The sequence below is a fragment of the Strongylocentrotus purpuratus genome, unplaced genomic scaffold (genome assembly GCF_000002235.5).
Source record: "Strongylocentrotus purpuratus isolate Spur 01 unplaced genomic scaffold, Spur_5.0 spur5_scaffold_8, whole genome shotgun sequence".
In the NCBI taxonomy this organism is placed as follows: Eukaryota; Metazoa; Echinodermata; class Echinoidea; order Camarodonta; family Strongylocentrotidae; genus Strongylocentrotus; species Strongylocentrotus purpuratus.
The window spans coordinates 19,653,289-19,714,236 of NW_022145614.1; the positions used below are offsets into that span (position 1 = coordinate 19,653,289).

The 60,948-nt window shown below is 37.5% G+C and overlaps 2 protein-coding genes across 2 annotated transcripts; one reads left to right on the forward strand and one right to left on the reverse strand.

Moving 5' to 3' along the window:
• Positions 1 to 17,780: 17,780 nt before the first annotated feature.
• Positions 17,781 to 36,990, reverse strand: LOC105442841 (deleted in malignant brain tumors 1 protein-like). Its single transcript, XM_030976094.1, has 11 exons — positions 36,930 to 36,990; positions 34,971 to 35,300; positions 32,784 to 33,104; positions 30,664 to 31,002; positions 28,541 to 28,781; positions 25,030 to 25,091; positions 23,014 to 23,343; positions 21,091 to 21,411; positions 19,167 to 19,511; positions 18,697 to 18,765; positions 17,781 to 18,094 (listed from the first exon to the last, which is right to left on the reverse strand). Exons 1-11 carry the CDS (start codon positions 36,988 to 36,990, stop codon positions 17,781 to 17,783), a joined length of 2,733 nt encoding a protein of 910 aa, XP_030831954.1.
• Positions 36,991 to 40,875: 3,885 nt separating this feature from the next.
• On the forward strand, positions 40,876 to 59,136 carry LOC100890625 (multiple epidermal growth factor-like domains protein 10). Its single transcript, XM_030976095.1, has 16 exons — positions 40,876 to 41,013; positions 41,355 to 41,457; positions 42,364 to 42,480; positions 42,899 to 42,928; positions 43,404 to 43,499; positions 44,448 to 44,552; positions 44,912 to 44,941; positions 45,505 to 45,603; positions 46,200 to 46,334; positions 50,319 to 50,447; positions 53,018 to 53,134; positions 54,080 to 54,112; positions 54,486 to 54,602; positions 56,634 to 56,837; positions 57,922 to 58,088; positions 58,793 to 59,136. Exons 1-16 carry the CDS (start codon positions 40,948 to 40,950, stop codon positions 58,910 to 58,912), a joined length of 1,668 nt encoding a protein of 555 aa, XP_030831955.1. The 5' UTR covers positions 40,876 to 40,947; the 3' UTR covers positions 58,913 to 59,136.
• The last annotated feature ends 1,812 nt before the right edge of the window (positions 59,137 to 60,948 follow it).

Consider the following 60,948-nt stretch of genomic DNA (forward strand, 5'->3'; position numbering starts at 1 on the left):
GTTAAATGTTCGTCTTTTGTTTGTATATGTTTACTTGTGTATTTTTTCTTGTCTATACTTAATTTCCATTTTTATATCACAATGTTGTCCATACAGACCGATTCTCTTTTTCTAACTAAATTTGAAACTTCCATTTTAGATACTGCGCATTATTGTATATTATACTACTATTTTGTTACGCAATCCTTTTGTGGTCAAACTCTTAATGGATACGTTACATAATAACTTAGCGTTTAATTCTCTTCGTGATGATCGATATGATGAGACTATCGCCAATTCTCTAACTGAGTACATTACTAACCATCAATTCAAAGACTTTATGTGTAATAATAATATTAATAAAGATACATTTTCTTTATTCCATTTAAATATTAGAAGTATTAATAAACATTTTGATGATTTTCAATTCCTCTTAGATAATTCGTCCCAATGTTTTCCCTCTATAATTGGGCTTACCGAGACTTGGTTAACCACAGATCCTAACCCACCATTTGCCCTACATGAACATGATTTTATTTTTAGTAGTAGGAAGGAAAAACTTGGAGGAGGTGTTGGTTTATATGTTTCAAAAAATTATTCTTACAATGTTTGTAATGATATTACTATAATGAACAATATCTTGGAATCCTTGTTTATTGAAATCTTATTGCCAGGTCGGAAGAATGTAATAATTGGTGTAGTTTATCGACCCCCAAGTAGTAATACTTTAGATTTTTTATCGTCCCTAACTGATATTTTGAATAATTCGGTAATGATTAATAAAGATTGCTTTATAATGGGTGACTTCAATATCAATTTATTAAAATATGATACTGATAATTTATGTCATGATTTTTTGGAAATATTTTTATCAAATTCATTCTTCCCACTTATTTCTAAGCCCACTCGTGTAACTAATAATTCTGCTACATTGATTGATAATATCTTTAGTAATGTCATTCCACATCCTGATTCATACATTATACTTTCTGATATATCTGATCATTATCCCATTTTTACTCAGTTTACTCTTTCAAATTCAGTCCACGGTGGACGGCCTCGTCCATTAAGACGTCGAGCTTCCCCAGAGAATATAGCAAGACTAGGAGCCAGTTTAGAGCACGCAGATTGGTCAAGTGTTTATAACACTGATGATGTTAATAGTTCGTATAATAATTTTTTAGATATTCTGAATGAAGAGTTAGATACATGTATTCCCTTACAAAGAGATAAAGTAAATAATTATAAAATTACCCCTAGACTTCCCTGGATTTCGAAATCTCTTCTAAGATGTATTAATAAAAAGAATAAGTTGTACTATAAGTATAAAGCAAATCTTACAGATAGAACTAAAAGTAAATATACTTCGTATAAGAATGCTTTGATTAGAATTTTGCGTTTTGAAAAGAAGAATTATTTCGTGAATCGCTTAGAGTTTTATAAACATGATATGCAGAATACTTGGAAAATTCTTAAACAGGCTATGAATTTGGTCCATAATAAAAATGATATTATTAGAATTAAAAGGGATAATGAAGTGATCGATGATTCTGATATGATTGTAAATATTTTTAATAAACACTTTTCTTCGATTGGTGAGACGTTAGCACAAAATATACCACAATCAAAAAAATCTTTCACAGATTTTTTAAACGCCCCAAATACAAATTCTATTTTCTTTGTTCCAGCTCATAGATTTGAAATAATAGATATTGTTTCTCATTTGAAAAACAAGAAAAGTTCTGGTGTTGATAATATTAATAACTTTATTTTAAAAGGGATAATACCTTTCATTGTAGATCCATTGGTTCATATCTTTAATTTGTCTTTCTTGAATGGAGAAGTACCTAATGTTATGAAAATTGCAAAAGTTATTCCACTATTTAAGAAGGGTGATAAGCAAGATGTAAATAATTATCGCCCGATATCTTTATTATCATCTCTTTCGAAGGTTTTAGAAAAACTTATACATAAAAGAACAGTTGCTTTTTTGAAAGTTCATAATATTTTTTGTGATTCCCAATTTGGATTTAGAGAGAAACATAGCACGAGTCATGCATTATTATCACTTGTTGAAAAGGTAGCTCATGCTCTCGACTCCTCTTATCATATGGTTGGAATACTCCTGGACTTCTCCAAGGCCTTCGACACGATCAACCACGATATTTTGCTTCATAAACTTTCTCATTATGGTATACGTGGGAAGGCCTTGGAGTGGTTCAGGAGTTACCTTTCCGATAGGAAACAGTTTGTATTTCTGGATGGTCACACTTCTGAATTACGAAATATTAATTGTGGGGTTCCTCAAGGTAGTTTGCTGGGCCCGCTTTTGTTTATTATTTATATTAATGATTTTTATAGATCATCAGATATGGCGTCTTTTATATCATTTGCTGATGATACAAATTTGTTCTTTTCACATACAAATCCAAATACTCTTGTTGAAATTGTAAATTTTGAATTAGAAAAAATTATTCAATGGATCCGAGCTAATAGGCTGTCTTTAAATTTACAAAAGACTAAATATATTCTTTTTAGTAATTCAATAGATTCTTTGCCAACTGATTTAGTTTTTGATGACACTCATTTGGAAAAGGTTACACATTCTAAATTTCTAGGTGTAATAATTGATAATAAGCTTTCATGGAAAGTTCATGTCGATAACATTTCTAAAAAAATTTCGAGAAATATTGGTATATTAAATAGACTTAAAACACAACTCCCATCTTCAGCATTATTAACATTATATTCATCCTTAACATTACCTTATCTGAATTATGGCTTACTCGCATGGGGTAACGCTCATCAGAACATTTTAGACAAACTTTTATTGTTACAGAAGAGAGCAGTTAGAATTATTTCCCAGGCAGATTTTCGTGCACACACTAATCCGTTGTTTTATGATAATAATATTTTGAAAGTAAAAGATTTGTATTTGCTTCAATTAGGTCAATTTATGTATAAAAATACTAATGATTTGCTGCCAAAATTTTTTAAGACTATGTTTTTAAAAAATCGCTCTTTTCATCAACATTCAACTAGACAATCGGAAGAGTACCATTTGCCATTACTTCGAACTTCCTTCGCTAAAAACACTTTTATCTATGATGGCCCAAATTTGTGGAATTCCTTTACTGATTCATTGAAAAATGCCCCTTCATTATATACATTTAAGAAAAGATTAAAAATATTTTTGTTCTTAAAATATAAAGTAAATTAGTTTGATTTACCCCCCCCCCCCTGACACCCACACACACACACTAATACTTACACATTATACACGATGCATCATTGTCTTGGTCATTTTGAGGAGAATACGCGCATACTTTCCCCTTATTTTCTCTTTAATAATTATATGCGCAGTTATCGATTTATACGGTCTTACTTTTTACTGATAATCTGATTTGTATTGACAATAGTATACGGAATGTAGAATAACTGATTTGTTGTTTTGGAAATGTTACGTCCACGTCTGTGCTGTATATTCGTTTTTTTTTTTTTTTTTTTTTTTTTTTTTTTTTTTTTTTTTTTTTTTTTTTTTTTGTTATTGAATGTCTTTCTCTGTCTTACATTGTCTCTACTTGTTACTGTTCTGTCTTCGCGGGCTTGTCATTGTCTCTACTTTATTTTTTTTTATTTTTTTATTTTTAAAACAAAGAGCAAACTTTTATATTAATATATTTGTGTTTTTTGTTCTGTATAAGTTAATTTGTGTAATGCTACTTTGTTATTTTGAGGGACCCATAATCTACAAGTATCCACTTTTTAATGGGTCCCTCCATTTCCATAGAAAATATCAATTTTTTTTGTATTATGTTATTCAAATTTTGATTATATGCAGTTTAAGTATTTGTAAATGATATTATTCACATGTTATCTTGTTCAATTTTTTGTTTTGTTTTAATGAAATATTGTTCTGATTTCTGTGGAAATGAAAAATAAACTTGAATTGAATTGAAAAAAAAAGATAATAAAGAACATTTCATTTTCATATAATAAGAACCATCATATTGATATGAGTTTGTCAAAGGCTCAAATAATGTATACTCGCGGCAAAATATATCCTTTTTGAAAGCCTTCTAATTTATGTCCAGGTATTAAAAAGAGATATATTTTAAAAATTAAAAAATAAAATTTAACCCCTTTCCACTTGAAATCCTTGAATAATATAATTGTCTTTGATTGTGTATCAGGCATAAACAAAAAACAAAACAAATTTACAAAAAAGAGAACCTCTGTGGAATGAACTCATATTTCATATTGAAATCATTGACTTTTGTGGGGGGGGGGGGTATATCACAAACCTCTTAGTGATATCTTATTTTGCATTGTAATAATGTATTGTAAGGCTGTGTTTCTTTCAAACCAAACGAAAACGACCTTCCATTTGAAACAGTGTTTGACAGAAACAAAACAAACAGATCTCAAATTGTCATCACAGTAATCCTAAATACTCTCTAAAGACCATTACCAATGAATAAATGACGTAATACCGAGTTATACCAATACTAATGAACAGCAGAGAAAAAACGATCAGGGAAGCTCAGAATAACCAGTGGCGTATCCATACATTTTTCAAGACGGGGAAGCGGGAAAACAGACTGACTGCGTATAACACGATCGAAGAGACTTTCGAGAAATCAAATCTCAAGGGCAATTTCAATACTCAGATATTGTATATCCCATGCACAGAAATCATGTTACGTCTGTTTGAAGATTTTCGTGGAAGATGGACAAGGCTATTGAAATTACTTTTAACTGATTTTTTTCCGAATGACTTTGCGACCGTGTTGTATATATCCGTTTCGCAAATTATACTATTCATTTTCCTAAATTTCAAATGGTGAATGGGGGAGGGAGGAGGCAAACGCCGGCTCCATTTTATACTGAGGGATACGCCATCAATATGATGATTATTTGCATAAATTAGAGGTCGACATCAAATTGTATATTATACAAGTTTCTGGGAGAAACAAAAAGAGAAAATATGTCCCACACCCTAAAGTACAACTTTGTAAAACTTGTGAGTTCGCGGGGTGACCTTGGATGGTGCGAAAGAGCCTCACAGAGGCGCAGAAGCGCGATCACCCAATACCGTACTTTGTTCAAACTGAATAAGTTGAATTTACAACTAGACATAATACTTGTTTGGAACAAGTATAGGTGGGCTGGTCAACTTAAATTTGAAAACAAAATAGAGCAAAATCAAGCGAGATACTGCTTGAAAATTCTTAAAAAACACTATCATGTAGATTCATTACGTGAACGAAATTCACCTTCTATAGTCATAACACGCAAATTATGAATTTTCTGACATGAGGCCTTTAACCAAAATTTTCACTCTGATGACGTCATCAAAATGAAAAAAGGGTTAAATTGAACTTGTAGAGAATTATCTTAGCTACAACATATTGAAATTTTGAAGAAAATCAATCAATATATACAGAGATACAATCAAATTTCCATAAATATGCTGACGTCATAATATGCAAATTCGTATTTTGAGTTCCAAGGCCATTATGATGATGTCACGATACACTTAATGGCCAAATGAGACATGAAATCATATTTCTGACTCATACTCTTTTCAAATATTAAAACAGAATTGGGGTCCAGGTGCATCCCAAAGAGCTATAATGGATTGTGTATAGGCATTTTTTTGCCCATGTATGTTATGTATTACAAGAGCTCGCGCGCACTGACATTTATCTTGAATTTACGCTCATCTTGTTAATAATGGTCATAAAGAGATAAACATGGTATCAAATTCCTTGAAAAAATATGAGAAATATCATGAAAGAAAAAAAAATGGCGATTCTATGTTTTGTAATGGTGTTACGCGCGAAAACGCGCGCGCATGCTCGTACGCGCGATTTTTTATAAAATGCTTAATATGACCTGAAACGTATGCAAAATAAATTTTAGACGATTTTGAGCATTAAAAAATTTTGCGCGCGCACTGACGCGCGGACGTACGCGCACGCGCGCGTTTTAGGACATGAAATTAACCGGACAAATATTGACCTTGATCATGATAAATATGAATGAGAAATGACTTTCCTTTATGAAGATATGATCATGAGTTAATTTTCACAAAATGGCGCCTAGATGACGTCATCAGTCAAGGTCAAGGTTGAAAAGGTTATTTTGATTTTGTTATATGCCTATACATATGTGTGCCAAATTTCAAAGCATTTGATTGAACCATTTCAAAGTTAACTTGCTAACAAAAAAGTGGGTCGAAATAAGAAAAATAAACTAGATTTGTAATACTTGTTTGGAACAAGTATAGGTGGGCTGGTCCAACTAAAATTTTAGACAAAATGAAGGGCACATTTGAGATAGCTAATTGTCTCAGCTACATCATACTCAAAGTTCAGCGTAAACGAAGCTAAAACGACGGAGATATTGCTCGCGAAAGACGGGAATGTAGAATCCAGTTTTGAGAAAAAGTCATGTCCCATAGAGAATACACGCAAAAAGTGAAAAATTGACATGCCTCCTTTAATCGCAAAAATACGCCATGATTCCTTTGTCAAAAATGAAAAATGTTTTGAACTACATTTGTAATGAATTGTCTCAGCTAGAACATATCGAAATTTGGAAGAAAATCGATCAATATTTACAGAGATGCAATCAATTTTTGAAAATATGCTGACATCATAATATGCAAATTGAAATTATGAGTTCGGAGGCCATTATGATGACGTCATGAGAAAAGTAAGGGTCAAATGAGACTTGAAATCATTTCTCCAATTCATATTCTATCACAATGAGAAGAAAAGAATTGGGGTCACCTTGCATCCTAAAGAGCTACAATGGATTTTGTATAGGCATCTTTTTGCCCATTTATGATATGTATTACAAGAGCTCGCGCGCACGGAAATTTATGTTAAACGGGTGATCATTCCGTTATTAATAGTCATAAAGAGATAAACATGGTATCAATTTGTTTGTAAAAATATGTGCAATATTATGAAAGAAAAAAAATGGCGATTCTATGTTGTGTAATAGTTTTACGCGCGAAAACGCGCGCGCATGCGCGCATGCGCGATTTTTTATAAAATGCTTAGAATGGCCTAAAACGTATGCAAAATGATTTTGAGACGATTTTGAGCATTTTAACATTTTGCGCGCTCACTGACGCGCGGACGTACGCGCACGTGCGCGTTATTTGACCTGAAATTGACCGGACGGATATTGACCTCGATCATGATAAATATGAATGAGAAATAGCTTTTGGTTATGAAGATATGATCATGAGTTGCTTTTTACAAAATGGCGCCTAGATGACGTCATCAGTGAAGGTCAATGTTGAAAACGTTATTGTGCTTTGTACATATGCCTATACATGTGTGTGCCAAATTTCAAGGCATTTGATTGAGCCATTTTCAAGTTATCTTGCTAACAAAAAAGTGGTTAGAAATAAGAAAAATATTTAATAAATAAATAAATAAAGGCAATTCTAACGAAATTATAAGGTGGTCTGTACGTTATACAGCCCACCTGATAAATAATAATAATAAATAATAATAAAGGCAATTTTAACAAAATTATAAGGTGGTCTGTATTAGATACAGCCCACCTGAAAAGACACAAGAGCGTAACAAAACATAGAATTTTTTTATCATAGACATAACTCGACATCAATATATTTCACAATCTTGGGTAAACAAAATTAAATAAATGAATCAGTAGCTCAAATAGATCACAGTATAGCCTATATAACACTACTTTTGAATAGAGGCATGAATATTAAGACCACATGGTGTGTGCTCTACTATACAATGGTGGCCCATTAGTCCATTCAGTCTTCGAATTTATTTGTGACTTGGTCTTTTATTTTTCACATTATTAGTATTTTTATGATCAACTGTAGTAAAATAGCACCAGTGGTTGGACAGTTAATGAACACTGTGCTCATCTGTGCTCATCTGTTAATGAACACTGTGCTCATCTTTCCAGCGAATGTCTTTGAGTACTGTCCCGGTCTCCAGCCCGGAGATGACCGTGACACCGTTACACATGATCTTAGGTACCACCAAGATCTCTCGTTTCCGGTCTGCTCTACCAGTGATGAGGATAAGTAGAAGGCACATGGAGCCTTCCAGAGATCTCTGGAGGGACTCGAAGGCTAGCCATCGCCAGGGTTCCGGGCTTACTTCCGACTCTGACATAGCGCTAAACGTGCTGACTGCTGCGTAGAATTTGACCAGGATGCAGAGCCCGCCAATAACCGCACAGATGACGAGGAGACGCGCGAAGCTGCGGAGAAGACCGCGGTCGACGTTGAGCGGGGTGCGCGAGAGATCACGCGTGATCTTGCACGCGATGGTGGCGTAGCCGATCATCACCATGCTGCCCCAGGCGATGAAGATCACCTGACATAGCACCAAGAGAAAGATGCTGCGCTGGCTGAACATGACGGCCCAGTCAGCGGTCACCACCAATGCGGTGTAACCAATCAGGCAACATCCCATTCCGATGCCATGCTTGTAGCTCGACGCCAGTGACTTCCCGCGATGACACGCGTTGGTTGTCGCTAGAAGTACCGCCAGGAGCACCGTGAACGCCCCGATCAGACAAGGATGAGCTAGCGACCACAATATTTTCGCTGCAATGGACGGGAAAATCTTCCGCGAGTTATAAGCATCGGTGTACAAAACCAACGACCTGAGAAGACTGAATATGAAGATTGCGATGTATAAACTTAGTTTGAGTTGGTACCCATTGGACATTTTTGCGACCTTGAAGGAGTAGAGCTTCAAGAATCGGTAAGTCGAAAGTATGGTGAAGAGCAGGAAGATGGAAGCAAACCCGTAAACGTGAACGTTCCAGGTGGACTTCCACGCAATGCGGGCTTCTTCCCAGTCGGGCACGGGTTCGCCCCGGGGTAGCGGATCAAACGGAGATGGTTCCGCGGTAGATACACGATCCATTTCAAAAGCGGGTCAAACTTTATCCGATTTTAATAAGAACTTTCCAAAGATTTCACCATCTGATAATGACAAGCTTTTGAAGATGATTATTTCGTCGGTGTCAAGGCAAGAAAAAGGCAAGATAATGCAAATGCGATCGTTCGACGTCCTTTCAAAATATGAAATTCATATTTTTGAACGCAGATTGTGTTTATTGGATGCGATGTAATTGAAAAGTCGAGTGTCCTTTGTCGACTAGTGGCAATCACCATTAAGCGATGTCCTCTGCATACCAACTGTATCATTATCCATTTTCAAATGCAAATACATTAATTCCAAATGGTAACTTATGAAAGTATTCATGATGAGAATATCACCAAAACTATTTACAGGTAAGGACGAGTAAGGTGTGACTGTAATCGTAAGACTAGCATCCAAAAAAAATGTACATCTTTAAAATCTTATTCTGGATACAATGCAGCGTTAGTTCTTGAAGTAAATCCTCTCTCTGCACTATTCACGAGTTGAATTACCAACATTCAAAGCATGGCATGTTCCAAGGTGTAATGTCAACACTGTCAAACTTGGGCTTGAGAGCATGAATAGGCAGGTAGGAGAGCCATTAAACACGGCCAACAAAGCCCGTCTGGTCGTAACCAGTAAAAGCATGCATAAAAGTCTCGACAAATGAGTTGACATTTGCTGACGATCGTAATTTGAAAGTCAAAGCAATTTGGCGAAAGTGGTCGGGCAAACACCGCGGTCAGCCAACCGCATCCCTCGGTTAATTCGATGATGATTAATTTCACGAGTATTTACGATTTATCGCTCTCAGTTTAATATCATTGTGTACATGCTAATTGCAGCACCGCTGTCCGTATTTGACTTTTAAAGTGTCGATAACCGATGATAGTCGTTCGCGTTTCATTCAGGTGTTTTTGTTATCAAAGTTCCATCTTCTAAAATGCCCAGTCGTTCGACAATCATTATTAATACTCCATGGTATTTCATCAGGTTTGTTTCTCTCACCGTCAGTTTTTCGTCCAGTTCCTAAAGCTGAACCACTGTACATGGATTAGGTTTGTAGGGCTTTCGCACTCCGACTGTACTCCTCAAAACATGCGTCAATGCGACTATCCTTTCGAGTATTTCGGTTTCACACACAACCTTATTTTGAAATTATAAGGGCGTTCACACTAGTTGTTGCGTTGATCGGGCATGACAGTAAATTCAAGGTACATGCATCATCACTGAATTTTAAGACGAATAGAGCTGATTTCTGTCCACAATAAAAAAGAACTTTCTTCAGTTTCTTCCTCTAAGCTATGATCATACAGAAAATCACCTATTATGCGCGAGATGGGAACACACTCGGCCGAAGAAAACATCACTCCATTGTGCACGTGACCGGTATCGATGACGCGCTCGGAGGTTTAAACTATTTTAAGGTTTCACAAACGTCTGCTCCGGCACGTGAAGTTACACGCCGTTGTGGCACAGTAGGATGCGCGCTATTTTGGTTTTGTTGCGTGCTGTATGTTGTCTGGGTTGTGCAAACCGACCGAGTTCCAGATCTACCTAAATGTATAGGAATAGATAATGAAGAAGATACCTCGAAAATGAGTTTATGGTTTGGGGTTGTACAGACCGCCCTAATTTCATTTCTACTATAGATGTATATGAATATAGAAAGAAGAAGATTCCAATAATTTATTCTATGGTTTGGGATGTCAAGACCGACCGAGGGTCATATCTACCACAAATGTGCTATATGAATATAGAAGATTCTAATTGGAAGGGGTATGGGAAAGCTGTCGCCAATAGTTAAGGAATCAACCTCACGGTGTTGACAGTTGTGGGATTCGTGCATTATTTCATGGTTTGGGTTGTGGAGATCAACCGAGTTTCACATCTAATAAAGATGTATTGGAATATAGAAATATATATATATATATATGTTTATGTTAAATATTGAATAGGCCTAAGTGTTTTTTGTAATGTGTAAAAGTCATATATTACACATATACTTTAAGACAAATGCGTATTCTATATTGTGTAGAAGTAAAATAAAGTATTGAATAATAGTAAATAGTTAAGAACATATAAGGTATTAAATAGGTTGAAATATATACGTGTGTACAAAGTCATATCACACACATTAGACTTTAAAACAAAAAGGGATTTCAGATTGTGTAGGAGTAATATGAAGTATATAAGAATGATATCGAGTTCTTGTACTAAATAAAAGAAAAATCTTACAGAATCGAAGAAAACATCATACACATGATACTATACAATATTAAATGTTAGAGGTATAGAAATACAGTTTTAATATCAAATAACTTTTTCAGGCAAAAAAATGTGATATCGGCTGAAATCAGGAAACTCGTAGTCTAGCCTCGTGTAAGCAAGGTTTGAGATTTGAGATTTGAGAAAGAGAAAGAAAGATGGGAAAAGAAGAAAGAAGGGATGGAGAGAAAGAGATGGCGAAAAGTGTGTAGAGGAAGATAAAGAGGACAAAGGGAAAAAGTGGATGAGAAAATGAGAAAGAGAGAGGGATCTTTAAGATCTTAATATCTACCAAACCAGTTTTTGGAAACGCCCCCTTCTCAAAAAATGGAATGGAAGCTCTCGTTACCAATCATGTGAAAGAATATGTTTTTACTAATACGTGATGATACAAATTTTGCCGGGAAACCGCCTACTAATTGATATATCCGACCTGGATAGATATCGCGTAGTCCCATATACATCTTTCTGTGTACAGTGCTTGTAACTTTACCAAGATTGGGCCAAATTTCGTATCATTTTGATGATTCCAGCACCTTGTAGTAAACACCAACACTTTTTTTGGTCTCGAAATTTGAACATTTGACATTTTGTTCCGTTGGTGGGGGGGGGGGGGGGGGGGGGTTAGGTCACCTTTTTTAGGTCAGTCATTGGCATATTTTTATTTTTATTTGTTTAATCAAAGGGGGGGGGTGTCCTCAAAAATACACACATTAAAATACCAAAGGGGAGGTTTAACCCCCCAACCCCCCCCCCCCCCCTGCGTACGCGCCTGCCAATACCAATGCACCTACCACTCACCTCACCCTTTTAACCCACAATCCTACTCACTACACCCTCACCCATCCTAAATTAACCCACTTTTTTTTTCTTCGATAGTTTTTTTTTATTGATTCCAAACAATACAAATTAATTTTAGAAATAAAGTACAGTTGTTTTTCCTTGACATGAATTCAAAACATTTACATTACATAAATTAAAATGAAATCATTTGTAAAATAAAACAAAAAAACCCCATCCAACCAAACACACTACTACCCCCCCCCCCTCCCCACCATGCGACACACACACACACACACACACACACACCACCGACCACACTTCCACCACACACTGTTTCTAGCCCCCTCAGAATACCCCAAAATGGAGCGACACACCTCTCTACTCCTCCCATACCCGTGCACCTACCACTTACCCCACCCTTTTAAGGCTTTCATCGAAAGGGTGCGGTGCGGTGCGGCGCGGTGTGGTGTGCTCAACGCACCCATTCGATAAAAGAGGGGGGGGGGGGGCTTTTCTCGAAAGGGTGCGTTGAGAGCGGAGTACCGTTTTAACACACCCTTTCGATGAAAGCGGGGGGGGGGGGGGGCTTTTCTCGAAAGGGTGCGTCGACTAGTCTTTCGCATCACAGAAGGTAATAGTTGCCAATTTAAGTATATCGAAAATGTATTAAATAAAATGGAATGGTCTTGATTACAGAGTGGTCTCTTTCGTTATTACTATGTTGATAGGGGAAACAGAGAGAAGGAAAAAAGGGAAAGGGAAAAGGAATATAAAAGGAAAGAAAGAAGAATAAGAAGAGAAGAGGGAAACGGGGGGGGGCGAAGGACTCTTGCCCCCACCCCCCCGCCAACAAATAAATAAGAGAGAGAGAGAGAGAGAGAGAGAGAAGGGAAAGGGAAAGAGAAGAGAATATAAAAGGAAAGAAAGAAGAGGAAGAAGAATAAAAAGAAAAGAGGAAACGGGGGCGAAGGGCTCTTGCCTCCCCCCCCCCCGCCAACAAATAAATAAGAGAGAGAGAGAGAGAGAGAGAGAGAGAGAGAAGGGAAAGGGAAAGAGAAGATAAAAGGAAAGAAAGAAGAGGAAGAAGAAGAAGAAAAGAGGGAAACGGGGGCGAAGGGCTCTTGCCTCCCCCCCGCCAAAAAATAAATAAGAGAGAGAGAGAGAGAAGGGAAAGGGAAAGGGAAAGAGAATAAAAAAGGAAAGGAAGAAGAAAAGAGGGGCTCTTGCCTCCTCCTCCCCCCCCCCCGCCAAAAGATACGTTAGAGAGAGAAGGGAAAGGGAAAGGGATAGAGAAGATAAAAGGAAAGAAAGAAGAGGAAGAAGATGGAAACGGGGGCGAAGGGCTCTTGCCTCCTCCCCCCCCCCCCCCCCCAAAAAATAAATAAGAGAGAGAGAGAGAGAGAGAGAGAGAGAGAAGGGAAAGGGAAAGGGAAAGGGGAAGAGAATATAAAAGAAAAAAAAAAGAAGAAAAAGAAGAATAAGAAGGAAAGAGGGAAACGGGGGCGAAGGGCTCTTGCCTCCTCCCCCCCCGCCAACAAATAAATAGGAGAGAGAGAGAGAGATAGAGAGAAGGGAAAGGGAAAGGGAAAGAAAATATAAAAGGAAAGAAAGAAGAAGAAGAAGGAAAGAGGGAAACGGGGGATGGGCGAAAGGCTCTTACCTCCCTCCAAAAAAATAAATAAGAGAGGGAGAGGGAAAGAAAATATAAAAGGAAAGAAAAAAGAGGAAGAAGAAGAAGGAAAGAGGGAAACGGGGGATGGGCGAAAGGCTCTTACCTCCAGCCAAAAAATAAATAAGAGAGAGAGAGAGAGAGAAGGAAAGGGAAAGAGAAGATAAAAGGAAAGAAAGAAGACGAAGAAGAAGAAAAGAGGGTAACGGGGGCAAAGGGCTCTTGCCTCCTTTCTTTTCTTTCTTTTCCTTTCTTTCCTATTCTCCCTCTTTTTCGTTTTTTTCTTTTTTTCTTTTCTTTTTCTTTTTTTTCTTTTCTTTCCCTTTTCCTCTCTTTTTTCCCCTCCCCCTTTTCTCTTTTTCCTGACGGCAGCGCAATTTTACCGACAATATCCTGACAGGTGGGGGGGGGGGTGTCGCACCCCCACACCCCCTTTGGAGACGCCCCTGCCTACACCACTGTTGGCGACCACAAGGCTATCAATACAAATTAAGACATATTAATGAAGATTCTTTTTTAATGTTGCAGAGAGATAAGTATTTTCTCTATGAACTTGTTTAATGGACGATAAATAATATTAAAAACATGAATACTATAGCGGTATAATGATGAGAGAGATGATTTAAGTCATACTTTTTTTCAATGTGATTGGAGTGGACTTGAGGGTGGGGGGGGGGGTCCCCCTAAGATCTCGGCCGTTTCACAGCCGATCGCCGCGAAAATGCATATTTATGGTAATTTATGCAAACAAGGTCAGAGAATTCACATTTTTACCCATAAATCATAATATTTAATTCATATTCAAGCGTTCTTTTTCACTACATATATTCGTTAGAATAATAATACGACAACAAAGTTGGAAGAGCCAGTTTATCCCTATGTTATCTCTTGTTTTGATGATTTGTATTTATGTATTATATTATATTTGTTGTTTTATTTCATTTCTAACCACAATTCAACTATTTTGACCCAAAATCAAACACATTAACTTGAAACAAGACCAAATAACCAATGTTTTCTCTTTTTTTAAAAGAATAAATGGTATTTCTATATGTTTGGTACATAAATCACAAAAATGAGCGATTTTAGGGCTGACATGCAAAAACAAAAGGTCACGTGACTCCGCAACTATACATGTACGTCCGATTTTCAACAAAAAAATGTTTCAAAAGATGCGTAAGATTCGAAAGAAAAAACTCATGAAAGAAAAACTTTATATCTGCCGCGGTTCCGGAGTAGTCGCGAAATTACTAGAGAGCACTAATCTCTTTGGGGGCCCTCGAAAATTTGAAAAATCGTACCCCCCCCCCCCTCTTGAACGCCGGGGGGGGGGCTATCTCCCCAAAACGGTAAAAATTAACGTGTTTTTTTTCACAGGGCGGAGCCCTCAGAAGCTCAGGGGTATTAAACATCAAAATTAACGTCGGATGAGCATAATTTTATACCTTATTTGTGACAGTGGCAGGACACAATTTGGTGTTGGGTCCAGGGGGCGGAGCCCCAAGAAGCTCAGGAGTTTTGTACATTAAATTATTATTATTTTATACCTTATTTGTGACACAGGGGTCACGAATTGGCGTGGGGTCCAGGGGGTGGAGCACCCGGAAGCTCAGGGGTTTTGGGCAATAAATAACGGTCAGATGAGCATATTTTTATATCTATTTGTGACACTGGCAGGACACAAATTGGTGTTGGATCCAAGGGGCGGAGCCCCAAGAAGGTGAGGGGTCTTATACATCAAATTATCGTCAGATGAGCATATTTATATATTTATTTGTGACACTGGCAGAACACAAATTCTTCTTCCTCTTCCTCTTCTTTCTTTCCTTTTATCTTCTCTTTCCCTTTCCCTTCTCTCTCTCTCTCTTATTTATTTGTTGGCGGGGGGGGGGGAAGGAGGCAAGAGCCCTTCGCCCCCGTTTCCCTCCTTTTCCTTTTATTCTTCTTCCTATTCTTTCTTTCCTTTTATATTCTCTTTCCCTTTCCCTTTCCCTTCTCTCTCTCTCTCTCTCCCTTTCGCCCTTCCCCCGTTTCCCTCTTTCCTTCTTCTTCTTTCTTTCCTTTTATATTTTCTTTCCCTTTCCCTTTCCCTTCTCTCTCTATCTCTCTCCCTCTCTCCTATTTATTTGTTGGCGGGGAGGGGGGGGGAGGAGGCAAAAGCCCTTTGCCCCCGTTTCCCTCTTTTCTTCTTCTTCCTCTTCTTTCTTTCCTTTTACCTTCCTTTTCCCTTTCCCTTTTTTCCTTCTCTCTGTCTCCCCCATCAACATAGTAATAACGAAAGAGACCACTCTGTAATCAAGACCATTCCATTTTATTTAATACATTTTCGATATACTTAAATTGGCAACTATTACCTTCTGTCCGAGATCCTCATTTTAAACGACTGATGCGAAAGACTAGTCGACGCACCCTTTCGAGAAAAGCCCCCCCCCCCCCGCTTTCATCGAAAGGGTGTGTTAAAACGGTACTCCGCTCTCAACGCACCCTTTCGAGAAAAGCCCCCCCCCCTCTTTTATCGAATGGGTGCGTTGAGCACACCACACCGCGCCGCACCGCACCGCACCCTTTCGATGAAAGCCCCCTTTTAACCCCACTCTCCTACTTCCACTCCACTCCCACTAACTACACCCTCACCCATCCTAGACTAACCCACACCCGTTAGGCTTACTCCACCCTACCCACACTTGCTTAACCCACCTTATACTCACCCTCTCACTGTCTTCCTCCATACACCCACATGGGTTGAAAAGCCAGGAAACACATAAATCGAAAGCAAAACAAGGAACTTGGCGTTGTGTTCAATTTATTGCAAAGGTGCCATGGGAAAATCACAAATTCTATAAATAAAAATCTTTACATAAATATATGATATAAAATTACGTTGTGCATATTATGTGCAAACAATAAAACAATTCCCTGCCTATATGCTAATCAAGTTACAAATGAAACAAAGTTTAGGCTTACATAAACTATCACGTTTTCTATTAATACTGTAGAAACAATTTGACAATTTTTAATGTTAACAAATTCAAACAATCTACTTTTAACAATAGCTCATCATTCCTTAGAATGTAGCTTCCACGTATCATATTTTTCACAAGATACAAACATGTCCGTATTGCATTAAACACATGTACTTAAAGAGAAGAATATTGTGCTTTATATAATTATACATGCCTGTGCGTGATCATAATTGTCATATCAATGTCTGTCTAAACATTTATTTTCTTTAACCTCCCCACCCGCCGACATAGTGCGCGTTTTTTTAAAATCCTAGCATTAAACAAAATTGTTGCGACTACAAAGAACTGATGAAGTTGACTGTTGTAAAAACTATACACTATGTTTAAAGTCAATTATGTTTTTTTGCAAATACATCATCTTTATCATACATCATATTTGTGTTTTATGTCTTTTTGTTTTTTGTTTCTTTTTTATTAATGTCTTGTTTTGTTTTTGTTTATCTTTGCTTTACATTATGATATGAATGCCTTGGGAACAACGCTTGTACAGGGTCTAGGGGTTTTATTTATGTAGTTCCCATTTCATTTTATAAATTTGTTTCATGAATTATTTTGTATCTTTTGTATTTATGTAATTTTTAATCGAGAATGAATTAAATGCCAATTGAATTGAGTACTAAACCAAGTGATCTATTTCGGCTTTAAAATACATCTCTATGATTCCAAAAACGTTTTTATGTAACGGCATCCAGGATTCTACTGCATGATAAAAAAAAAATCCAGAATTAATTATAGCCATGGTCTCTCGACATACGATGCCCATACCAGAGCTCAAGATTAGCTTTAAGCATTTTCCTCTCAGGAAACCTTGTTTGAAATCCAAGCCATTTGAGAGTTTCTTATTGAATCCAGATTCTACGTGGAAATTAGCTTTTTGTAACAGGTCCGACTATAATTTTTGGAAAACATAATCGGTAAGACTTTCGGGAAACCAGCTCAAGGGCAATTTCAATAACTTTTTATACATACATATCTCATGGGAATGGTGTTAGGATTACGTAATACATGATTGTAATGCTCGCAGAAGGACAAGGTATCGGAGAGTGCCTTCGGCTGATTCCTCGAAAGTCTTGGCGATCGCGATGAGTCCTCCTAACTCTCCTTCAATAATAATTATAGTCAGTCACATTCATCATATATGGGGTCATGTAGGGTCAAGGGTGAGGGGTCATTTCTATCTGGAGATCCAAGCCTCCCAGACTTAGGCTTGCGACCAATCGGCTGCTTTATGGGAGCTTTATACTTGCGACTGGGACCTTCCTGATCATTTCCCTTCGTAAACGACATCTCTGTGTAAACCCGTTCTCCCCCAATGGTGGGATTCAGGTACCCGGACGCCGCTTCAGTTCTCTCCAGTTTTCTGAGTCGATAGCAGCCGTAGAGGCCTACAAGCAGGAAGAGTGTATACGACCCGGCCAAGATGGCTCCAAGTACTATTGAAACAAGTAAGAGCATTGGACACCTCTCAACTGATGACACTGAGTTGACAGTCGTACCTTGAGAGACATGTTCCAGATGCCCCAATGGGGTTGTTTGGTCAAATGTGGTCGTCGATATCAGAGCATCAGTAAGAGAGAGTGTTCGACTGTTCTCAGCGGATGACACTGAGTTGACAGTCGTATCTCGAGAGACATGTTCTGGATGCCCCAATGGGGTTGTTTGGTCAAATTGGGTCGTCGATATCAGAGCACCTGCACAAAAATGAAGACATGAAATATAGCTTCAATATAATAATACTACACTATTTAAGAGCTTATGATCTTGTTGCTAACAATCCTTCAAGCGGTAAGCGGACACTTTTTTTTTGTCTCGAAATTTGAAAATTTGACATTTTGCTCCCTTGGGGGGGGGGGGGGGGGTAAGGTTACCATTTTTAGGTCAGCCCTTGGCATAATTTTTTTTAATCTGTAAAAAAAAAAAAAAAAAAAAAAAAAATCAAAAGGGGGGGGGGTTTTTCGCAAAAAACATACACAAAACATACATATAAAAAAGCTCAATACAGGCGTACGCGCCTGTACTGAGCTAACAGTCGTACCTTGAGAGACATGTTCTGGATGCCCCAATGAGGTTGTTGGGTCAAATTGGGTCGTCGATATCAGAGCACCTGCACAAAAAAGTAAGACATGAAATATAGCTTTAATATTCTACATTATATAAGTGCTTATGATCTTGTCGCTAAAGATTCGTCACTATTATTTTCTCAATCTCCAATGTAGGGATGTGAGCGCGAGTTGCAAGAGAGTCCTCCCCCTCTACTGAGGTGGGGGGGGGGGGGGGCTACATTATTATATATTTTATAATCAATTTCATCGTGCCTGATTAAATCGTTCATAATTCAGTATGTAAATGGATAACATATTTTTTAAAAATGAGAGAGAATTCCCGATACGACACTATCGCAAAGAACTTCATTTTTATTACTCTAGGTGTTGTGCAAAAATTGTATGTGTTCTTATTGAGAATAAAATAAGGACTGAACTGAACAGAACTGAACAGAGCGATCACCTGCATCATTGCACTTGACACTGAGATCCTGACTATGTGGACAGCTGTTCAGTTCAAAAGAAGCTACAGTGAAGCTACAGGCAAGCAAGCTGTTCTCTGATCCAAGACAGGAAATACTTCTCACAAGGACACTTATCCCAATTCCTTCACCGAATGCTACATTATTCAGCACTTCCAAAGCACCCGTGAACCCCAGCATTCTACAGACCACGTCGGCCTCTCTCAAGCCCCATCCAACATCGCAAATTGTCACCCAGAATAAGTTGTAGAACATCTCAACCCTTCCTTCATTCCTGCTCCTTCCACCGACAAGACGAACTCCAAAATGCTGACTCGTGGTGTCTTCTGAAAAGCAGATCGTTTGAATAGATTAGCAAACCGTGATGGGAGACACACATGGGCAAGTGCAAAGCATGTCCCTCATGTTACTGATTATTCAACCTCATTATCCCAATTTAACATGATCAACTTGCATATAAATTGGCCTCAATATGCCGGTTAGAGCTCACCGATAACTAAATCAGCTTCATGTATAATGATAAATCGCTCCCGAAACGCTCCTCCTTTGTTTATGAGTACACAGTAGAAGTTTCGAGTCCCACTGCTGCAGTAACATCCTTTGGCAAGACGTAATTAATCTAAATTTGCCACTCTCCACCCTGGTAATTTACGCTACATGAGTACCCAGTAGAAAGAAATTATTGCAAAGTCTGTGAGCTGGAACGCCTTTCCAAGGCCGCTTGCCTAAGGCCGGGATAAATAATTAAAATACAGCGCTTCGAAACACAAGTATATTACAGAATCATTTTTATTTTCATTAAAATTCATGGAAAGTCGTTGCGTAGGTGTATGCTATATGGCACGCCCTCAGCAAATTTCTTAGGTTCCAAAATTTCTTAGGTCCGTCTTCAACGATAGCATTATTGAGCTAAGTATTCTACTTCTTTGATGTAACTTCAGATCAGAAGCGTAGCAATGTCGCTTTAATGACGGAATTCTGCCACGCTTTAATCTTTCAAATGTTGCCATGCAATTTAATAGTTCAGTTTGATTTATTTTACAATGCATGTAGTTCATCGTATTGATTGAGGTCTCATCAGCTAGTCTTGTAAAAAGAAGGTTGAGTTTTGGAAAGAGTGAAAATAATTTATGAGCGTTATCATTGATATTATGCAAGTGTGAAAGAACATCAGAGATAAAAATGTTCCCTGAAAAGTATGGCTCTTCAAATACCTTCATATTCTCAATATGGCATTATAACAACGTGAAAATCGGGACGGATGTTAATGCCACATGTTCGTGTAGTCCCATATATATATATATATATATATATATATGAATATTCATATATATATATATATATATATATATATATATACATCTTTTGTGTACAGTTTTTTGTAAAGGCTTTACCAAGACTGGGCCAAATTTCTTATAATTTTGATGATTGCAGAACCTTGCAGTACACACCAATACTTATGTGCTAGATGATCAACTTTTTATGTTCGGTTCCACACCGTTTCTTTCACAATGCAATTGCAGCACCAGAACTCAACTTTGTCTTTAAAGGAGAATGATTGGTATACATACCGTTTTCAATCGGGAGCGCCAGGAGTGTCAAATCTGGCAGACATGAGCGCTATACAAGAACCCACTATAATTATTATAATACCACACATCGACCGCATCCTCGTTGCAGTGATAATTATTAACTTCAAACCCATTGGCCCGAATTAACAAAGGAAATTTGTAGAAAAACCAGGTTTGTTCAGACTACAAACCTCCTTTGTGAATTCAACCCATTATGACTGCACTCTCCTAGCTCAGTCTCCAGCCCACTGCTGCGGACATGATCCAGGAAGAAATTGCTTCCACCTTCGCTATATTTTGCATAACCAGTATGAAAATAAGTATAATATCTCACCATTAGCGCAGACAGCTCCAGCGTCTTCGCTATGTCCACAATCATGAATCCCATATCCACTGTGGAAGCATTCAGCAAGGTTGCGTTCTGTCCCAAGGCATTGAACATCATCAAGAATGATGCTTCCAGAACCTTGACCGTATTCAGCGCTCCTGACTGCTCTCACTGCGTTCTGATATCCAAGCATTCTGCATACAACTCTGGCGTCGTTCAAGTTCCAGTGATCATCGCAAACCGTTCCCCAAGAACCTTGGAGGAACACTTCAACGCGACCTTCTAAGGCGGTCCGTCCACCAACTAAACGAACTTGAAGATCTTGATCTATATAAAAGATTAAATAAATAATGGGGCGGGAGTTGTAGGTATTTAGGTCATTATACTAACTGTAAAAAAAAAAACATGTATAGAGGTGTCGTGTTCGAGTGGATATGTCACTGGACTGTCGATCACAAGGTCCGCGGTTCGAGTCCCACCGCGGCACCAATGTCATTTGGCAAGATATTGATCTACATTTGCCACACTCGACACAGGTGATGTAAATGGGTACCTGGCAGTAATTCATTCCTTGAAATGCTAGAGCGCCGTAATGGTAGCCATGCTAAAGCCAGGGTAGTAATCAGGAGCGCCATGAGTGTCAAGTCTGACAAACATGTGTGCTATACAAGAACCCATGTTATTATTAAGCATTTCAATGTGATTTTGAGCTATGGCAGAATATGTTTGCCTGCTTAATTGCGTGTATTGACTTCATTTCTTATCATCCCCTGAGCTTTCTTACTAGTCTATACATTACAGGTGTGAAGAAGGTCGCCATCCTTGAGATCTTAACCGGCCACCCAACAAAAAATTGATTTTATATCCTTATCTTAATAGAACATGATGTTGATAGAAACCTCCTCGTCACAATATAACATGAGCAACTTAAGTATAAATAGGCTTCAATATGCCAATTAGAGCTCGCCGATAACTGAATTAACTAGATGCATGATAAAACGCTCCAAATTGCCCCCCCCCCCCCCCTTGTTATTGAGTAAACAGTAAAAGTTGGAGTCCCACTGTTACGCTAACATCCTTTGACAACACGTTAATCTGCATTTGATACTCGATCCACACCCAGGTGATCTAAGCTAAATGAGTTCCCTGTAGGAAGACATTCTTGCAATGAGGCCTAAAATAAAAACTTGTTGCATTGCCCTTTGGGTGCCAAAACATGGGTCGGTCAGTCGGAAAAGTTTTTATTTTTTTTTGTCGCCCTCTTTGGGCCGATACTTTTCAGATTTGAATGTTTTTTGTTTCTCCTTTTTTTCCAACTCTCTTTTGGCTGATATTTCTCGGTTTTTAATGCTTTAATACATGTGTTTCAACGTCATCTTTTCATTGATATCTTTTTTCACCTCATAATCACCCACGGTTAAAAAAAAAAATAATTAAAATGCCGACCGTAGATTTTCGGATTTTTGGGTCGGTCGCAAAGGGCAATGCAACAAGTTTTTATTTTAGGCCTGATGGTGCGGCGGAACGACTTTCCAAGGGCCGGTTGAATAGTGCCAGGGTAATTATTGTACAGCGCTAAGAAACATGAGTATTAACCTCTATTAATAATGATTGCTATTATCATTAAAAGGCATGGAAAGTCGTTTTACGCGTTTCATGTATCACACGCCCTGAACGATTTTGTCTTATCGTTTTGACCATTTGGATCAGTATCCGGAGTGCTTCATTGACAGAACGGCAACGCTTTAATTTTAATTAAAACGCACCACGCAATTATATATTTATAGTTTAATTTATCACACCGTGCATATAGTTCATCGTTTTTATTTGGGTCTGATGAGCTAGCCCTATTTTTTTTAAAGATAATGATTGGTATATGCCTTTGCCATATTTTGCATAACCAGTATGAAACTAATCATAATATCTCACCATTAGCGCAGACAGCACCAGCGTCTTCGTTATGTCCACAATTATGAATCCCATATCCACCGTGGGAGCATTCAGCAAGGTCGCGTTCTGTCCCAAGGCATTGAACATCATCAAGTAAGATGTTTCCAGAACCTACACCGTATTCAGCGTTCCCGACTGCTCTCATGGCGGTCTGAAAGCCAAGCATTCTACAGACGACTTCTGCATCTTGAATATCCCACCCGTCATCGCAGATAGTACCCCAGACACCATAATAACCAACCTCTACTCGACCACTGTAGCTGTCAGGCCCTCCGATTAGACGAACATCCAGTCCAAAGACATAGGGAACTTGATAGCCAAAAGAAAGAATGTTGAATTCATATTGAAAAAGAAAGATTATCCGTGCCTAGAATAATTGGACTACATTTTGTTTCCCTTTCATGAATAATGATAATAATACTACTATAAACGTCTATTAAATTTAGTTTATTTAATATAAAATTAAGTTTTCACGGAATCGAGGAATCGATGTTGAAATCAGATTAAATGTTAATATAGAAGATCTATGTTATAAATGAAACCGAATCTAGAACTTCACAAATTCCCGTTGAATCCTTTGTCTTTTTTAAAAAAATCAACGACCTTAACTATAGATACACATTACTACTACTAATAATAATGATAATAATAACTATTACAATAATTATAATATTTATCAGAATAATGATAGTTTTAATAAAAATAACACAAATTATGATAATAATAATGTTCATAATAATATTATCAATAAAACAATAATGACATAAATTTCATTACCAATATATCGGTACTTATTACTGATTAAAATTTTCAGTTCACTTCCCATTTATTTTCATATTTCATTTTCAGTGCTATCAACATATCGAAAAAAACAGTGGCAAAATTATCTTTCGATACACAGTGAAAATCATTGTTATCTTTCATTTATTAGTCAAGATCTAATTTTGCCGAAAAGGGGTTATATATATTTTTTGCAATGAGTGTGTCCGATGTATAGCCAACATTGTTGAACATTCGTTGTTTGAAGTGCACTTGAATATTTATTTTTATCAAAATAAATCAACTAAATCATGCTCGAGGTGTACAGAGCATGGGAGCTCCAGCCGAGAATAATTTTTGATACCAATAGTCGGGCAACTGTCATGTATTTAGGACTGTGAAACTGTGAGATTGTATATCATACTGTACATCTTGTATATTTTTTTCTCGTATATATATATATATATACAATATAATATTGTGAATTAAATTTAAAGAAATTATATTTATATACAATAACGCAATGCACAAACAATAACGACAGCGGATGCCTTGCCCTAAATGGTGGTTAAAGAAATAAATAATTAAGGAGAGAGAGAGAGAGAGAGAGAAAGAGAGATAGAAGAAAGAGAAGGTGAAACGACCCCTTCCGCACCATGTTACCCATCTCCTGCATTCTCACTTGTTGGATCCAATGCAGGTCATCATGCGATAAAGCGACGAAATGTTTGCTCGATTGCTTTGCTCGCTCGCGAAATGTGGTAACTGTAAAATGTGGTAACTGTAAAGCAGTAATCCTGCCAGAGATGTTAGTTTCCTTGCTGATATTGCGTCCCTTTGCAGATGATTCAACTTCGCTATTTTATCAACATGAAATGGTCGTGAATTTACAAAATTACATGTGCTTTTGATGATCATGGCAGTGGCGTTTTTTGAATCCACCCATTGCTTCGGGGAAATTTTAACGATTTTGGGAGGGTCGGACGCCGCCTTATTGCAGATGGTCTAAGCGCCTCCTTCTCCCATCAATTTACCCTTGTCCTTTCTCCCATTCTCCCTTTTCTCGACTTTTATTTGTCTTTTTAACCACCACTAGATGGAAGAGAGGCGGGTACGTGCTACCGTTGGACACAAGACAGCGTATATTCTTTAGTTCCGTTCTTGCCCAACAAAGCAGTATTCGTGTGCCCAAATAGCTGATAGGATTCTATAACCAAGACTCTCAGTAAGACTTACCTCTCATGCTCAGGGCGATTATCATCACCACGGTATAAGACACCAAGGCCTTCATCCTCATCCTCATCAAAATCAAGATCAGATCAGATGCCGAATGACTGATTTAAAACAAATGAATTATAAGACATGCCCACGAGGTCGAGTTCGATATGTGTCGATCAGCCCATCAAAGCAAGCAAGTGAAGTCAACAATGGAGCAAGTTTCTTTTAGTCTTTATTTCCTCAATCGAGTTAAACGCTTTAGAATAATATCTAGAGGAATGGAAAATTATCAAAATGTCAAACTACTTAAGATATACTTAGAGGTAATAATAGTACGCATGCTCGACACTCCAAAACAAAATATGAGGAAAGAAACTTTATCGTTGCTTTGTAGTATGCACATACAGACTCGCTTTAAAAATTAAAACAAAGAGCCATAGCAGATTGACAACAACAAGTACTCGTGTCAATATATTAGGGTATTGACCGACGATTGCAACAAAAGGTTTTACAACGTTTTCCCGGTATTGTTTGACATCAGGAACAACATACTATAAATCTAATAAAATCGTACCCGCAAAATTGGTTACTTTTAAAATGACGAAAACGTTTTAAATGTATATTATACATCGTTGAAGTCTTTAAGTTTCTGAAGAAATTTTCATATCAACCATGCATGCTATCAGATGCATGCATCAAAATATAGTTTAGTTCTTCCTTGAAAAGCACGCGAAATGCAGGTTAATCTTTTACAAAACGAATAGTGTTTTTTTAATTTGCAATTATGTAAGTCCTTTTAAACGGGATGTATGAGGTACAAAGAGAAAGAGAGAGATAGAGAGATAGCGAGAAAGGGAGACTATTGGAGAGAGAGAGAGAGAGAGAGAGAATGGAGAGGGGGAGGGAGAGGGGGGGGGGCAGAGAAGGGAAGTTTTGGGATTTTTTTCCTTCCTTAATCTACCCTAAAATAGACTCAAAGCAAACTCACACGAATCCATTTCCCTCGCTCACAATATCGCCCACAGTACCTCATTCTCACCCATCCACATTCACCGGCCCCCCTCCCTCTCCCACATTTCACACACCTAACTCACACCAATGGTTCCGTTGCTACATCCATTAATGCCTAACACCCCTTTCCCATACCCATACACCTCATATCCACAAGCGCCCTATTAATCCACCCACCCCCCCTCCCCCATCTTCACTTGTCCCAACTTAAACTACATTTACCTACTCTTACCAACGTACTTGCCTACCACTCACCCACCCTACCCCATTACAGAGTAACCCACACCTCTCTACACCTCCAATACCAATGCACCTGCCACTCACCCCACCCTTTTAACCCACACTTATACTCACTACACACTCACCCATCCTAAACTAACCCACACCTCTCTACTCCTCCAATACCCGTGCACCTACCACTCACCCCACCCTTTAACCCACACTCCTACTCACTACACACTCACCCATCCTAAACTAACCCACACCTCTCTACTCCTCCAATACCCGTGCACCTACCACTCACCCCACCCTTTAACCCACACTCCTACTCACTACACACTCACCCATCCTAAACTAACCCACACCTCTCTACTCCTCCAATACCCGTGCACCTACCACTCACCCCACCCTTTAACCCACACTCCTACTCACTACACACTCACCCATCCTAAACTAACCCACACCTCTCTACTCCTCCAATACCCGTGCACCTACCACTCACCCCACCCTTTAACCCACACTCCTACTCACTACACACTCACCCATCCTAAACTAACCCACACCTCTCTACTCCTCCAATCCCCGTGCACCTACCACTCACCCCACCCTTTAACCCACACTCCTACTCACTACGCCCTCACCCTTCCTAAACTAACCCTCACCCGTTAGGCTTACTCCACCCTACCCACACTTGCTTAACCCACCTTATACTCACCCTCCCATTGTCTTCCTCCATACACACCACATGGGTTGAAAAGCCAGGAAACACATAAATCGAAAGCAAAACAAGGAACTTGGCGTTGTGTTCAATTTATTGCAAAGGTGCCATGGGAAAATCACAAATTCTATAAATAAAAATCTTTACATAAATATATGATATGAAATTACCTTGTGCATATTATGTGCAAACAATAAAACAATTCCTTGCCTTTATGCTAATCAAGTTACAAATGAAACAAAGTTTAGGCTTACATAAAATATCACGTTTTCTATTAATACTGTAGAAACAATTTCTACTTTTAACAATAGCTCATGATTCCTTAGAATGTAGCTTCCACGTATCATATTTTTTCACAAGATACAAACATGTCCGTATTGCATTAAACACAATGTACTTAAAGAGAAGAATATTGTGCTTTATATATATACATGCCTGTGCGTGATCATAATTGTCATATCAATGTCTGTCTAAACATTTATTTTCTTTAACCTCCCCACCCGCCGACATAGTGCGCGTTTTTAAAATCCTATCATTAAACAAAAATGTTGCGACTACAAAGAACTGATGAAGTTGACTGTTGTAAAAACTAATCACTACGTTTAAAGTCAATTAAGCAATGTTTTTTTTTTCAAATACATCATATCTATTTACAATGCACTCCAAATACTTTAAAATGCCATCAAATAAAAGTAAAAGCAGTTACTTTATCTCAAATATGTATAGTTATTTATCTTTTATTTATATTTGTGTTTTATGTCCTTTTGTTTTTGCTTTTTTTTTTTATTAATGTCTTGTTTTTGTTTTTGTTTATTTTTGCTTTACATTATGCTATGAATGCCTTGGGAACGACGCTTGTACAAGGCCTAGGGGCTTTATTTATGTAGTTCCCCATTTCATTTTATAAATTTGTTTAATGAATTATTTTGTATCTTTTGTATCAATGTAATTTTTAATCGAGAATGAAATAAATGCGAATCGAATTTAATTGAGTACTAAATCTAGTGATCTATTTTGGCTTTAAAATACATATCTATGATTCCAAAAACGTTTTTATGCAACGGCATCCAGGATTCTACTGCATGATAAAAATATCCAGAATTAATTACAGCCATGGTATCTCGACATACGATGCCCATACCATTGTTCAAGAGTAGCTTTAAGCACTTTCCTCTCAAGAAACCTTGTTTGAAATCCAAGCCATTTTTAGAGATTCTTATTGTATCCAGATTCTACGTGGAAATTATCCCGCGATAGAGCTTTTTGTAACAGGTCCGACTATAATTTCTGGACAACATAATCGGTAAGACTTTCGGGAAACCAGGTCAAGAGCAATTTCAATACCTTATTATACTCATGAGAATCGTGTTAGGATTACGTAATACATGATTGTAATGCTCGCAGATGGACAATGTATCGGAGAGTGCCTTCGGCTGATTCCTCAAATGTCTGTGCGATCGTGATGAGTCCTCCTAACCCTCCTAACCCTCCTTCAATAATAATTATAGTCAGTCACATTCATCATATATGGGGTCATGTAGGGTCAAGGGTGAGGGGTCATTTCTATCTGGAGATCCAAGCCTCCCAGACTTAGGCTTGCGACCAATGGGCTGCTTTATGGGAGCTTTATACTTGCGACTGGGACCTTCCTGATCATTTCCCTTCGTAAACGACATCTCTGTGTAAACCCGTTCTCCCCCAATGGTGGGATTCAGGTACCCGGACGCCGCTTCAGTTCTCTCCAGTTTTCTGAGTCGATAGCAGCCGTAGAGGCCTACAAGCAGGAAGAGTGTATACGACCCGGCCAAGATGGCTCCAAGTACTATTGAAACAAGTGAGAGCATTGGACATCTCTCAACTGATGACACTGAGTTGACAGTCGTACCTTGAGAGACATGTTCCAGATGCCCCAATGGGGTTGTTTTGTCAAATGTGGTCGTCGATATCAGAGCATCAGTAAGAGAGAGTGTTCGACTGTTCTCAGCGGATGACACTGAGTTGACAGTCGTATCTCGAGAGACATGTTCTGGATGCCCCAATGGGGTTGTTTGGTCAACTTGGGTCGTCGATATCAGAGCACCTGCACAAAAAAATAAGACATGAAATATAGCTTCAATATAATAATACTACATTATTTAAGAGCTTATGATCTTGTTGCTAACAATCCTTCAAAATTAATTTCTTAATCTCAAATGCGGGGATGTGAGCGCAAGTTGCAAGAGAGTTTTTTCCACCTCGGGAGAAGAAGGGGGGGGTGTAAATTATTAGATATTCTATATCAAATTCCATCGTGCCTGATTAAATTATTCTTAATTACGTACCTTAATGGCTACCGTAAAACCAAACAATATTATTCCCGCTACAAAACATTTGCAAAGACTTTCGAAAAATCAGACTATTCTTTTCAATGATTCAAGAGAGAGTGTTCGACTGTTCTTAGAGTATGATACTGAGCTAACAGTCGTATCTTGAGAGACATGTTCTGGATGCCCCAATGGGGTTGTTGGGCCAAATTGGGTCGTCGATATCAGAGCACCTGCACAAAAAAATAAGACATGAAATATAGCTTTAATATTCTATATTATTTAAGTGCTTATGATCTTGTCGCTAACAATTCTTCAAAATTATTTTCTCAATCTCCAATGTAGGGATGTGAGCGCGAGTTGCAAGAGAGTCTTCCCCCTCTACCGATGTGGGGGGGGGGGTGGCTACATTATTTTATATTCTATAATCAATTCCATCGTGCCTGATTAAATCGTTTATAATTCATTATGTAAATGGATAACATTAACAAAATGAGAAAGAATTCCCGATACAACACTATCGCAAAGAACTTCATTGTATTACTCTAGGTGTTGTGTAAAATGTAATGGAGCTCTCACACTCTGCCGTGTAGGCCTACCGTCCACCTGCTGGGCTATTAAAAAAACAACAGCGTCCAGAACGTTGGGTTTTGAGCGAACTTGTCCCCGGCCGCAAAAAAAAATTCATAAAATTAATCTTTTAACCGTTTCGTTGCCATCTTCTGACCGTTCTCACCGGGCGCATACCGGGTGTTGAACGTGCTTCTACCGTCTTCACCGCCCAGATTGACTTTTGTTGAAAATTTTGGCCGTTTCCATACCGGGCCCATACCGGGTCTCGAACGTGTGCACCGGGTTTGTAGCAGCCACCTACCAGTCACTTAGCGTCCCCTCACCGCTCGGAGCGTCCTGTGAGCGAGTCCCCGGACTGCTGACGTCATGACACGACTGCCATAAATACCCCGATTTGAACGGCAACGGTCAGTCCGCTCTCCATTTTTCATCACCGTTCTGTAACGGGTTATGAGCGTGTTGTGAATGTGTTCATACAGTGTGACCGTTTTCATAACGTATTCATACCGTCCTCATACCGTTCAACACCGTCCTCTTGCCGCTTACTTGCGGCCGGTGCCAGCCGGCCGAAGTTTTGAACATGCCCAAAACTTTCGCCGGGTCCCACCGGGTGTAAATAAGCGCCAACGCCCTATTAACGTGTTGCCCGCTTTGATAACGAACCACCGTGTGCCCTCGCCGTTCTCCGCCGTCCGCAGACATTTTCGTGCACGGTGGCACAGGGTAGACCTACACGGCAGAGTGTGAGAGTCACTTTATGTGTTTTTATTGAGAATAAAATAAGAACTGAACTGAACAGAACTGAACAGAACTGAACAGAGCAATCACCTGCATCATTGCACTTGACTCCGACATCCTGACTATGTGGACAGCTGCTAAGTTCAAAAGATGTGAAGGTACAGGCAAGCAGGCTGTTTTCTGATCCAAGACAGGAAAAACCTCTCACAAGGACACTCATCCCAACTCCTTCACCGAATGCTACATTATTCAGCACTTCTGAAGCACCCGTGAACCCCAGCATTCTACAGACCACGTCGGCCTCTCTCAAGCCCCATCCAACATCGCAAAATGTCACCCAGAATAAGTTGTAGAACATCTCAACCCGTCCTTCATTCCTGCTACTTCCACCGACAAGACGAACTCCAAAATGGTGACTCGTGGCGTCTTCTGAAAAGCAGATGGTTTGAATAGATTAGCAAACCGTGATGGGAGACACATATGGGCAAGTGTAAAGCATGTCCCTCATGTTGCTGATTATTCAACCTCCTTATCCCAAATTAACATGATTAACTTGCATATAAATTGGCCTCAACATGCCGGTTAGAGCTCACCGATAACTAAATCAGCTCCATGTATAATGATAAATCTCTCCCGAAACGTGCCTCCTTTGTTTATGAGTACACAGTAGAAGTTTCGAGTCCCACTGCTGCAGTAACATCCTTTGGCAAGACGTAATTAATCTAAATTTGCCACTCTCCACCCTGGTAATTTACGCTACATGAGTACCCAGTAGAAAGAAATTATTGCAAAGTCCGTGAGCTGGAACGCCTTTCCAAGGCCGCTCGCCTAAGGCCGGGATAAATAATTAAAGTACAGCGCTTCGAAACACAAGTATATGTATACATGTTATTACAGAATCATTTTTATTTTCATTAAAATTCATGGAAAGTCGTTGCGTAGGTGTATGCTATATGGCACGCCCTCAGAAAATTTTATCTTCTTGTTCTAACCATTTGGTTCCAAAATTTCTTAGGTCCGTCTTCAACGATAGCATCTAAGAGGCTGTTCACACCGGCAGAGATAGCGCGCGCTAGACCGCGCTATCTCTACGGTTTGGAAGGTACAACGTCGTTTCGGTCTGCCCAACAGCGAGCCACGGCGAGCCAAAACGGCGTGCCACTGGAGCACCTCTTGGGGGTGGTCCACGAGAGATAGCGCGGTCTAGCGCGCGCTAGAAAAAAAGGGGTGCTACGATAGACCCCGCTATCTCATTGCGGTGTGAACAGCCTCTTTGAGCTAAGTATTCTACTTCTTTGATGTAACTTCAGATCAGAAGCGTAGCAATGTCGCTTTAATGACGGAATTCTGCCACGCTTTAATCTTTCAAATGTTGCCATGCAATTTAATAGTTCAGTTTGATTTATTTTACAATGCATGTAGTTCATCGTATTGATTGAGGTCTGATCAGCTAGTCTTGTAAAAAGAAGGTTGAGTTTTGGAAAGAGTGAAAATAATTTATGAGCGTTATCATTGATATTATGCAAGTGTGGAAGAACATCAGAGATAAAAATGTTCCCTGAAAAGCATGGCTCTTCAAAAACCTTCATATTCTCAATATGGCATTATAACAACGTGAAAATCGGGACGGATGTTTATGCCACATGTTCGTGTAGTCCCATATATATATATATATATATACATCTTTTGTGTACAGTTTTTTGTAAAGGCTTTACCAAGACTGGGCCAAATTTCTTATAATTTTGATGATTGCAGAACCTTGCAGTACACACCAATACTTATGTGCTAGATGATCAACTTTTTATGTTCGATTCCATACCGTTTCTTTCACAATGCAATTGCAACACCGGAACTCAACTTTGTCTTTAAACAAGAATGATTGGTATACATACCGTTTTCAATCGGGAGCGCCAGGAGTGTCAAATCTGACAGACATGAGCGCTATACAAGAACCCATTATTATACCACACATCGACCGCATCCTCGTTACAGTGATAATTATTAACTTCAATCCCATTGGCTTGAATTAACAAAGTTAAACCAGGTTTGTTCAGACTACAAACCTCCTTTGTGAATTCAACCCATTATGACTGCACTCTCCTAGCTCAGTCTCCAGTCCACTGCTGTGGACATGATCCAGGAAGAAATTGCCTCCACCTTCGCTATATATATTTTGAATAACCAGTATGAGAATAAGTATAATATCTCACCATTAGCGCAGACAGCACCAGCGTCTTCGATATGTTGACAATCATGACTCTCATATCCATTATGGGGGCATTCAGCAATGTTGTGTTCTGTCCCAAGGCATTGAACATCATCAAGAATGATGCTTCCAGAACCTACACCGTATTCAGCGCTCATGACTGCTCTCACTGCGTTCTGAAAGCCAAGCATTCTGCATACAACTATGACATCGTTCAAGTCCCAGAGATCATCACAAACTGTTCCCCAAGAACCTCCAAAGAACAACTCAACGCGACCTTCTAAGGCGGTCCGTCCACCAACTAGACGAACTTGCAGATTTTGATCTATATAAAAGATTAGATAAATGATGGGGCGGGAGTTGTAGGTATTTAGGTTATAATACTAACTATAATAAAAACTGTCTTAACTAGATGCATAATGATAAAACGCTCCAAATTGCCTCCCCTTTGTTTTTGAGTAAACAGTAAAAGTTGGAATCCCACTGTTAAGGCCCGGCCACACAGCCTTTCGCGTCTGTATCGCGGGTAAAATTTCGCGATTTTTTTTTGCCCGCGGTTTCCCGTGGTGGAAAATGTGCAAAATTGGCTTACCCGCGGTTTACCCGTGGTATACCCGCGGAACAGACGCCGGCGACTGTTCCGCGTCCTTATCGCGGGTGAAGCGCGGCGGTACCGCGGCCTACCACGCTTACACGCGGTACACACGCTAATGCACGTGATAACAACGCGGTACAGACGCGGAACAAACGTGCTATGACCGTGCTCCACCCGCGATTACCCGCTAAAATTTCGCGTCCAATTCCGCGTGTAACCACGTCTTAACCGCGGCCGTAGCACGTCTTAGCACGTTCGTTCCGCGTCTGTACCGCGTCTTTACCGCGTGTGTACCACGTGTACCGCCCGCGATTACCCGTGGTCTAAATTTTTGGGCAGCCCAAAACTTTTTCGCGCGGCCAACCGCGTAAAACGACGGGTAAAGTACGGCTGTATCGCGTCTTTATCGCGACCTCAAAGCGTCCAACAGCGTCTGCTTCACGGGCAGAAATTTTTGGCCGTGATTCGGCCGCGATACGCCCGTGGAGGGCTGTGTGACCGGGCCTTAACGCTAACATCCTTTGACAACACGTTAATCTGCATTTGATACTCGATCCCCACCCAGGTGATGTAAGCTCAATTGGTTCCCTGTAGGAAGACATTCTTGCAATGATGGTGGGGCGGAACGACATTTCAAGGCCGCTTGAATAGTGCCGGGGTAATTATTGTACAGCGCTAAGAAACATGAGTATTAAAGATAAACTTGAGTTCTGGTAAAAAAAAAAGAAAATGAATTCTCACAGAATCTAACGAAACTTACACTGAATGTTCAAGATTACAAATAAATGTCATGTGCCAAACAATTTTGGAAGAAAATGTATACTGGCTGAGTAATGAGCATAGAAAGATAAGGAAATCAGGGTATAGTACTAGCCCCGACACCATGTGTGTTGTCCCATATACATCTTTCTGTGTAAGTGATTGTTACTTTACCAAGACTCTGCCAAATTTATGATGATTTTGATGATTCCAGAACCTTACATTACACACCATTACTTACATGCTATATGATCAACTTTTCTGATCCATTCCACACCTTTTCTTTCAGAATGCAATCGAATTACCAGAACTCAAGTTTATCTTTAACCTCTATTATTATGATTGTTATTATCATTAAAAGGCATGGAAAGTCGTTTTTACGCGTATAATGTATGACACGCCCTAAACGATTTCATCTTCTCGTTTCGACCATTCGGTTCCTGATATTCTTAGGTTCGTCTTCAACAATAGTATCTAAGAGCTAAGTATTCTTCTTCTTTGATGTAACTTCAGTTCAGAAGTGGAGCAATACCCGGAGTGCTTCATTGACAGAACTGCAACGCTTTTATCTTTCAAATGTGATCGCGCAATTATATAGTTATAATTTAATTTATCATACCATGCATATAGTTCATCGTTTTTATTTGGGTCTGATGAGCTAGCCCTATTTTAAAAAGCTAATGATTGGTATACCGTTTTCAGAACACATAACGCCCGCAACCTAGTTATGTCGACAATCATGAACTACAAACTGCTGTTGACATGGTCGAGGAAGTAATTGCCTTTGCCTTCGCCATATTTTGCATTACCAGTATGAGAATAAGTATAATATCTCACCATTAGCGCAGACAGCTCCAGCGTCTTCGCTATGTCCACAACTATGAATCCCATATCCCCTGTGGGGGCATTCAGCAAGGTTGCGTTCTGTCCCAAGGCATTGAACATCATCAAGTAAGATGTTTCCAGAACCTACACCGAATTCAGCGTTCCCGACTGCTCTCATGGCGGTCTGAAAGCCAAGCATTCTACAGACGACTTCTGCATCTTGAATATCCCACCCGTCATCGCAGACAGTACCCCAGACACCATAATAACCAACCTCTACTCGACCACTGTAGCTGTCAGGCCCTCCGATTAGACGAATATCCAGTCCAAAGACATAGGGAACTTGATAGCCAAAAGAAAGAATGTTGAATTCATATTGAAAAAGAAAGATTATCCATGCCTAGAATAATTGGACTACATTTTGTTTCCCTTTCATGAATAATTATAATACTACTACTATACACGTTTATTGAATTTAGTCTATTGAATATAAAATTAAGTTTTCACGGAATCGAGGAATCGATCTTGGAATCAAAACAGATTAAATGTTAATATAAAAGATCTATATTATAAAAGAAACCGAATCTAAAACTGCACAAATTCCCGTTGAATCCTTCGTCTTTTTTTTAAATCAACGACCTCAACTACAGATACACATTACTACTACTAATAATAATGATAATGATAAGTATTAAAATAATTATCAGAATAATAATAGTTTTAATAAAAATAACACAAATTATGATAATAATAATGTTCATAATAATATTATTAATAAAACAATTATAACATAAATTTCATTAATATCATTACCAATGTAACGGTACGTCTTACTGATTAAAATGTTCAGTTCAATTCCCATTTATTTTAATATTTCATTTCCAGTACTATCAACATATCGAAGAATACAATGGAAAAGTATCATCAATACACCGTGAAAATCAATGTTATCTTTCATTTATAAGTCAAGATCTAATTTTGCTGAAAAGGGGTTAGATATGTCTTTCAATGAGTGTGTCCGATGTATAGCCAACATTGTTGAACATTTGTTGTTTGAAGTGCACTTGAATATTTATTTTTATCAAAATAAATCAAGTAAATCATGCTCGAGGTGTACAGAGCATGGGGGCTCCGGCCGAGAATATTTTTGGATGCCAATAGTCGGGCAACCGTCATTACGTATTTGGGACTGTGAAACTGATATTGTATATCATATTGTACATCTCGTATATTTTTTCCCGTATATATATATATATATATATATATATATATATATATATATATCATATTGTGAATTAAAGTTAAAGAAATTATATTGATACACAATAACGCAATGCACAAACAATAACGACAACGGATGCCTTGCCCTAAATGGTGGTTAAAGAAATAAATAATTAAGGAGAGAGAGAGAGAGAGAGAGAGAGAGATAAAAGGTGAAATGACCCCTCCAACCCACTTGTTGGACCCAATGCAGGTCATTACACGATAAAGCGACGAAATCTTTGCTCGATTGCTTCGGTCGCTCGCGAAATGTGGAAACTGTAAAGCAGTAATCCTGCCAGAGATGTTAGTTTCCTTGCTGATATTGCGTCCCTTTGCAGATGATTCAACTTCGCTATTTTATCAACATGAAATGATCGTGAAATTTACAAAATGAAATGTGCTTTTGATGATCATGGCAGTGGCGTTTTTTTTAATCCACCCATTGCTTCGGGGAAATTTTAACGATTTTGGGAGGGTCGGACGCCGCCTTATTGCAGATGGTCTAAGCGCCTCCTTCTCCCATCAATTTACCCTTGTCCTTTCTCCCATTTTCCCTTTTCTCGACTTTTATTTGTCTTTTTAGCCACCACTAGATGGGGAGAGGCGGGTACGTGCTACCGTTGGACACAAGATATATTCTTTAGTTCCGTTCTTGCTCAACAAAGCAGTATTCGTGTGCCCAAATAGCTGTCTCTCAGTAAGACTTACCTCTCATGCTCAGGGCGATTATGATCACTAAGGTACAAAACACCAAGGCCTTCATCCTCATCCTCATCAAAATCAAGATCAGATCAGATGCCGAATGACTGATTTAAAACAAATGAATTATAAGACATGCCCACGAGGTCGAGTTCGATATGTTTCGATCAGCCCATCAAAGCAAGCAAGTGAAGTCAACAATGGAGCAAGTTTCTTTTAGTCTTTATTTCCTCAATCGAGTTGAACGCTTTAAAATAATCTAGAGGAATTATGGGAAATTATCAAAATGCCAAACTAATACAATATACTTCGAGGTAATAATACTACGCATGCTCGACACTCCAAAACAAAATATGAGCAAAGAAACTTTATCGTTGCATTGTAGTATGCACATACAGACTCGCTTTAAAGACCCACACCCGTTAGGCTTACTCCACCCTACCCACACATGGGTTCAAAAGCCAGGAAACACATAAATCGAAAGCAAAACAAGGAACTTGGCGTTGTGTTCAATTTATTGCAAAGGTGCCATGTGAAAATCACAAATTCTATAAATAAAAATCTTTACATAAATATATGATAAAATTATGAAATTACGTTGCGCATACTATTATCTGCCTATATGATAATCAGGTTACAAATGAAACAAAGTTTAGGCTTACATAAACTATCGTGTTTTTCTATCAATACTGTAGAAACAATTCGACAATGTTTAATGTTAACAAATTCGAACATTCTACTTTTAACAATCATATAGCTCATCATTCCTTAAAATATAGCTTCCATGCATCATATTTTTTCACGAGATACAAACATGCATGAATTACATCATACGCATGTACTCAAAGAGGAGAATAAAACATGGTTGTAATGTTCGCAGACGGACAAGGTATCGTAGAGAGCCTTTGCGATCGAAATGAGTCTCCTAATTCACCTTCAATAATCTTTATCATAATCAGTAACATACATTATATATGGGGTCATGTTGGGTCAAGGGTGAGGAGTCGATTCTATCTGGAGATCCAAGCTTCCTAGACTTAAGCTTGCGACCAACGGGCGGATTTATTGGAGCTTTAATCTTGTGACTTGGACCTTCCTGATCATTTCTTTTTTTCTTTGCTAATAACATACATAAAATGAGCTGTTAAGGGAAAACATGATCATTCGCCTACATCAATAACCAACCTCTAGTAATGGCCAAAATTAAACTTATTGCACAGCACAAAACGTACGACAATTAGGATAAGGGTCTGAGAATCAGACTATTTAAATAAACGAGCGCGCTCGCTAAATTCGATTCGACAACTTACGGTCGTTATTTTTTCCGCATAAAGGCATTTTCAAGCCCTTTTGTTTAAAGGGAAGTTCTAAATTAGTATTATCTTTCAAATGCTGTTGGAATTTAACCTTTTCATTTGTTGGGTCTGCAAATGGGACGTAGCCTACCTTTAATGTCCCTCGGACAATTCATCTATCTCCCTGTCTATCTATTTTTCTGCCTATCTATCTATCCATTTATCTATCTACATATCTATCTATCCATCTATCTATCTATCTACATATCTATATGTCTATATGTCTATCTCCTGGCTTTACAAGAAGACATGTGTAAAGTTAACAATAGCGTAAATTTTCTGTTTCAAAAATGCAAGAAATTTAGTATTTTATGAGATACGCGACAACTAAATGTAAATGTGGGATTATAATGGTCGCAATCCATTACGAGGTCGGATTACCAGAAAGAGTACACGGCTCCAGGCAAGGTATGATGTTTCACACAAAGTGTTATGGGAGAGGAAGACCTCTGAATACAAAAGAGTGTGAGAGAGAGGGAGAAAGATAGAAAAACCAATAAAAGTAAGATACAGAAGAGAGAGAGAGAGAGAGAGAGAAAGAAAAAAACAGAATATACAAATGCAAATAGAGGGGAGTGTTAGAAATGGGTGGAGAGAGAAAACAATGATAGGGTAAAGAGGATAGGGGGCTTGTAGGCGTGTGTTTGTGTCTTATGGAGTACGAGAGGGAGAGAAAGAACGACGAGGTTAGAGAGAAAGAGAGGGAGAGAGAGAGAGAGACAAAGGTCAGAAAGAGAGGGAGGGGAGAAATATCGAGTGAAAGTGCGAGACAAAAGGGCCTATATATGTTCAAAATAACCTCCCAGTAAATTTAGGTACCATTTTCATTTGAATCCCTTCACGCATGACTGAACCTCAGACCATACTTACAAGACTGCCAGATTTCACTTGCGCCAAATTACTGGGTGAGGAATAAAACAGTGCATTGAATAAAGACAGGCAGACAGACACACACACACACACGCACACTTGCACACACACGCACACGCACATAGGCACACACTCACACGCAAATACCGCAAACGTCGGTTAATAAAAAACACAAACAATTTTGGTATTTTTTTAGGCATATTATTATGGTACAACAATGAATGTTAATGTACCTACGTATTGAGATAGCGCATTGGATTCACGTGCACTTCATGATGACGATGATGATGAAGATGATTATGATTAAGATTAAGATGATGACAATGATGATGATATGGTGGTAGTGGATGTGTACTGAAGGGAAAGATTGTCAGGGAAATGCCACTTAAACATTCAGGGATCTTGATAAAAATCAATGCTTAATCAGAAAAGAAAAAAAAATTCTGAGACATTTGTAACCGTGTTTGTTGTCTGTGTGTGTGTGCGTGTGTGTGTGTGTGTTTGTGCTTCTGCGTGTGTGGGTGTCTGTGTGTCTGTCTGCCTGTCTTTGTTCCATGCACTGTTTTAGTCATCACCCAGTAAGTTGGCGCAAGTGAAATCTGGCAGTCTTGTAAAGATTGTCTCCTTCCCTTTCAACTTCATGTTTACTTTTTTAATGTATTGTAATGTGCAAATTTATCTATATGTATAGAAATATGTGAATATGTTAAAATGTACCATCATTGTAAATAGGAACGATTGAAAGAGGAAAAATGAATGAATTGAATTGAATTGAATTGAATGTTCAGTCATGCATGAACGGATTCAAATGAAAATGGTACCTAAATGTACTGGGAGGATAACTCTATCAAGACATATCATTAAATCCCTAATTAAATATTCATACTTCAAACAATACAACTTTTCTCCTCTCTTTTCTCTTTATCCCATATCTGCGTATCATCTTTCGACTATCTCCCGACTCCCCCCAAACGCTCAACCCTTTTTTCTCTCTTTTACACCACATTTCCCTTATATCGCTAAATTGTTATCTTCTCTTTACCTTCCCTCTCCTTCCACTTTCTCCTTCCCACCCCACCTCCCTTCCTCTCCTTTTATTTCTCTCTCTTTCTATCTTTTCAATTTCTTACTCCTTCTACCCCTCATTCTACTCTTGCTTCTATTTTTAATTGTCTACCCCTCCCCCTCTCTCTCTCTCTCTCTCCCACCTCAACCCTCTCTCTCTTCCACTCTAATTTTCTTCCATCCTCACTGCTTTCTGTTACCCCTTCTCTCTCCCCCTCTCTCTTATTTACTTTGTTAACAAAAACTGAAACGTTTCACATTTCCAGAAATAAAAAAGTAACAGGCAATTTACAAGGAAGCAATAAATCAAACACGTTGTCTACAAACTGACAAAGTGCTATTTGTTAGACTCGGATCTAATTAAGACTGCTAATGCGATATGCAAGTGTTGTCACTGCACTTTGTTGACACACCATGTACTGGTGGCCGAATGAAGTTATCCGAAGCTGTTACATCTACAAAATAAACTTTGAAATGCCAGCCAGGGTGAAAAAGTCGAATTTACGCCTTCACTCTTGAGGATCATAAAATAAAGGAAAATATCCATCGTCATAATTATTTGATGTCAATAATGTGACAGCTTGGAGCTCGTTGGACCAAGTTTAATTTCAATTTTAAATAAGCCCGTGTCATATCAACTACTTTCCACTCCCAGATAACTTTTTGTAGCTGTCGTTTGCAAAACGTCCGCCTTTAAGGCCCCCGTCTCAAACTGAAATTTACTAAGAACTCTCGTCATGAAGAATTGTTTAAATAAGTTAATACTCATCGTTTCTATTTTGGCGTTTGCACTAAACTCAGAGGTATAGTATACTTACTGGACCAATCATTTGCAGTCTCAGTTTGTTTTTTAACGTAATCGAAATGTGATGGTATTTTACCCATAATACATTATCGCTAAATTATAGAGACCATTCAAGACAGCTGACAAATTGGTCAATCTTTGTGCATTTGTCCCCTTTGTGAGGAAAGTAGTAGTTTGAAACAATAAGTTTAATCAGTTATCTGCTTGATAGTGCTTTTCGTTCACATCCTTTTGCTTGCGATTGACGATCTGGTGCGCGTCCACAGTGTCGTTGACGAGGAGTAGGTTGAAACATTAAGTTCGTTCGATTATCTTTTCGATTGTGTTTTTTTTTCACAGGCTTTTGCTTGCGATGACGATCTGGTGTGCGAACACGGTGTCGCTGACGAGGAGACGTGTGAGTGTCTTTGTAGCAGTGGATGGTACGGTGATCGATGTGATGGTAAGAAACTAAAAAAGGAACTGACAATAATTTTAAATTTATGACGGTGAGACAATAGTTCGCGCGTGACCATAATTCGCGGACAGTTGCATATCTAAAGAAATCGGTTAGATTTCGAAAACCTGATATTACCAATGGAAAGGGGAACATTAAATTACATACTGACAAAAGAAGAGTTTGGCTGTGAAAATATTGACAATTTTTGCAGTCTTTCACGTCCCTTCCGAAAAAAATATGAACTTACCGACAAGGGTCTGAAAGTCTTTAATTTTTAGAGAATATGTCTTTAAAATTGTAAGTTAAAAGTTATACCAAATGATTGTTTGATATTTTTCCGTGAAGTTTATAAAATTAGCTTACTTTTGATGGGTCGCCTTTTTGTGTGCATAAAAATTATTTGTAAGCTGTTGTGCGCGAATTAAGGATTCTTTGTTTGTATGCCTTTTTTCATTCGTACAGCATTCCGGTCCGACATCGAATTCGGAGATTGCGATATTGCCGGAATCATTTCGACGATACATTTTCACCAATTTGTATTCTGAAATTTGGACGTTCATATGGTACCTATTGATCTGAATAAATGCGTGTAGAATATGGAAAATCATGGATTGTGGATAAAGTGAATGGCAGCTGCGGGCAGCAAGGGACTGAGTGCTCACTGAACTCTAGGTCATAAGATCCCGGATTGTGAGGTGTATTGCACTTTACGTCATATACAATAAGGTCGTGGTTTGGCGGCATCATCTCAACGAGATGAACGATTCTTTAGCGAATTTGTGTGTCGAATTAATTTGTAACACCGACCTGTTATAAATTGTGAGCCAAGACATTAACTGTAGATTTCAATCTGTCTCTCTGTCTCTCTCTCTCTCTCTCTCTCTCTCTCTCTCTCTCTCCCTAACTCAGATAAGTGTATAGACGACCGAGGAGAGACAGCCTGTAAGGGATATGCACACCTCTGTAACAACACGCAGTATTTGAATTTTGTTCGGAAGAATTGTGCAGCCACGTGCGAATTTTGTGGTAAGATAATATCAGACAATATAATATAAACATGATGAAAACTTTATTTCATTTATTTACTTCCACAGCAAGATAAAAAAAAAATGATAATATAATTATAATCTTCAAAATGTAGACTAATATTATGAAATATGTGAAGTGAGAGGATCATGAAAAGCATAAATGGCTTGTTAACAATAATCCTCACAAAATAAACAAAATAGTAATAACTTTGGTACATAATTTACATTAAAAAAAGTAAAACAACAAAAGTCGATCATATTTGAATTTTAAAAGCATTATATTGACTAATGTTTCTCTGACACGTTGCATAGGGATATGATCCATCGTAAAGGCGACAGTCATCAAGCATGTCCATGATTTTGTGTGATCATATTGAGATTAACCGATATGTTGTTGTCTTTAATTCATGTTGCAGAGAAATTTGGACCCGGGTCAGAAGGTTTCAGTAAGTATACGGATAGGAAATGAAAAATCTTAGAAAGATCAGCGACTCTGGAAAACATCCGGAGTTTGTAAATCATTTCGATCAATTCCATTTTGTTCATTGTCCAGTCACTATTTTATTTTACATGTCATTTCATGACCCTGATGACAATTAACACTGTATACCAGAGACCCGTTTCACAATGCCTTTTTTCAATGACAAATGACAAAAATCAGTGACAAATCTGCTGATAAACAAATAAGAAGCGAGGATTTCAGTAGCTTATTACAAAAACTGTCATTTGTCACTGATGACAAATTTTGTGAAACGCTCCCAGAAAGTAAATGTAGTTATTATTTGCGAAATCTGTCATGTATAGAATTATATGTGTGCATTTGTCTTAATAGAGAACATGATTACGTCATGGAATACAACATTTATTGATTAAAAATAATGGTCTTGAATTTTTGAGTTGAATATTTATTGCTCCCAACAGTTTGTGATCTTCGCTGCTCCGAACCGGGAGGAACGGTGAACGCAGTAACCTGTACCTGTGAGTGCGCTAGTGGGTGGTTCGGCGAACTTTGCGAAGGTAAGATTTCTTTGTCGTCTGTTTATATTGCTCTGTCCTATTACGTTCTTTTCCATACATAATATCAACATTTTCGTTTTCATTACCAGCTTATAATGCAAGTTCTGATGCCGATAAGAAGGTTCAAAAAAGATAGAAGGCTTAGTATAATAATACGAAATTTATCCTTTTACATGTTTTTGAGAAAATGTGTTTGCTTGTTCGTTTCTCTGTAAAATGTTAATAATATCTAGAGATTGCAAATATTCAACGCAAAGCATTTCTATGTTATTTTGAAAAGATGTTTCGTAGATATGCGAGATTGCCTTTCAGCGCACATTCGGTGATAAAGCGATATTCCCATGATGCACTGCGCATTTGTTTACATTTGAGCCAGAAATAGGTCAGTGGAATGCGCGTAAAGGAATGCGCAGCGCGCATCGGATGTAAGGACGCGTAAACACGAACTTTTAATGACGTCACAATGAACTATGCAGTAGAGGGTATCTGTCTGGCCTGTGCCGTAAGAACAAACCCTTTATGACGTCACAATACTTTAGAAGCTAAACTGTGAAGTAGTGCAACATTTTGAAATGTAATTATAAGGCTTTATACATGTATGAACGAGAATTTTATTCTCGCGTTTCTCCTACATGACCTTAATTAAATTTCTCCGTCAACTTGCACTTTCTAAAGGAATTTTACAGTCACCAACTCATACTACACATACATTTCAAAGTTCGAAATTCAAGATCTATTTTTCAAATGGATATTACTTGTATCATTTATCCATTGATTCGTGAAAAAGTAAGTATACAGTGATCTGAAAGCAAATCATTATTATTAATTTTTGTTTTGAGGCGTATAAGGTGCATTCTGTCAGAAACAAATATTCAGTGTATGGTAGAATATTATTTGGAAAAAGTAATCAAAATCAAATGGAAAATACAACTCTCTGTTTTGAAACAGATAAGTGTGAGGATACCACTACAAACTGCCAGAGTTGGGGCGTGGATCAGTGTGCTACGTCACAATCAGTCATTCGTCGTTGCCCCGCTATGTGTGGGGTATGTGGTAAGTTACATTTAGTGCACATTTTTATGATCGAGAAATGGGCAAGCAAAATTGGAAAAATGAGACTCAAAGACAAATCCTTTTTGCGCCTGTGTTCTAATCTATCTGTATCTTGAGTTATAGTGAAGATGTATACTGTGATTACACAGGGATAGGCTAAACTGTGATATTACATTGAGAATTTTTCTTAAACTGTTTCTCGAACGTTTTCTATTTTATTTTACTTTTAGCAGCAGTAAAACCGCACATTTTTTAAGGGCATCCGTGTCCGTTGTATCAAGCTAATTTGTGAACGTGATTAGCATATGCATTGACTGACATTTGTTTTTATTAATATTTCTTATTCAATATTAAAACAGAGGAATTCGGACCGGGTTGTCCTGGCTTTGGTAAGTGTTAAAAGACATTTTGATTAAGGGCTAACCCTAGAAAGAATCGCAGTTTAACAAATATTTATTTGCATGTTATTATCACAATGAATTTCCTGTTCGAATTCGGTGAATGCACTGATGTGATTTATTTGTGATACAAATAACACTTGATCTCTTTACTTGCTGCTAGATATCTTATCTATAAGAACATGTTATACTTATCTTACTTAAAAATCAGACTAATGTCTGTTGTACGTTATGTTCAGGTAGAAGCATTCCTTTGCCAAATACCTCTTCATTTAAACCAAATTCATTTAACATTATCTCAAAGATTTAAAAAAATGAGGTGAATAGACTCGTGTGTCACCATTTCAAATTTGCGAGCGTGAATATCAATGTGAATGTAATTTAACAGAACCCGTTACAAAAGTGTGTTGTAATATTTCCTTAATTAGTTGATTTCCCGAAAGTCGTTACGATCATGCTACTTGCTACTAGCTTAATTTCACAAGTGGATCACGTCGCCTAAATAACCATCTTGTCTCTCTCTCTCTCTCTCTCTCTCTCTCTCCTATCTACAGTTTGCTTGAAGGACTGCGTCAATGGCGGTACGCTGGTCAACACCGAGCACGAATGTCGATGTCTGTGCGCTAAGGGATGGGAAGGGGAACAGTGCGAAGGTGAGAGACATTTCTGTTTTTATGTCAAACATTTTTAAGTCATGTCAACTACCTTTACAGCCGAAAGTATTTGTCAAAACGTGTCCTGCGATTAGCCGGGCAATCCCACCTTTTTCACCAGTGTTAGAATATATGTGGGGTTTGGGGGGGGGGGGGGGGGGGGGTCAAAGTATCGCATTTTGGGTTCATAGTGCATGGTCTAATGCAGATACATTATTTGACGTTTGGTCTTTTTAGGATACTAATCAGTACTTTGTAAGTCCGTTCATGCAGTTTACAAAGTCATTTTGTATATATCAATCATTCTGAAATGCTGGAATTTGCTGTTTTTCCATAGCCTCTAGTACATTTTGAATGCTTCAGAAACTTTGATAGGCGATTACCACACACAATGTGTCGCTTTCTGTATATGACTTCGTTAACCAATATCAACTACCCCCCCAAATACTAACTGTGCATTTGTGTAGTTTGACTTAATTGCAGCAATCATAACAGTAATGTAAAACCTACAAATATGGATACATATTGTTATCAAATGATTTAGATGATTAAAGATCTATGATGCATCTTTAATTATCTCATTTTTATCTTTTCAGTTATGTGCCAGAACAGCGTCAAGAAATGTCAGTATGACGTCACAAAGCTCAACGGAGGCTCGCATTACCGATATGAACAATGTTTTACTGAATCCTATGTCTACGACAAATGTCACGAAATGTGCGGCAGCTGTGGTAAGTTTTAATTAATATGATTTTTTTTTTAATTAATTGATTGATTTATGGATTAATTCATTCATTTGTCAATTGATTTATCAAGAGTATCATTGTTTTTTATCATCGTTATCATTATTATCGTTATCATTATCATCATTATTGTTACTGTCATTATTATTATTATTATAAATATAATTGATATTACTATTATAGAAATATTTTTCGGAATTCTATTCCAACACAATAAACAAAATATAAATGTCATATATATTGAAAACCACTGCACGCAAAAAAAAAGCATATGTGATTGAACAAATATTTGTCCATATTTCTGGGTCGGAAGGGACAAACTATTTTAGTTACTTGTTCAATATGCGATCATTTCAACAGCAATTATACAGATGATTATAATCATGTATACTTCTACCATGTTTTCCCATACGAGATAGAAAACAAACAATTCTAAAATAATTTTGAACACAAATTAGTTTTGGTCTCCAATTCTGTGTAAAACCAAGCACTATTGTTCGTGTCCTGAAAATAATAACCTCCTCATTATTGATTAACTGTAAATGATCTTGATAAAAGTCGATTATATTAACCCTATTCTTAACACGTCTTTCGGATGGTGACGTTAAAGGTCAGTCCTCAGACGTAAATAATCATATCTGATTGATACACGTCTGTAAAAAAGTTACACACACCTATTTTGACCAAGATGTGTTTGCAAGGATTATGCGATTGTCAGAATAAGCACTATTTGAAATAGTAAGCAGTTTTATTTTTGTGTGAAACCAAGTGATAAAAAAGGGAAAGTATCGTTATTTGCGTCATCAGGACAATGCTTGCCAAAATTATCGCTAGTTTTAATTAGATATTGCTCCTGCTGTTAAAGCAAAGTATATTTAGCGCTGTGTGTGTGTGTGTGGTGTTTACTCGTGTCTTACGTGACGTTGTATTACGTGTGGCATGCATACTATGATGATTGTTATGATCATATGGGGAGATTTTTTTCAAGCGTTCATAAGTTCCCATTGTTACCATTGTAATTATTATTATCCATTATTATCATTATTGTTATCATTATCATTAACATCATTATCATTATAATTGTTATTATTATTATTATGATCATGAATAATTTTGTATTATTGTTATTATCATCATAAATAAAATTTATATTTTCATTATCATTATTATTATAAACATTATTATTACAACTATTATAAATTATTCGTACACGTTTTGCCCTCGCATAGGGGCCCTGCATGATAAACAGAGAGAGAGAAAAAAAAGAGAGGGAGGGAGAGAGAGATGATGACGACGACGATGATGATGATGATGATACCCACTCTAGGAAAAAAGTGGGAACGAGGATCAACTCATACGATCATTTACAAAATATATATAAATCCCCATCACCACCGAAAATTATAACTAACCCCCTGAATGTGTTTTACACCTATCTCCCAAAATAGCAAGTTTAACTATGTATATTATTATTAATCGAAACAAGAAAGTGATCAAGTAGTAACAAACTTCTATTATAAGAACAAAATTATCATTGTTCGTTTCTTTCATTTTGATTATTTCACCAAGATACATGTATATTTTTTTTAGCCAAATACATGCCGCTAATATTTAACAAGTCATTTATTCAACAAGCCCATTACATTTACAACTGTGAAAATAAATCGTAAACTAGGTTCAGGCCGAGAGCGTTCTTACTGATGGAGACAATTGAATCGTCATATTTATATATATTCTGTCAGGCGCAGTGAAAATGAACATTTTGTTTATCAATTCAAAAAGAATGAAAATGGAATTGAATGATAATATATATATATATATATATATATATATAGAGGATCTCAAAGCCAAAGAGGGTATAATAGAACACTAAATATTTTCTTTGATTGTATAAGGACATTTCTGAAGTATATGTATATCTTTGGGATAATTAGATTGATAGAATAGGATTAGTATGAACGGAAATTTGTCTTTGTCGCATTCTATTAGCATAATTCTCTGTTCGTACAATACATTTACATGAGATTGATTCCCATTGTATTCTAATGAATGAATTACTTGTTGCAACAATCATGCAATGACATGTGCGATATTATCCAGATTTAGGATTTACGAGATTAAATTATAAAAATCATCGTCGCACACTTCAATCATTTATTTGTCAGCTACCAATCACAGTAGTAACAACCAACACAGATTTGTGCATGAAAGCCTCTAATAACAAAATAATAATTGGGTCTTATTTTACCCAGGGTAGCCATATCAGTATTAATACTGCTTTTCCGGCGGACCCAATATTTTTCTTCTCCTAGGCAACGTAATGATTTTATAAATACAGTGTACAGCACAATCTTAGATATAGTAATACAAGCGCGTATATTAGTTTGTTTTTAATTTGTTTAAATTAGTAGTTACTTTCATAATATATTACTTTAATTTTTGTTAATACTGTTCATAAATGTTTGTTTAGTACATTAATTATAGATACATGAAAATACGCTTCGTTTTACGGATAATGTATTTTCTATTATTCTTTATAGATAACAGTGTGAATGGGTGAAGATTTTATATTAAACTGAAACTTTAATCAAGAAAGATCTCTTCATGCGGATACTATCATAATGAAAGTGATTTTATTACGAGGGAACTTTTCGCAGCTGACAATAATCACTTTGTTTACTGTGTAGCAATTTCATAGCGCATACCCCCACCCTCCCCTTGGGTCCGTTTGCGATGCACCTATTTCATCACTCAATTAAATCTATTTCCCGAAAGCGTAGTAGCAAAACGAAGTGATTTGCGAAAAACGAACATTAATCCTTATGTCCCGTATGTACATCCTAGAAAAGAATGACAAGGGCAATTCATCAAAGTATTTCAATTTTTATTATCAGAGGAATTACGAGTGCGTTCCCCGTTATGAGAGAGTAATACTAAAAAGTTCTTTATCTAGTTCTAGATTCACCTTTCTAGAAAAGAGACTGTTTTAATTGTAATTGGGAGCTTATATTGCTTCCAATCTGATAGGTAATTGAGGATTATGTGTAAGTTCTTTCATTGTATAAATTATACTGTGCCCCTTTCATTGGAAGGAACCTGGTAATATTCGACTAGGATGAGAATCTGACCACTTCCAACTCCAACTTGTTTACCTTTTACATTGAGAATTCTTATATAAATCGAATACAACAAGATCAAGTATGGTGCTATATGTTGGGTGACAGCACAGTTAAGACTATTCTAATGTCTTGTTGACTCCCTTCACAATGATTTAATTCATATTCTTGTTTCCATCCTGTTTCAAATTGTTTCCTTCGTCAGTGCCCTTAATATTTGTTGACGACTTTTCTTTTGTTGATTTTGATTAAATTTTGATATATCACAGTTGTTTGCCTTCAAGGATTTTCATTCTTTCGTACACTTTTGTATTCTTTATTGTTGTGGAAAATAAACTGATAATAAGTATACATATTTTGTTTGAGATTACCACATGTTAGATACGATGCATTCTCATTTTAATAAATATATTTAAGTGTATTGTGTACACTTCTCTGATTAATATTTGCAACTCATACATTCAATTAGTATTGTGATTTTGTCTTACATTTGTAATTGTATGTTTCTATCTCATTCTTACGTATTCCTCTTAAGTCGTTTAATTCATTTAAGTTTATAATGTCAAGCGCTTAGAAAGAATATGTACAATGATTGCTATATTAATGTTTATTATTATCATCGTTGTTACTATTATTACTATCATTAATTTCAAGACGATCGCAGCAACTTTCGAAAAATCAACCTAAGTCAATTTCAATAGCCTTCTGAAATATGCGTATTATTATACGCATTATGTAATCCGAATATGATATCCATGGGACATACAATATAGGGTATTTAAATTACCCTTGAGTTCATTTTCGAAAGGAGCTGTGATCGTGTTTATTTGTTTGTTGTTGTTTTCATATTTTCCAGAGACGTTCGGGCCTGGTTCTCCCGGGTTTACGTGCACTCTGACCTGTCTTAACAATGCAACCCTGATTAGTAATGCAACCCATTGCTACTGCCAGTGTACAGACAACTACATCGGGGTTAGATGTGAAGGTAGGGCTCACGTGTGTTTATACTTCGAATTCAGGAGCGGTTCTAGAATAATTATTCTATTTTATTTATTTATTTATTCATTTTATTATTATTGTCATTATTAGTAATGTATATTTCTTTTAGGGGGGCTTAGAGATTCTAGCATTCATTTTCTACATGAGCCTTGCGATTTTTTGAGGGGGCGCTTGAAGAATTTGTTTCGGGGCGTGGAGGACCAATCTGGAACCGCTACTGCTCTAATTCTAATTTACCTGTGGTAGTACGAAATCATTCTCCGGTGACGATTACTTACTTTAAAGATGAAGTTGAGTTCTGGTCATGCGATTGCATTGTGACAGAAACGGTGTGGGATCGACCAGAAAAGGTTGATCATCTAACATATAAGAATTTGTGTGTATTGCAAGGTTCTGGAATCATCAAAATGATGAGAAATTTGGCCAAGTCTTGGTGAAGTTACAAACACTGTACACAGAAAGATGTATATGGGACTACACGAACACGTGGCGTAAAAATCCTACCCCCGATTTTTACGATGTTACATGCCATATTTAGAATATGAAGGCATTTGAAGAGCCATGCTTTTCAGGGAACATGTCTTATCTGATGTTCTTCCACACTTGCATAATAAGAATGATAACGCTCACAAATTATTTTTCACCTCTTCCCAGAACTGTCCACGTTTGTCTTACTTTAGCTCTCAAAATGGTTGCAAAGTATGAAGAGGATGACATAAGCATACCCCTCCCTAGTTTTCATGTCTTTGATGAGGGCGGCAACGCTTTTAATAGGGACTTTTAGATTTGCGCGGACTGATACGTGTGACGTCCATTCAAGGCAGTGTATTAAAAGGACGTCGACCGTAGCAATCCCCATTGTCTTCGTGCGAATCTAAAAGTCCCTAATAATGTGAATCTACGACACATGTTCCGGCGATAATTTATCCGGGGCCAATACTTATTCTAAACCCAGCCTGGACTCGTATTCACGTGAACTCAACACTATACCTAGGCCTAGCCCTGACTATACCATAAAACCCAATGGTAACCCTAACCCTAAGGGCGACCCATCCATAGTTATTTCCTCATGTAATCATGTATATTGTTATTTATTTGTTTATTTTATATGTGATAAATATAATCAAATCAAATCAAATCAAACCTATATCTTTGACAAAATAAAGAAATTCGTCGCCAGAGAAAATGTCGGAGCATCTCATTTAATAGTGGAAAGCATCGTAGGTTACATATCGTTTTCCGAACGTTCCTGTTTCCAAAGGTTCATTATGACATAGATCCCTAAATCGTTTTTCGGAATTCCCAATCTTCAGAATAATGAACCCAATTTTATTTTCTGAATTACAAACCTTCGGAATAATGAACCCTATTTCACTTTCGGAACTATTATCATTCTGAAAAAAACTTGTGCCTCCCCCAGCGTATACTACATGCTCCGGGCCCAAGATCCTGTCTGTGGTGCGATACACCTGGGATCTTTTCAATGAGTTTTTGGTTTTGCGGTTAGAATGAAGATGAGGATGACGGGTGAATCTCTATCAATTTCCCTTTTTTTTGCACAAGACAAGTCATCGTCTTTAATTTATTCCAATACTCATTCTGTTTTAGATGACACATATACTTAAATGTAAACCGTCGTACAATTCTTCTCTTACAACAATAAGTATGACAAAATATCTTTACATAAAGAAATCATATGATCAGATTTACCAATCTTTTTTAAAACAATTTGTACAACATTGGATCAGGATAATCGTTATAACAAATTTTGGTTTGCGGTGTTGCATGTAGATACGGCTTAAGGGGGAATCTCAATCTTTTTGTATATGACAAGTTATTAATAATTTCATTTACTCACACATCTCATTAGCGCCTTTGATTAGGCAACTAGATATTGGCGCTTTATAAATACCTGGATTGGATTGGATTAGATGCTTACTTTATTCTCTATTGAAAGCAAGTATGGAGGTCATGTGAAAATACAATATCTATCACGTAAGCCTAGGATTACTTACAGTTTTTTGAAAACAATAATGCTATAGAAAAGAAAAGGAAAATGATAGCATAAATAGGCATAAGATCAAGGTAAATATATAATTTCACAAATATATTCTACAACGTATAGAAAATATTGTCAAAGCCCCCTTTCCCTCCTTACCCCAAAGAGAATTCAGAAAGAATAATGATGGTAGCATAAAATACCAATGCAAAACGCTTTCTCATCTATTATTTTGATATAGGCCTAATCTCCAGGCTTCGCGTCTACAATGTTACAGAATTTAAATATAATAATGATAAGGATTTGGTATCAACTCATGGTTCAAACATGTACGACGATTTCAAAATTAATCACACCCTCTCTATCCCTCTTTCTCCCCCCTCTCTCTCTCTCTCTCTCTCTCTCTCACTCTCTCTCTCTCTCTCTCTCTTTCTCCTTTTCTTTGTCTCTGATTTTGACATTATCATTTACTCTTTTCCCTTTTGTTGTAGGTATCTTATCTTTTCGATGAAGCAAAAGCTGCTCTAATCGAATTGTTTGTTTTCCTCTATTTTCAGCGGAATGCAGAGATCTGAAGCAACGTTGCAGACGTATACGAGCTTCGGACTGCCACAATCCAGACTACATCCCGTACATGAAACAAAACTGTCCAGTTAGATGTGGGCTGTGTCATGGTAAGTATTAGATGTTTGAGGTGACCCCACCCCCAGCCCACCTCCGCTTCCCCACCCAAATGTGAAACATGTGAATGAGAGAAAGTAATCAAATGAAACTTAGATATCCGAGATTCGTGCCATTTTATTTAGCTATTGTATGGCGCCTTCATGTCACGAATACTAAATCGTCAGAGCTACTCACTTGCAATTTTATTTTCATTTTCTTTCAAGGTTACAGATTCTCTATTTCAAATACCATTACTTGACCACATATTATTTACGACCTTTTTTCCCCATCTTCTTCGATCGCCTTTAAGGATTTACTTGCCGTCTGCAATTCCCGCTCGATTTAGCACAAAGTATTGTAAAATAGAATTACTTAGAAACCCTACAGTTTGACATTCCCTCCGGCGCGCGCGCCTCATAAAACGTGTGAAAGAGTTCGTGACTGCGGGTTAATCTGATTGTGAGTAAAAGCATGTGAGGTAACATGTGCCTTTCCCTTTCTCGTCATTCGCACCGAGCCTTCTCTAGCCTTCCATACCCCCCCCCCCCACCCCCAAAAAAAATTTCGAGAAATTTCGTCTGTCGAAATGAGTACTTGACAAGGACGGCGTTTTTTTATTGACTTTTTAAAACAGTTATTTGTTAACATTATTTTGTGTGTGAGTGCCTTGTTTTTCTTTTCCTTCATGCGTAGCCAGGCGAGGGGCCGGGGGGGGGGGGCACATTTGATGGGTGAATACACAATGGGAGAAGGATTTAGGTAAGATAGGGTATCCCTCCTTCCATGATGAGAAGGATACCCGTCACCGTTTCCGTTAATTTTAGGAAGGGAGGCCATCTTAAATACATTTTAATTGATGCAGTTTGGATTACCAATATTTGTGTCATGATTTATTACTTAAGTAGATGTTGATAAATAATTTCATTCCAATCTTCCGACTTTGATACTATTTCCAGAACTGGACGTAAGCTGGGGTGACTTTTTTCTTGGTAAGTCCATTTTTCTTAATTTTGTCCTAATTTCCCTTAGATTTTCAAACTCCTATAAATGGCGACGACAGATCGCTCATTCTTTTCTCAACCGTAATATGAATTTGAATTCTGATTCATCAGGATAATGCCCATCATTTTCGAATCAACAAACCCATGCATATTCAATAATTTCAATTGATACAAGGATTCCGGCTTCAATAATTTGAAAACAAAACAACCTTTCATTAATTGCCTTTGGCTGTGTTCCGAATAATGTCAGCTTGTCAATTTTGATGATAATTAATTACAGATTTTACATACAGTAGATTTTTTTCTTCAAATGAAAGTGTTAAAATTCCGCTGATAAATGAAATATTGATTCTCCTCTCAGCAAACGCCGAGACGCCACGAACCGCCGAAGAACTTTTAGAAGAGAGAGCCCTCAACGGCCAATCTCGATCTCACCTCGGTGATGGTATTGAGGTGGTGTTTCTTATCGATAATTCAGGTATTTAATTAAATCAAAAATATAGAAGGAACATGAGAAGAATGAATAAGAAATTGTAGTTATATTGATAGGAAGAAAATGAAAATGGAGAAAGAATAAAAGTTTAAATAGCAATTATCGATGGAGGATAGTAGTAAAGGAAATCGATCTAACAAATCAAAAAACACACACCATGAATTAAAGGAACTAGGTTTAAGGAGAACAAAATTAATACAGACCATTTAAAAATGAGGGGGGAGGGGGTGAGACAATGAATAAAGAAGAAGAAAATTATAGAAACAGCATTATAAGCGGTCATAATGGGAGTATAGTCGTAGAATATCAGGGAGAGAAATTGTAATACTAATAGGTGTAGATGTAGGATGGGCGTAGAAATAGGGGTAGAAATAGAAATGGTATTAGGTAGTGGGAGAATTATAACAGTTTTATGAGTAGTAACAGTAAAAGTGGAAGCAGAATTAGAAGTAGGGGTCTATTCAGTAGCATTGTAAGAATATCTTAAGTAGATGTAGACTTATAAGTTGTAGTAAAAGTAGACTTGTAAAGGCTTGAATTAGAAGAAAAACGTGAACGCAATTTTTTTCGAAAAATCAACTCAAGGATAATTGCAATACCGTATTTGTACATCCCTCAGGAATCATGTTTTCGGATTAACTAATACGCCTTGTCAAATCAACAGGTGGCGCACAAGGCTATTACAATAGCCTTAGGTTGATTTTGCGTAGGTAGTTGCTATCGCGTTAGAAGCAGATTTATTTGTATGAATAAAATCAGAAGCAAAAACGAAACACGATCTCAAATATTTTCGACAAATCAACTCAAGGACAATTTCAATACGGTATTCTAGATTCTACATCAAATATAAACCATGTTCGGATTAATACGTCAATGTCGTGACGCACATTTCAATAAGCGAGTTCGTAAATAGCTCTGGATCGCATGACCCCCAAAATATCCACAGATCTTAGACACGATGAATACTTCCCACCTGTGCATTTTAGATTAATCACTGCTGAAGTGATGGAGGTGCTTCATGGATACCTTTTGTTTGCCTCTTGAGAAGAATACTTCCACTTATGTATCAGATAAATGTACTGTTGGTGCATAAATGAATACTGATTACATAGCTTTCATGAGCACGATCCGAGTATTCGTCTCAATGGTTTTACAATTTGGGTACGAATGACCTTTATGTGCCCATGCGCAAATCCTAATTACGAACTCGCTTATTGCCTGAGGTTGATTTTGCGTAGGTAGTTGCTATCGCGTTAGAAGCAGACTTATTTGTATGAATGAAATCATGTCAGAAGCAAAAACGAAACACGATCTCAAATATTTTCGAAAAATCAACTCAAGGACAATTTCAATACGGTATTCTAGTCCAATAGAAATCATGTTCGGTTTACGTCTAATACGTCAATGTCGTGACGCACAAAGTAGATTTATTTGTTTGAATAAAATCAGAAGCAAAACGTGTAAAAGTGGAAATAGGAATAGGCTATGAGTATCTTGAGTAGATAATTATAGAAGTAAAGGTATACTACAAGTTAACTAGAAGTATAGTAAAAAATATGGGTAAGTAGTAGAAATTGTACTTATTTGTATGAACAGAATCAGAAGCATAACGTGTAAAAGTAGAAGTATTTTAAATGGAATGAGAAATAGAAGTAGAATCGTACGTAGATGTAAAAGTAGAAGTCGAGGATGAACTAAAAGTTGTATAGAGAGAAGAGTGGGTTAAAGTACCAGAAATTTAGAATAGTTAATAATAAAGCAGTAGTAGAATAAAGTAGTGGCAGTAGCAGAAGTTGCAGGGTTGTAAAGTAGAAGAAATGAAAGTAAAGAGTCTCTTTACTTCAAATTCAAATTGGTTATTTCAATTTTTATTATTTTCTTCTCTCAGAGAAAAAAAAATGTAATAACCAATTTGAAATATTCGACCCAGAATCTTGGAGACCCCTTAACAAATAATAAATAAAGATCACAAAATAAAACAATTAATTGAAACTGCTTTCTCTCTTTGACATACAGGCAGCGAAGGAACAGATGATTTTGAAGCAAAGCGCGCCATGCTGCGTCAGTTCATAGATCGACTCGACCTCGCTACACAGGGAGGCATTCGTCTCCTCTTCGCCACGTTCGCCTACACAATCCGAGTGGAGAACAACCTCTACGACATCATCGTGGGTTCCAAAGAGTCAGCTCTCAAATCTCTTCAAGACATTTCGTACGAGGGTGCGTTTAAAACCTGTTTCACACGAGTCGTCCTTTCGATTGCGTTATTACACTATGAATATGACGGACAAAGAAAGAGGACAAAATATACAGTTCCTCATTCTACCCTCAACAATTGCTGTGGTAGACAAAGGAACATACCTTCACTGCTGTTATGTAAAAATGTGTAGAAAAGGTGTCACATGCATATTCACCTGTTCTACATATTTTTACATAAAAAAGCAGTGAAGGGATGTTCCTTTGTCTACCACAGCAATTGTTGAGGGTAGAATGAGGAACTGTATATTTTGTCCTCTTTCTGTGTCCGTCATGTTCATAGTGCAACGAGGCATCCTTTCGATTGCGTCATTACCTTCGCTAATCACTCCCGTGAAGGCTATGTCCTTATGCGCATACTGTAAATACACCTGCGCTTCGTTATTATACTAAATACGCCTTCACCAACGAAGATTTCATTAAAATAAAAACAAAAGGCGTATCACTCAACTGTATGTACATTAATTGGTATTTAATTTTGAGGATATTTCAAATACGCAAGAATGGTAACTCATTTGCAAGTGATATGTTGAACATGAACACTCTTGAAAGTGGGGGCAATAGTCTCTTTAACCTTTCCTTTTGGGCTTATTTGTCAGTAAAACTATTACAAATTATGAATATTTTTTTGTGCTTGAGCAGTTAAGTACCCTTCCAAACACAAAATACTTGAACTTGGAAGTTGCACTTAACCATATATATTATGATTAAAACCGTGAAACAATTCTTCTTCCAATATCTCTTCTTCAACTTGAACCTCTACTTCTTCACATTCTTGTTGTCCTCTTCTTCTTCATCTTTTTTTTTCTTCCTCCTCCTTCTCATCCCCTCCTCTTTCCTCATCTGCTATTCCTACTGCTTCTTCATGTATACTACTAAATATATTGCTCGTAGCTGTTTCCAAAGTGTTGCTCCTATTTCTGATACGGGTTCTGATGCTACTTCTTATTCTCCTTCTCCTTCTCCTTTTACCTCTACTTCCAACTCTACTTAAGTATACTTTTATCAACCGATATTTCAATGTATTTTTCCCTTCTTTTATTATCAGGTGGAGAAACTCGTCTTCGCCTGGCGCTGCGCACCGCTATGAACAACATCTTCGCGCATTCCCGAAATAACGCGCGTCAGGTCTTGTATGTCATGACGGACGGCCTGTTCGCAGACAATGACTTCCCGGAGTCCAGCGCGACCAAGCTCCAGAAGAGAGGCATAGAGGTTTGTTCATGTAGATTATGGGGAACAGGAGAACAACATATCATTAGTATTAACAAAATGTAAATGAACCTAAAAACTAAAGAAGTGTATCATCGAATCTTGCGTGATTGTCCTTACAGTTAGCCTAGACATACTTAAGGCTTTCAAACTTTACAGGCCTCGTTTAGCTTATAGAGTTGAAATTGATCCAAATCAATCGCACGTTTGCAGTCTCCTATCTATTATGTACATTGTTGCGATCGATATCAATTCTTTATAAAACGGAGCCCTGATTTATAGACATGAACAAACATTCTACAATACCGTTTTTACTGATATGTAAAAGTAAAAGAGAGAAGAAAAAAAAGACGTTGTGAAGTGTTTTTTTGATAATGAAGTAATGAAGACTCTTATGTAACCCCAAATTTTGCTATGAATTCATCAAGTGTTAAAATTAATCAATATCTAATTTTGCCATACTGGAATACAGTTGCCACTCTCCACCCGGGTTAGATACATTTGTACCCAGTATGAAATAAATTCCTTAAATGCTTGACCACCTTATCATATTACGTGTAGCTCTGCTGAGACCAGGATAATAATATGCTTTGTTAAGCGTGTTAATCGTAGAAAGCGCTGAAGATTACGTTTTCATAGTAGCTGAGCTACATAAGAAAATAATTAATCATTAATTTTCATCTTTCCCTAATTCTCGTTTCTTATAGGTATACGCCTTGCCGACAAATGAATTCTATGATGACGACGCTTTGGCATCTCTCACAAGCTATGCCGTAGATCACGTGGTTCTCGTCAATTCTGCGGACGACATCCCACTACCTTATTAACATTCTCCATCTATTTGAAGTGTGATACACAGTAATATACTCCCATGTTCAATCTTTTCATTTCATTTCCGACCTATTTTGACTTATCGTAGAGAAAATGTTGATATTATTTACTCAAATAATTATAAATTCCATTAATTTCTAACACATTTTGTTAGCATTAAAACTCAAAGGCATGTAGAGTTACCCCTTCGGGATAGAGTATTCTTTATTTTCGAGATGGGAGGGGGGGGGGGCTGCTGTGGCGTAGATACAGGGGCATATGCCCATCGCATGAACAAGAGAGAGGGCCTTATTCTCTGGCATATCATTTACCTAGTAATATTGAAGACTCACCCACTCGACACCAATGCCCTCAACCTCCCCCCCCCCCCCCCCCCACCGTTGTCTATGGCATATGCAGATTGATATTGTAGTCATGATTGAAAAGGTATAATGCCAACTGCGTTTTTCCTTTCTTTTTAGGTGTGAAATGTATAAAAAATGAATCTTTTAAAGGAACTTGTATGAATTTTAATTACCATCCATCTGACTAATTAGAATAATAACGAAATTAATATAAGTATAATACATAACTGTCTATAATTTGTGTTATCATCTTTGCTAATTACCCTTTCAGACTTCTTATCCATGTTAGACATCATTTACAAGACATCAAATAAAGAAACAAGAGACTCACTACGCAGTATTCTCGTTATTTTATTTTTTTTGGTTTAATTTTTTTTCTCAATCAATAAACAAATACACTGTACAGGTACCTGGCAAAGATAAAATTATATATTTTTCTTCAATTTGTTTGTTGCAAGATGAAATAAACCACCCTGAAAGTGATCGAGTGTTCTTTGTTATGAAATCATCCACATCATCATCATCATCAACAAAAATACTTCACATGTGGTTTGACAACTTAAAATTACTGCAACAAACAGAAAAATAAACGTGTCAAGATTCATCAAATGATCACACTCGCTCTCACACACTTACTCTAGCACTCGCAACTTTTCAAGTTTTTTTCCTTGTAACTTCTTATATACTATTTACAATGTACAATCTTGTGTTAAATTATAATACACGGAGCAAGAATAAGTGCAATGAATATCAGTGATTTCAGAAAGCTCACTTCCACCCACGGCCCTTCATTTCGGAAGTACTGCCATTTTCATCCTTTTCAAGAAATTGTTTGTTCTTTAAAACTCTCTTCACAAATATAAGCAACAACAAAAATATATATAGCTTTGTCTCTGTTTCTAGTTCTTCATCATAACACTTTTACGTATCGTTAAGTATTAAACATCACACAAATAAAATATTTGGCCAGAATACAGCTGAATTGAATTGTCAAAGAAAAGTACAAGTGGTTGGTTTGGCATTAGATCGAGATGTTCTATCTATGTTCAGTTGTCTGCTACAAGTTGATGTGTCAAAGGTAGGGGCAAAAATCATGCAAAACTTAAATTAAAAAAACAATCAAATAGATGCAGCTTGATTAGATGTTGGTCAGATTGAATCCTGGCATCGTTTTCTTCAGTTCTTGAGGAAAACAAATTGCCTGGGATTTTAAGTGGTGAGAAATTAAAACAGAATAAAAGAATTTACAGAATGGTTGGTAGAATGATCTAAAAAAAAGAAATAAGGCTAGATTGTTGTTCATGAGGTACTCTAAACAGAGAAGGGACAATGTGTTTTTTCTTTCTTTCTTACGTCTACTTCCTACAATTGAATACATGGGTGCATTACAAAGTATACTAACATAAATTACAGCACAGTTTAATATTAATACTTTATAACAAAAAAAAGGTACGGGCTAACCCAGGAGGCTGACATAATCCGTTCAGCTGTCAAAATATTAGATTTTCATGATTGTCATTGATAATATTTCAAACACCCACTACAGCAAGTTCCCATTGTGATTACCAGAAATAATGACACCATACATGTGCCAGCTTTTCCCGATGTAGACAAAATCACAACTCAAATGGGGAAAAATTAACAATAAATAATTCAAAAACAGGAATCTAGTTTGCAAATAACACACA

What these genes read in the sequence shown, in the direction of transcription:
- LOC105442841 (XM_030976094.1), bottom strand. Translation starts at nt 36,990, where the DNA reads ATGAGGATGAAGGCCTTGGTGTTTTGTACCTTAGTGATCATAATCGCC. An exon ending in TGGAGCTGTCTGCGCTAATG is followed by an intron (nt 33,105 to 34,970) that starts GTGAGATATTAT and finishes TCTTTTATATAG; the next exon opens with ATCAAAATCTGCAAGTTCGT. An exon ending in CGCAAGCCTAAGTCTGGGAG is followed by an intron (nt 25,092 to 28,540) that starts GCTTGGATCTCC and finishes GATTTTGATGAG; the next exon opens with GATGAGGATGAAGGCCTTGG.
- LOC100890625 (XM_030976095.1), top strand. Translation starts at nt 40,948, where the DNA reads ATGAAGAATTGTTTAAATAAGTTAATACTCATCGTTTCTATTTTGGCG. An exon ending in CGAAATGTGCGGCAGCTGTG is followed by an intron (nt 46,335 to 50,318) that starts GTAAGTTTTAAT and finishes CATATTTTCCAG; the next exon opens with AGACGTTCGGGCCTGGTTCT. An exon ending in TAGATGTGGGCTGTGTCATG is followed by an intron (nt 53,135 to 54,079) that starts GTAAGTATTAGA and finishes TACTATTTCCAG; the next exon opens with AACTGGACGTAAGCTGGGGT.